Source organism: Amblyomma mixtum, chromosome 10 (genome assembly GCF_055824585.1).
Source record: "Amblyomma mixtum isolate Tamu chromosome 10, ASM5582458v1, whole genome shotgun sequence".
In the NCBI taxonomy this organism is placed as follows: domain Eukaryota; kingdom Metazoa; phylum Arthropoda; class Arachnida; order Ixodida; family Ixodidae; genus Amblyomma; species Amblyomma mixtum.
Genome location: NC_143021.1, coordinates 139,803,585 through 139,875,357, shown reverse-complemented (window position 1 = coordinate 139,875,357; position 71,773 = coordinate 139,803,585). Strand labels below are relative to the sequence as shown.

At 46.5% G+C, this 71,773-nt stretch overlaps 3 protein-coding genes across 3 annotated transcripts; 2 read left to right on the top strand and 1 right to left on the bottom strand.

Annotated features, from left to right (window-relative positions):
* The first annotated feature begins 14,310 nt into the window (after positions 1–14,310).
* Positions 14,311–66,610, top strand: LOC149327104 (uncharacterized). Its single transcript, XM_089564786.1, has 8 exons — positions 14,311–14,371; positions 17,820–17,857; positions 18,892–18,981; positions 31,368–31,446; positions 39,134–39,213; positions 40,090–40,142; positions 51,085–51,225; positions 66,526–66,610. The coding sequence occupies exons 3-8, from the start codon at positions 18,937–18,939 to the stop codon at positions 66,608–66,610; spliced, it is 483 nt and encodes a 160-aa protein (XP_089420912.1). The 5' UTR covers positions 14,311–14,371; positions 17,820–17,857; positions 18,892–18,936.
* On the top strand, positions 34,524–36,881 carry LOC149327106 (uncharacterized). The gene has a single exon (XM_089563432.1). The coding sequence runs from the start codon at positions 34,524–34,526 to the stop codon at positions 36,879–36,881; it is 2,358 nt and encodes a 785-aa protein (XP_089419558.1).
* Positions 41,750–42,805, bottom strand: LOC149327105 (uncharacterized). Its single transcript, XM_089562854.1, has one exon. The coding sequence runs from the start codon at positions 42,755–42,757 to the stop codon at positions 41,750–41,752; it is 1,008 nt and encodes a 335-aa protein (XP_089418980.1). The 5' UTR covers positions 42,758–42,805.
* Positions 66,611–71,773: the final 5,163 nt, after the last annotated feature.

The following is a 71,773-nucleotide window of genomic DNA, read 5'->3' as shown; positions in this document are numbered from 1 at the left end:
GGGTAAAGGAGAGGGGGCACGCCGGGCATAACAACAAGCCTCGTGAAACGCAACAGCCTTTGCGCAGAACGCACTAGATGCTGTCTCGAGACGAAACCGGCCCACGTTCCGCAGCGGGCCAGGAGATGAGAATGCGACGTAAGCAGCACCCGCACAGTGGGACGTACAAGAGCCGTCCGTGAATATATGAAGACCGGGAAGAGAGGACTGAGAGGGAAACTGAGAAGGGAGAAGACGGGTGAAGGAGAATGAGGAAGCCAGAGAGGTATGGTCGCACCAGGGATCAAAGCAGGGCAATATATCAGATGGTAGATAAGTGTGACCTCCAACGGTGGCGGGATCTACGCCGTTTAAAAGGTTCTACTCCGCACAGATGCGATCCAATTACAAGAGAAGAGGGGGTACCCGGAGGAGTACCTGAAGCGCAGCCGTGCGCGTTGTGCGGAAAGCCCATGTGATAGCGAGAAGAGGGACCCGCTGCACAGAAACAACGTTCTCCTGAAGGCGGGCATTGGCGCTGCGATACCACCAAGCGGGCGCGGAAAAAGTTAAAGCGGGTTGTATTACTTGGAAATAACGCCTACGTAGAGAACAGGGAGGGAGGGAACGATGGAACGACAGAAATGAGACAAGGCGCTAAGTGAGGATCTCTGCCTTGTCGCGGAGGAAGTGAGCATGAGGTAGAAAAGTAAGCTGACGGTCGAAGACAACCCCTGAAATTTTGAGTTCCTGTTTCAAACTTAAGGGGCGGCCCGAAAAGCGCAAGGTGGGATTACGCTTTTCCATTTTAACTGGGAAGAATACAAGTACAAGTATTTTCAAGAAGGCACTTACAAGCGGCCGTGATAGCTGCGAGCAGCGCCAAGAGGTACGAGCGAGAGATCTTTGTCGTTTTCGTCCGTAATCGACTCGTTGCATAGTGCATCTCTCCATCGTCGTCGTCAGCCCGCTACATGAGCCGGGGTGGTACAAGTGCCCTCCCGATAATAGGGGGGCCCAAGTGTCAGGGTGGGTTTATGGAGGCGGACGTGGTTGATGTCGGTGGCAGGGCGAGAGGACGACGGTGAGGACGCATGGGCAGCGATTTCATACTTGACGTCCGTCACTCTGCGCACCACACGGCAAGGGCCTCTGTAGTGGGAAGGAAGTTTCTCGGGGAGACCATGGTGACGCGAAGGCGACCACAGAAGGACGAAGCTTCTAGATTCGTAGTTTCCTTCACCGTGTCGGTTGTCGTGGGTAGACTGCTGGGACGCTTGAGAGGCTTGGAGCCGATGGCAGGCTATTGGCGCGCCTAGGTTGCTTGATCAATGTCGTAACAGGCTATGCGTTGGTGGAGACTGGAGAAGGTGGCATGGAGTGTCGAGAGCAAGGTGGCGTGCTCATCAAACAAAAGTTAGAGAGGGGAGTAGCCCGTCGAGCAATGCCGTGAAGAATTATTTGCGAAGGTCACATAAGGCAAGGCGCTCTCTCAGTTGCGGTGGTCGGAGGAGACATACATAGCTGATATGTCGGTCAAAGCTAGGTTGAGCCACTCAGCAAGCCCGTTGGTTTGTGAGCGATACGTTGTGGAGAGCTTGTGCTGCGGGGAACACGAACAGAGGATGTCCTGAACGACTGTGGTCAGATCTGTGCGGCCGCGATCGGTGAGTAGTTGGCGAGGAGCGACACACTGAAAAAGGATATTTTGCAAGTGAAAATCCGCGGTTTCTGCTGCACAGCTCTTCGGTAAGGCACGTGTGATGACGTACCGACTCGCATAGGCCGTTGTGACCGCGATCCAATTCATGAAGGAAAGCGATGTTGGAAAAGGGCCGAGAAGGTCGAGGCCAACATGGTGAAAAGGTTCCAGCGGTCTTCTCAAGCCCATCAATGGGCTTGAGAAGACCGGCAGGCAGTGGGAGGGCCTCTTTCTGCGCTGACACAGGTCACAAGCGGTGATGTAACTCTTAATGGGACGATATAAACAGGGCCAAAAGAAGCGGCGCCGGTCCCGAGCATAAGTGCGGTGTGGGAGACACCAAGGTGTCCGGCTGTCGGTAGATCGTGGAGTTCTTCAAGGACAGAGGAGCGTAGCTGTTCAGGAATAACAAGCAATAGCGGAGGGACATCAGGGGGTAGGCTGTGGTGGTGGAGCATGTCATTCTGAAGAACATAGTTTCAGGGACGGATTCGGGTGCTCTGAACACAGGCCATCAATGAGTGATTGTAAGGAGGAATTTTGGCGCTGTTTATCGGCGAACTTGAGGAGATCAGAAATAGCAACGAGACAAGGCACGCTATCAGTTTCGCGAAGATAAGGGATGTCCACAGGGCACGGAGACACGACAACGTTATCTAAATAAAAAGGACAGGTAGATCGCTTAAAGCCTCGAAGAAGGGAGACCATCATGCGTTCGAAGGTAACCAGCGCGTTGCATAATCCAATCGGTAAGTTTTTAAACAGATATAAGCCGTCAGTTGTCATGGAAGTGGTCTTTTAGTGGTCCATGTCATCGACAGCTACTTGCCAGAACCCAGAACTAAGGTCAGTTGAAGAACAGTCCTTGACTTCGTGAAGGCAATCTAGCGCGTCATCGATTCTAGGCAGAGGATAGATGTCCTTCTTAATGATGCGGGTGAGGTGACGGTAATCGAAGCAGCAGCGCCAGCTCCCGTCCTTCTCTTTAACCAGGACGACTGATCTGGTCAAAAGGCTCGACGATGGTTCGATGATGTCTTTATCTTGCATCTTCTCCATCTCCTGCTTTGTTATACGGCGTTCTCCCGTGGACACTTTATATGGACGTCTGTAAAGAGGAGCGGCATCATCGGTGTTGATGCGATGCTTCACATTAGAGGTTCGATACAACGGGTAGTCATCAAAGTCAAAGACGACGCATTAATAGGGCAGTAGCCAGAGCAGGTCTTCGGCTTGCGTTAGTGAGAGTTCAGAAGCGATCATTTTTTTGCACTCGTCGGTTGGTGCCACGTTAGGCAAAGGGCGGAGATTTGAGAGCGAGACGCAATTGCCTACAGACGATATGACCTTTCGGCAGCAGGTCTAAGCGTTGCGATCGTTATGCATTGCGGGAGTGGCTAGACACGCCAAGCAATATTAATTACCGTCAGCTATGCTCGACTTGCAGAGATTGTGACGACGGTAAGGGTAAGCGCAATGCTGCGGGTGAGGGAAACATCAAGTGCCGGAAAGAGAATGTGATCACCATCGGGGACAGGTGGGACACAAGAGAAAGACACGTGAGCTCGATGAACTCTGCTGTAGAAAGACTGGGTACAACTTGGGGCGGCAACTCTGCAGAAGGAGGAAGGTCAAGCTCAAGTACACTAATGCCGCAGTCGATGAGGGCCGAATGAGCAGAAAGGAAGTCATGACCGAGAATGACATCCTGAGGGCACTGGTCCAAACGGCGAACAGAACGGAAATGTGGCGCCCAGAGATTGTCACGCCGGCTGTGTGTAGTTGGATCACCGGAGGCATTCCGCCATCGGCAACGCGGACAACGGCTGTAGAGGTGACGTCAGTTTTATACTTTGGCGGTGGTGTGAATGGGAACTCATGACGGATACTGGAGCACCGGTATCACTCTGGGCTATGACAGGGACTCCTTCAACATGAATGCTGAGCAAGTTACGTTGTACAAGAAGTGCTGAGCGAGGATCTTCGAGCCGGGTCTCTACTGCAGCATCGCCTCCAGACGCTGCATTGCCTAGTTTTCCGTCTGGGAGCCTCCGCTGGGGCTAGGAGGGGTTAAGCGACAGCGTTCGGGTGAACGGGCCTATCGGCGCAGGTGAGCGGCTTAGACGGGCAGTCGGGACATCAGCAGCAGTGCTTTGGGGGTCCGCGCTGGGCGAGAAAAGACCTGTTTGATCTTCGGGGCGGTGAAAGCTTGGCATGTAATTCTATGTGTAAGGACGGAACCAGCGGTTGCAACAGTGGCGAGCGATGTGGCCAACACGCGAACAGTGAAAAATAAGCCGATCATCGGATGTCCACCAGTCGGAAGGGTAGCGTCAGCGCGGGTCCAAGTCATGAGGCCGTCCGTGATTGATGGCAGTAATATCCGGGGCTGGGAAGGAGACATGGGGCCGGTAGGCTGAAGACCGAGGTTAGAAAATTCTTAGCGGGCTACAGCTTTGATGACAGCCATGGCGGGCCACTGATTGATGGTCGGCATCAGGTGGCTGCGGGATGACAGGGGACATGGCTTTCAGTTCCCGTCAGATGACGCCCATGACAGTTTCAGGTGGTGCTGAAGGCTGTCGGGACAGCAGATCTTGATATGGTGATGTCTTAGTCGTGTTGGAGAGGCGGGTGAACTCACGGCTAATTCCACCGCCTTTTGGCTTCCTTGAAGTGTCGGCATTCCTTTACGATGCCGTCAGCCGCTGAGCAATTTTGATAAATTATCAGGTGGAATGCGTCGTCCACAGTGCCTTTTTAAACGTGGCCTACTTTGCCCGATTCAGACATTTCATCGTCAAGTTTGTGGCAAAGGGCCAACACGTCCGTTATATACGAAGCATAGGGCTCGGTCGAGGTTTGGGAATGGGAAGCAAGGTCGCTGCTGGCCGCCAGTTGTCGGCCGAATGGTTTTCCAAACAGTTCGCGAAGTGTTAGTTTGCATGTGTCCCAGCTTGTGAGATCATCTTCATGGGTCTCGTATCAGACGTGATCGGTGCCTTTCATATAGAATATCACATTGAGAAGTGTGAAGGTAGGGTCCCATTGGTTGTAGGCGCTGACACGTTTGCACAGTTGAGCCAGTCGTGGATGTCGACGGCATCTGTGTCGGAAAACGTCCCAGGATCACGACGGTGAGCCAGAATGACCGACGGTGTTGCCGGCGGCGTTCTTTGCTGCGAGAGTCTCGGGCATGGCTAAGCTGCCAAGGTTCCGTCCGTCGCTTGATGTGGGCGTGGGTGAAATCCGCATCTCCATCAGATATGTAACGGGGAAAAATATAGTTACAATTATTCAAAGGAAGACTTATACCAGCAGCCAGGATAGCTGCGAGCAGCGCTCAGCGGACCGAGGGAGAGATCATTGTCGTCGTCACCCATCGTCGGCTCGTGGCATAGTGAATCTTTTCATTGTCATCGTTGTAAGCCCGCTACAACATTAGACTAAGGTTAAGCTCTTAACGAGGCCAAACTAATCTGATCTGTTCTGTCGGCAGATGGAAGTTGAGGAAGTCGGCAATATACAGTGCACGACGCAAGTGTGTATTGCAGTTTAACTCGAAGCGTGGTCGGCTGCGGTGATGGCATAGTGGTGTCGTGCAGTGGCCAGCGAAGCTTATCTGTTCGCGCAACCGCCTTTTCGAAACCCTGTCACGGCAATATTTTTTTTTTTATGTGTGGCCTCTTCCTATGCTAGTTTTGGCCAACGTCGCCTTCAAGGTCAAGTTGGACAAAAACTCGATGAGCCGGTTAGACCTCCTAAATTTGTGTTTCGCACTAAAAGACTTCCATGCGCTTATCATGGCAGCCAGTTCAGTCGCTATTCGGTCGTAATAGCGGTAGTTGTCGCAGCGATGTGCGCTCTACTGAAGGTCTTGCTGACAGATGGGATAGCTGCAAAGTGCGCTAAACTGATGGTTAGTTCCTTCGGTTATTTTGAGCTTTAACATACTATTGTTAAACATTCTATGAAAGCTGTCCTTTCAAACTTTCGAGTCAGTCGTTTTAGGTTATTATACAGGGTAGGTTAGCAATGCTAGAGTGGTGCGAACAGACACAAAGTTCTTCTCAGCAACAAATTTCCAGCAGTCCATAACGTCTGTTAGACTGAAAAACATGAGAGTTACGCAATCGTCAAATATTTTAGCACTTGAATTTCAAACTGTCCTAGTCTGCTGGCTAGAGCGAAAGACGAGCTGGTAATGCCTGACAAGATGATTTTATATCACCCAGTTTTGCAATGAAGAGGTCTATCTCTATAGCTCAGGGGGGCGTCATATGCGTAGCTTAAAGTTGCATGGTGCATAAAGGAACATAAACTAATGATCTATTGCAATGATGGCGGCGCCCAATTACAACTGCCAGTTTTATTGTACGGCATTTCACGTACGTTTTTCTGCGAGGCCTAAAAGAAAAAAAACATCATAGCGATTGGCAGATAATTGGCCGTTTTTTACGGTTATCGAAATGATAGTAAGAGATAAGTAAACAAGCGCATTGATTGCGTTAAAATTTGCAGGTATTACTGATATCACCTGCAAACGTGATTGGTAGTTTTTGCTCAGGAAAGTGACCTAAAGAACATGGAGAGAAAGAAAGAACTTTATTTTTTATTATGCCAAGAAAGGTTCACCGCTCATCCTGCAAAGGACGTGCTCGTATGAGCATCGAAATGCATGAATTCTGCCCCCCGTAGAACTTCCCTACTGAAATCGAGCCCGACCTGAAGGTAGAATGGCCCACGTCACCGGTTATTATGTACAACTTTTGTGTGGGGCTAGTTGGTACATGATAATTATAAAAGATGATGGAGGGAGAGAAGAAGACCAAGGAGGCAGGCCAAACGACAGGACCAGCGCTGGTCCTGTCGTTTTGTGTGCCTTCGTTGTCTACGTGTGTACCGCAGCCTTCTTTTGTAATTCTGGATATCGGATTTATAAACAGCCCTCATTAGATATTTTGTTTATGTTAGCTTTTCAAAAATGTATTACAAAGATTCTTGTGCTTTTCAATAACAATAACCTGGTGTTGTGCGCGGTATCGCTGTTTATTAGTGTTGTAGCTTTACGGGGTGTTTTGCTTCGCATGCAACCTAATATGTGGATTTAACGAAATCTGAAAGCTGCTGCCTGCTCTGCCAGTGGACAGAGGATACATCAGCACCTCGATTCTCTGCTAAAGAGCGAAAGATACGGTAGTTTCGAGCAAACGAATATCTAACAGCATGTGTACCTCGAATTGTGGTACTGAACCACATGTATTACACCCTGACGCCTGCAGGTTCACACATATGCCCCTGTTAACATAAGTATTTTTGTCGTACCTGTGATATTCGCGTGTTTGTTTTATCCTAAACAGTATTAATAGATTAAGCAAACAAGGGAAAGAGAATGAGGGGCTCGTTATAAATATGAGAGAAGCCAACAGCCACAGAAACCAAGGGACACAGCGGATTTTTTAAAATTTATTTTATTATTTTGTGCGGTTCGATTTTAGAATATTACTGAATATGTTATCGCTTAAAGCTAATTGATTCGAAAAGCAGAAGAAAAAACAACCACATGCCGCCGGTGGGATCTGTACCCACGACCTCCGAATTACGCGTCCGGGGCTCTACCGCTGAGCTACGGCGACGGCTGTCAAGTCTTCTGCTTTCGGGGGTATTTATGTTTACAAATAACCTAACCTTTAGAGTGTTCATCAGCGCCACCCACGTTCTTAAGCGGCGGAAGTAGCACGTCCTGAATTACCGCTGATGTAACGTAGAGCGCCATCGAACGTCGAGGGTGGAAGCTGTGTGAGAACCCTCTTATGCTTCCTATGGCGTCAAGGCTGCCAGAACCGAGGCCCTCGCTAAGCAGTTAAGCAAACAAGGGAAAGGGAATGAGGGGCTCGTTATAAATATGAGAGAAGCCAACAGCCACAGAAACCAAGGGGCACAGGGGATTTTTTAAAATTCATTTTATCATTTTGTGCTGTTGTTCGATTTTAGAATATTACTGAATATGTTATCGCTTAAAGCTAATTGATTAACTTTAATTTATTAGCTCCCACCGGTGGCATGGGGTTGCTTTTCTTCTGCTTATCTAATCAATCTTCCAGCTATCGCCTAATAATGAAATGAAATTTTAGGCTGCCCCATTCACTTCTCCGAGTGAAAATTTCTCACCTGTCCCTCATTCATAAGATTTTCTTTTTTTTCGCCATCGTTAAAAATTGAACCTCAATTCTAGCCTTTATGTATAATATAATCTTGAACAGACCACCTGTGTATGGCCGCCATTGTTTGTGGCCGTACCAATGTTCCCTTCAACTCAAACTGCCAAAATCATGCACAGAGTGAAACAGCGTTCCCGCATTCATTGCCTCAATCGTGGATGCGCCATCTTTCAAGTCAGGGCTTACTGGATTCCTTTTGCAAAAGCAACGTTATTATAGGTTAACAAATCTGCACGTTGTACTTTTGAATTTTTTTCAATTTGCTTTGTGCCAACTCCCAATTTAACGCCCTTCAGGCCTTGAGAGTATTTATTTATACATACTGCAGCCCTATTGGGCTATTGCAGGGGTGGGTGTGAACAACAAGGTAGGAAAACATGGAGCACAACAATGGCAAGCATCCGAAACAGTACGAGCGAAAACAAGAAAAACGAAAAAACTATTCAATAGCCGCTAAAAACAGCTCTAAAGGAAGAGAGCGAGTAGAACCGGGTAAACAATTCCAATATTCGATTAGACGCGGAAAAAAACTTCATTTAAAAGTGTCCGTGCGGGCCAAATAAGGCGTGATGTTTAGGCTGTGGTAACTTCTGATTTTAGATGGTATAGCAGGGATTAGGTAATCATTTGCAGAGGTCCGGCAGAAAGAGTTAATAATGCGGTACAAAAATTTTAAAGACTGAGTCCTTCGTCCAGATGAGAGTGGTTGGAGGCCCAGTGATGAAAGTGCGGTGGAAGGCGAAAAATCTCTACCAAACCTGTGACATATGAAGCGAACGGCTTTCTTTTGCACCGCCTCGATTTGGTTAATTTCGCTTTGTTTGTGCGGGTTCCATACAGGGGAGGCGTATTCAAGTAGTGGACGGATTAGCGATTTAAACATTAGTAGTTTCTTATCTCTAGGAGCAGCTTTTATTGTGCGACGGAGGTATCCTAATTTTTTAAGTGCCTTTGAGGTTATGAAATCTATATGTTTGGACCATGACATACTGGGTGTGAAAATAAGACCAAGGTATTTGTATTGACTCGCACTCTGGATGGGGGTAGTTCTAGTTGTGTAAGTAAACACGGAAGGTGTTGTTCTATTAGTGAAAATCATAACAACGGTTTTGCGGATGTTAATAGTCATTTGCCATGTAGCACAGCAAGAGCTAAATTCTGAAAATGATTTCTGAAGGTGTAAGTGATGATCAAGGCAGGGAATTAATTAAACTAATAAATCAATAAATTTTCACAGGAACAGTTTATCCGTGCTTTATTTATTCTTTTATTGAAATGAGCTATTAATGGTTCAGAATATGGATTTGTCAATAAAATTTCAGTAACGCGACTAAGGATACTTTTTTCCGCCTACCCAAGCTTTGAGAATTGTTTGGGGCGAAATTTTGCTGGCAGGACTGATATTCTCCTTCCAACTGTTCACTCGCTTTTCTTAGTTTACTTTCATTTATTTGCATTATATAAAATTTTGCGCTGAATTTCAACGCTTTCTTATGGCGGCTTTTTCATCTGAGCAGTTTCGCATTGTTAGCGACATTTCCTATCGTTCGTAAATGAGCATCTTGAGTCCTCTTAGGAATCATCGACCGCATTAATAAAATTGTCAGTGCCATTTACTCCTTCTTCTTGTTGCAGGTATTGAGTACGCTGCAAGAGCTGACATTTTATTGGATGCAGTATACCGGACATGTGATTGAAAAATAGCCAGAAAACGTGGCAGGCGTCAGGAAGAAACCCCTAGTGTTTCATGGATTACCTGATTACGAGACATTTTAAGAGTCTTGCGCTAGGATGAGTTGGGTATAAGATTACTATGAACTCTATTTGTAGGCTGCCATTTTGGTCGAGACATCGCAGTCCCAAGTTATTGAGGGAAGTAGCTGCAGGACACCGCTAAGAAAGTAAACATTGAAAAGAATCTGTCAGCGCTGAAACATTCGCACCAAAAGACATACTGTCATCGAGACTGCGTGAGGCATAAAGCAATTTATTACAAGCAGCAAAGCCATACACAAAAAGCGGGTACACACTAATAACAGTTATTAGTAAGTGGAGGTACCGATCTTTAAAAAAAACAGTGAAAAATGAAATTAGGTGCACCGCATTTTCTGGGGTGGTCTTGTTGATAAGAGGGTCTTTTCGACAAACCTTCAGATCTTAGCATCGGAAAATGTATGTCGCGAGTATTCACCTGTTGTTTTAAAATGAAAAGTAAGCATGCTTTGAAATTTTGTGACAGGTGCAACAGATTACTGTAAACAAAATGGCTTGGAGAACGATGGAAAGAGAGAAAATAGAAGAGTGTTGTACAAACTAAAAAATTCTTACGCGCCTAAGGAAAGCCGGAATGATTTTCGACCAATATGAATTCACAATCACATAATTCTGGAACCTCCCAGCCTTCTTTACGATTGTCAGTTTAAATTAATAAAAACATAATTCCAAAATATCAACCTGTTGTGGTGCAGCACACAGAAGGCTTGAATCGAAGATTCTTAACTACACAAAATTTCAACTTGTCTTTATTTCTTTTCCACTAGCCCTCTTGTCGACATGTTACCTAATGGACTAGTGCTCCACCTCGACCCTTCTTGATTTTCTTTTTGTGTGCAGAAGGTGGAGCGCGTTTGTTCAAAAATATCAAGTAAAACAGAAGGAAAAGTTGATTGCCAGCCTGGGCACTAAGCTACACTCCGGCGATATGAAAGGGACAGTGTAGGAGACAGGGAGGAGCGATGGAGAAGTTAGGAGAGCCAATGAGAAGCGAGGGGGGTAGAATATATAAAACTATGTAAAAGATCCAACTAAAAGGGAAAATATAATAGTTGAATGATGTTTCTCATTACACGTGAGCAGTAACTGTCTGCGATTGCACATGAGTACCTTAATGAAAAAAAAAAAAATTATAGGACGTTGGTTAGCGATCAAAAAATATTTGTGCATGGTCAGCCAAATCAGTAACTTAAAATTATTACAAACGTGAAGGAATGTGCGCGCTCTATTTCTTGGAAATGTTACCAACGGGTGGAATTTGAAAGCAACGCAGGGGTAAATTCTTTTCCTGGAATAGACAATCCACGTACTTTGTTCCATGACTAAACACTGTAAAAAGGCGTGCGCGTATTGTGTCACGTGTCTGTGCACATGGTACGCAGCATTATCTAGAATTTCATAAAAAACAGGAATATTGGCTTGTAGGTAGTAGATGCGGTGTGTCCTATCTATGAAAGATGAACTGCAGAAGAGCAGAAGAAAACATCTTCGCTTAAAGCAGAAGACAGGAAGTTGAAGCTACATTTCCGCCAAAATAGTATGCTACAATATACAAACAAAGGAAGTCACGCATCTGCAGCGAAGCCTCTGGTGCGTGCATTGAACGGCTAGAATGCTGTCTGTAAGCAATAGACCCGATGAATATTCGTTTGAAATGTCTTAAATGAAGAACCAAATTTTGTCTTTCTGCAATCGCTGAGCAAATATCGCGGGGCTTTCATCTTCTGGCTTCCGACATGCAAATTGATGCTGACAATTGACATGCTGTGTAAACTGATGCTAAAATCAAGTAGGCTCAAAAGAAACTATAGTGAGAGCTTCAAAAAATGTGTGGGCGTCGGAACAGCTTAGTTCTCTCTTCTTAATAATATTATGCAAGCAAAAGAGCAGAACACAGTTCGGTGGGGAGTTTGCTGTGCAGGAAAATTCACGGACTGTTTTTTTTTGTAACCGAGTGTACCCAAACGCCAGGAAGCTAGTCATCTGTATTGAATAAATATATGCGGACAAAACCGATAATGAAGCTGGAAGCCGATGTATTAGTTGGTTTATGGGGTTTAACGTCCCAAAGCGAGTGAGGCTATGAGAGACGCCGTACTGAAGGGCTCCGGAAATTTCAACCACCTGGGGTTCTTTAACCTGCACTGACATCGCACAGCACACGGGCCTCTAGAATTTCGCCTTCAAGAAGTTCAGCCGCCGCGGCCGGGATCGAACCCGCGTCTTTCGTGTCAGCAGCCGAGCACCGTAACCACTGAGCCACCGCGGCAGGGCGGAAGCCGATGTATTAGCACCAGCTGTCGCACAGCAGTGCTGATAGGAGGCCAATAAGGGAGACCTTTGCAAAGCACTGTACGCAACACAGAATGGTGAATATGGCGATAGTGGTGATAAAATACAAATAATAGTTTGGAACTATCTGTAGCGTTTCTCAGTGGGTTTTGTTTGAGCACTACATCACGGTACTGTTTTGATTATTGCAGCGTATTCCGTTACACTCATGTGTCTCACCATGCTACACGACTAACGGCTGGACTTGGGTACATCACGATGGACTTCCTTGCTTTGTAAGTACAAAAGCCGCACCTTGTCTAGGAATCTCATTCATCTGAATAATATGCAACGGCTTGATAACGCTTTGCGTGTGCCTAAAGCTAACATCGCTAAAATCGCGTTAGTTTTAAGAAAACTTTTGTGTAATTCAATTCCTACTAATGCGAAAAAAAAACATCTGTGAGATACTTCTAAATCACAACCATTTTGTGTGGTAATCCAACCCTCAATATCGGAGGAGAGTGAGGGAAATTTGCCGTGGGACAGATGCTAATGTGAGTTGCTCTGAATTGTACTAGGTAAAGAATCTAGAAAGAACGAATCTGTTTAAGCGGTGAATTTGTGAAAATGAGACCCCACTTGAATACGTTCTAATTCTAAGGTTCAAAATGAAGTTCCTAGCATCCGCCCTAACCAGTCCGCAGGGCTTAGGAAGGATAATTCGGCTTTTAATAAAATGCAGCACTCCTGCTAGTAATTAATCGCAGCCCTTCACAATGCTTCCAGTTTGCTAATTAGTTCTTTCGGTTTTATATAAAAATTTTAAGCTGTAAGCATATGCAATGAGATTCATTTCTTGGTCTGAGGGACATGTAGGCTCTAGTCATGCTTGAAATCTTAAGCCAGCCCGTAGCTGCGCAATGTGAATCTCAAATTCGAGGCAAATTCTCGACTGACCTCTCGGTTTGCAGCCCGCCTCAAAACTGTCCAGAATGTCAGCAGAGCAGAGACTGCTATGTTGGCTTCAAAAACTTTGTTTGATAACGTAAACATTTTGGTACGGTTCTCATAAAGCCTGAGTTCGCTGTCCTATAAGCGTTTGAAGCCAATTTCTCAAAATATCCTAAGGGACTGAAGTTTGATAACAGTTGCTGAATTTATTACAACCAGAACTCCTTTCATGGCTGCTTTTTCTAACCTATATTAACAATGATTATTCAGCGAACGGGGGAAATTTTAGGCGCTTGTCATTAGAAAATATACATTCAGACTACCTACCATGTGGTAGCATAAGCTTGTAAATGAAACAGAATATCATCACCGTTATTGGCATTGTTTAGCTATTTAGCAATAACTGCAAAAGCATATTGCATGCAGGTGAAACAAACAAAAACGGTGCATTTGAGGTGTTCATGAGAATTCAAAAACATGCGATTCTCTTTCTGGTTTTTGAGTAAGTATTGTGCGTGGTAATTAGGATTCTTTAGAAGCTGCAAGGATTTTGCATAGAGTTCCTGTTGAGTGCTGCAATGACCACCTATGTAATTAGTTTGTTCAAATAGAGGGACTCGTTATTAAATTATTAATTTTACATCATATGAATTCTGGCAAATGTGGGGCCACATTTTAAAGCAGTAACTAGCCGCTAACGCGTTGGCCACTAAGCAAGTGCAGCAGGGTGTAGATTTGAGAAAACTGACAGTGTATAGTTTCAATTCACAGCACAAAGTATTTCCGCTGAAAACTAACTGCCAGCTATGCATTAGACGTTGAAGTGAGAACCGTTGAACCTAAGTTCATGGGTCTCTCAAGCTCCGTCATAAGATTATGACACGATGGCCTTCATGCGTATGTTCAGTGTTTTGGGGTCCACTCTGCATATAGCTTCGCAAACACGTACACTTTTCTTTATTTTCTTTTTAAATTGTTTATGACGCATTTAGCGCAAACACACAAGACCTTCATTTAATCAAATCGATCGAACGGTCCTCAGTGGCCGAGGGGTAGCGCGCCAGGCTCAGGACCCCAGGGGCAGCGGCTCGAGCCCCGGGTTTGACTGCTTTAGTTTTAGGAAGGAATTCAATTTTTAGAGGCACAGCTTTTGTGTAGGTACAACGTCTCGGCCTTGTACACAAATGGAGAAACGTGGAGTGGTGTTATCATTGTTTTTCTATCTGGTCATTGTGGGGTGTTAAATTACCCTCAAGTGGCTGTGTAGTTGTGACGTCAGGACCCTCTCGACCAATCCGTATTTTGTCGACGCAAAGCCAAAGCCACCAGCTAAAACTTCAGCTTGCCTCCTGAAGGGGGCTCTTAACGCTCGGGCATTAAACTGCACTTTCCATACATTTGCAGTTCTATAATTGGGGACGGTGGAGTATAGGCCGATGCGCCAGAGGCGTCTGTTCTGCCCAGCTGCCTCGTAAGTATCTTACTGGAAGCGACGATGGTTCACTGTAGAGGTTTGGCTGGTACGCTTAAATGAATTAAGCTTAGTGGTTGATCAGACCTTTCGTAAACCGAAATAAAGGCTGAACCTCGGTATCTAAGTCATGCTCTTTTTGCAGTTCTCTTGAATACTGCTTCTGCAGCAACACAAAAGAGTTCAATGGGCATTTATGTGTCTTAATATGGGATTTAAAGTTTGCCTTTTGATTGCTTCACTTGGTTTAGCTAGATTGAAGGTTTTTTTGAAAAGGAATGAGTAAGTTTATTAAGATGTTAGCTTAAATTCAAACTACACGCTGGAATTTTGAACACTTTAAAAAATTGCAGCCTATGAAACTGTGCAACCAATCATCAACGATCTATTCACTGCTTCCTGCATAAATAAGTCGTAAGAATGTTCGCAAATTCTTAGCTATAGTCTTCCGCAAGACGAGAACGTACGCACTGCGATTTTATCTGGTTTTGATATCACACTGTTTTCCTCTTTCATGTCCCCTTAAATCTACGTAATGATTATGCTAAAGTGGCACTGTTAATATAACCAACCAATGGAGATTATATTCAACGGGCGAGGCACTTCTAAGAAAAACTCCGGCAATGAGTCAGGCGGCAGTGATCCATGGCCGTGTTTTTATCATGACTTCTGTGTCGTCACCTGTGCTCAGTGGCTGCCTTCAGCCCTCGACTTGAAGTGATGAGACGTATTTTGCAGAGCATAGCGCGCATAGTTTCACTGCGTAATGTTTAAGGTTAATTATATCCATTGTTGATGCAGTTCCGCTGGGAGTTTGTGTTGTCAATGTATCATACAGATGCTCTCTTATCCTACGCTAATGTTCTCGAGAAGTATGTTAACAAAAAGTCTAAAAGGTTTTTAAATATAAGGACGAAGCACGTCATACCACCTGCGATCAGATTTAATTGCTCTGTATCAATCTGAGGAGCCAGTATCGGTGCCAGTACCAGTATCAGAAGAAATCAGTTCGCTTGCTTACGATTGGCTACCGCAATCGGCGTTACAAAAGGCAGGCAACTAATATTTTTTAAAGTAAAGTTTGCTTCTTCTCATCTACGCTATTTCGGAGTACTTCACCAAACACCAGGTGTCCTTAACACAAACATTATGAAATATTTGGAGGTAGATCTTCATGCAATTTTCATATAATTTTGTTTTAGTAGCCGTTTTATAAACATTGTTCCAATTTTATTTTTCGATACAATCCACCGAGTGTTTCAGAGAAGATCCCCGCTAATTTTTACAAAATTTAGCCGTAATAGGCAGCAAGGCGGCTACTGCGGTATATTAATACCAGCCTTAGAAGCGTTTGGAAACCAGGTGAATCATAATACCTACTCGGCTGGTTAACCCATTGCTGAGAGGCAACTGTTTAGTTGTTAAAGTGAACCCTTCGTTGCATCTGAGATTTCTGGCCCACCGTAAAAAATACTCACATACGAGTTATAATTTCGGAAAAGTAAGTTGTAAGCCAAAAAGATGTAGGCATGAGAAAAGCATGCGTCTTTGGCATGCCCCTAGAAACGCCACTCGGCGCACATGACTCCATGAAGCATGCGTCACGTTACTGCCTCCAAAGCGTCAGCTGGAGAAGCGATTGTAGTATAGAGCAGCGGCGAGGACCGCGATGCGAACGGAACCGAGGTCACGCAGCACGTGAGCCGGGGACTAACGTCAATCGTCGGGCGTTGCTAAGCGCGCGCTATTCTTGCTCTCTCATCAAGACCGAGCGTCTTGAGATGCCAGACGGGTAAGTTTGGTGATCCTCAGGGCCAAAGTTGTTTCCAAAATTCTGAAAACTGATATGGCTATTACAAACCATAGCTAGTAATGATCAATTGCAATCCGGTACCCGTGATCGTTGAAAGGGTAGCTCTAAGAAATTAATGAAAACTATTGCTGGGGCTGGTATGTTAAGGCATGAAAATGTAATGAAAACGGCGTGACGGACGAGGACTAGAGTAGAATAAATGCTACAAGACCAGTGCGTTTGGTACGACAATCAGGCCGATTCACAAATGGATCAGAAGTGAAATACAACAGCGTATCTCCCACTCAAGGAATCATTGCTGCCATAGTATATCAAATCATCCATCAATATAACGCACATGAAGCATAGAGAGCAATTCATGGAGTTAATTATTTTCCAAGCCAATAGGGAGCAACAAATTCATAACAAAACAAAGTATTTATCTACGCTACACAAGCAGACCAATTAACAAATAAAAGAAATTAAAAGCTGAAGGGATAGACTGTGAGCTTATTGAAAATGAGATTAATGACAAAAAAAAACGCGCAAAAACACACGAAAAGGAAGTTAAGGCCAGCGCCTGCGTCAAAACGAAAACCTCTAGAGAGCATTGGACTTTTCGTTTGTGTTCTACTGTTGTGCTCATTCGTCACTGTTTCTATTACATCTTCTAAGACATTAGTTAACCAGCTTACTGGTAGCTTGATGCACCGGTTCTTTGATGACCGCCAACACGGGTATTACTCTGCCCACTAAGCTACCTGTATACCTACAGAACATTGCATCTAAACCTATGTGGAAGGTTTGCTTGAAACGCCACATAACTTGTTGCTGGGCCTTTTGTAGGGCATATTGTAGGGCTGAAAACTATTGTACGGCCGGACGAATAAAATGTTTCTTTTTGCATAGTTTATTTTTACCTGCTTCTGAAACGTGGGTTGAAACGAGCGCCATTAACGTAAAAGATGACGTTTTATGGTTTTATTAATTGTTTTCTTGTCATGATTTTTAATATGACTGTCCTGATAACAACCAGCTCATCTCATAAAAGCTAATTAATGTGTTAAATCACTGGCAGTTCTTTTTACGTTGCCATAGAACACTCGGCGCCATAAAAGTAGTAGCGGCACTTCCATTCATGCCCGTTCGAAAGCATTTAAAATGCTTCCTTTCTGCTCAGGTTGTCTTTTTACTAATGACACTAATAATGAAGCCCTCTTATCACACTTGTAATTTTGAAAAAAAGAAAGTTGACGGCCGGCATACTTTTTTTTTATTTGAATAAATACTAAGTGACAAATTATAAGTTTCGAATCTAAAAGAAACTAACTTTATTTCAGATGCCTTAGCTCAGAAATAGATTACTCGTTTTCTTCACTGGCGTCTGTCATAGCCTGAGGCGCTTTAAGATGGTAACGTCCCCCCTTCCACAAGAAAAAGCACTATTTTTTCACAGTTTTTCGTTCTTTAACTCGAGTTATATGGGAAACACCTAAGCTGGAGGCTATGGTAGTCTCCGTATTAAATTCTCGGGTTCGTATTTCCCAGTTATTGTTTGCAGCGAATAGTTCACGGCCTGACTTCCAATACACCGTTGCATCGTTTTACTGCAATTTCATCTATGGGCTCATGGTTGCATGTACTTGTCCTTTTCAGGTCCTCGCCCCAAGCCTTGTGACGGCGTGTACAGAGGCGTAAGTACAGTGACATATAAACTCCTCTGCATATCACTTTTAATGCGAAAGCGTTATGGTCATTTTTCTCTAAAGTCAACATTGTGCCTCGTCCTTAAACCTTCGCATGGTCGCTAGCGTTCGCGCGCCGGAATACCGTCGGCGCAGTGGTAGCAGCAGGCGCGCACAGCACAGCGAAACGATTTGGCCCGTTGCGTGGCCTCAGCGACGTTACGCGCCCGCTCAACGTCTCCTGCTCGGCGCTGCACTCTTGTCGTGTTCGATTTCTCGTTTGCGATGGATTCTGTTGGATCCGAGACTTGCGCAAACGTTGCGACAAGCAAGCATGCCAAAAATCTCGAATTGTGGCGGCTAAGGCCACAATGGGAAGAAGCCGCAAGGTCTTAGTCCTGTGAGCGTTGGAAGCGGAAGCAGAGCAGGAAAGACGCGGCCATCCAGAGCGCCAGCGGTAACAGTAGCAATACGTAGAAAACAGAAAGCACCAGCGAAGACCGAACGGTCGAGTTTCTGCTGCGGCATATTTGTGCCATAACATTGAAAAGTAGCCCGGCATTTTTATTATACATTTCTCTATGAGAATAAACCACTGAATATTTCTTTCAATTTTTACTTCTATGATTTCATTTATCCGTAAATATTATGCAAAATGAGTCTGTTGCTCAAACAATTCACAACAAAGCAACACATCTGAATATTTACGGGAAACGCTTTCCAGGCACGCTCTCTGCAGAAAAACGAATTCCATTATATCACAGCTATTTCTACATCGATACATGAGCCACCAAACCTTGCATGTTGATTCCGAATTCTTACGACGTATTCACCACGCATTTATCACCTTGGAACCTAAATCAAGTGTTGTGAACGCATTTTCCAAACAAATTTTAGTGGTTTTCTGCTTATCAACGTCTAACTATAAAAACGGCAGGGAATAATGGCAGTGGGGCGCAAGTCAGTAAGAGAAGACAATACTCTCGAATGAAATGTATGCTTACAAGCGCTAACATTATACATTTGAAACTGCAACTTTTCAGGAAGGATACGCATCAAACTGCAGCTACACCTGCAAACAAGGCCGAATGGGAACTCGCCTTGTTCATTATGCTCCAGGAACGGCGTGCATAGTAAGCATTCAGTTTGGATCTTAGTTTGCTTTATACTTCACCAAAATGACACAATGTCACAGTGAACAAAGAAAGCCTTGGGACTGTGAAATCTTCCCCAAAACATTTCTCGAAATAGTTGCGCATCAATGCCCGAAATGTTCAGCGTCAGCTGGTTCAGGCGTACTCGGAAATGAATGATAATACCTTTTTTTTGGCAGCGATGTCTGTTTTTGAGCGCTTGTAAAAACTATGTGCAGACAAATTTGTCACTTGCTTAACTCTTCGTTTGTATGCATTGCTCCATGTGTTTAATCTGATACGTATCAAAGTACAGCAGCGATAAACGCTGATATACTTATTACATTAGCATGCAGTCGTAGAGCCACGCTAAAGTGAAGTAACTAAAGTGAAGAAGTAAAGATTTCAGAGTAAAATATGCCACAAACAGCAGGTGCAGCATCAAGTAACGTTTTTCTATCGACAGAATTTCCTCGGAGTTACGCAGTCTGAGACTGCTATTATCTTTTTCTGCAATCAACACAAATGCTTACAAGGATTGAAGCTATTCGAAAAAAGGCAGGCGAATAGCACGTACAATGCCCACTTCAGGCGGAGTATGACGAGGTAGCGCTTTTTATTGACCATAATGATATCAGGCAAAGAATGAAATTTCCAAACCTTTACAATAAAGACTGCCGTGGGATAGCATTTGTCTGCCACATCACAAAGTTGACTCTTCTAGATAATCAGATGTTGCTCGGTTACTGGCGGAAAGTGTGAAACAGCGTATTCTACGAATCATTTCATGTACGTTGTTGCAGTTAATAGTGTAAAGAGCACCCTAATTGAGAAGAATGATTCGGAGGCCAGAGCGTATAAATTTAGAGCAGCATTTGATGATTCGCGTGAGAGGAAAAATAATGCGTTACTGTGTCTCGCAGAGGCCTGTGTACTGTGCGATGTCAGTGCGTACTAAAGATCCCCAGAGTGTCGAAATTTCCGGAGGCCAACACTACGGCGTCCCTCATTGCCTGAGTCGCTCTGGGACGTTAAACCCGCATAAACCCATAAACCATAAAATTTTCACCGAACATATGTCGATTTCACGTTTGTTGACTGCTACGTCGCTGCATGCAAGCACGAAGTTAGAAAACTCTCCCTCCAGCAATGCACCACAAAACTCACATATATGAAAACATATTTGGCATGCTTCCTTGAAATATCCGGCCAAAGCGGTGACCGCAGCGGTGACAACATGAGATTTCCTGCCTGGTTATCATCGTCTTCTGGTAGGATCGTATGACAAAAACAAGAATGTACATTTTCCTGTTGGATGGCACAATTAGGCCTCTCACTGACTCGTACCGAGATAGCCAAGTGGATAGAGACGACTAAAGAAACAAAACACGCGCTTCGCAGCAGCAGTGCCCACCTAAGGCAGGAGGAGGGGTGTCAGAGCAACGGATACCTTATCCCCCCTGCAGGTGTACGGAATGTAGCTCATACAAAGGGGCACCAGAGCTAACTTGTGATGCGGTGTGCAACAAACCTAGCTGTATTCACTCGATATTCTAGGAACTTATCAATAGATATTAATGCGTGAATATTAACGTAGGATGTTTTGCAAATTTATAAAAACATTGCAAGCAGTATATCAGGCGTCGCAGCGTTTTGAAGCAACAGAGTAAAACTATACCATGGCAAGATAGGTGGAGTCACTTGGAACATGCTGTTCACAATCCAATACAGGTACTCCGAGTCTTTTTCTGTTTGTTGAATTTATTATACCAAAACGTTTGAAAAACTTGCCTTTTACCTCTTTCATTTCTGATAAAACTTTCGGTGCCAAGCTATAAAGGCTGTCAAACATCCTTTAATTCTTAACATTTTGCTTTGATGCGTTTTATAGCTAGTTGCTTTTTCGCTTTGAAAAGGATTGATGAGATATATTTAAAAGAAAACAACGTGATTATGCGCTTGCGCTCCGCGAAAGCAGCGCTGTCAAACACGAAATTCATGAACCTAGCTGCGTTCCATGATGCCGCGAATGTGACAGCGCACACAAAATCAAGCCGGCTCTGGCGGCAGTATTGAAAACGACTCCTGTGACTTGGCTGCGTTCAAAGCATAGAAAAGAGCGGCAGGGCTAGTTTTCTACAGCTATACCCAGGTCAAAAAAGTAAGCTGTGTTCCTAGTCGCAGACAGCGTTTCTCCTCTGGCGCCTCACAAGTTCTGTCTTGGCTCCTCATATAGGCAGTTTTCTCCTTTCTCCAGCCCGACAGACGCATCTCCCGAACGACGATTAGGAAGCTGCTTTGTTTCTGACTGCGAATAGCAATCGGGAAGTGGCGAGCTCGTTGTTTACTACACTGAACGCTGCCCGGTCGCAGGCGTTACTCTTAGTTGTTATTGTCGCTTTGGTGGCATGGCACATAAATTTCCCGTCAGCACCCACTTTATTATTTTCGCCCTGGCACATTTAAAAATAAAAATTCATGAATTAGACGTTTTTTTGCGTGCTGTATAATTTGACAGCAAAATTATGCCAAAACTAAATAGCTAAATGTTATTTCTTTTTATTACATTACCCGGTTCCCACAATCTGTGAGTAAATACGTACAATTGTAAATAACGTGCCTGAAGGTACCTCTACCAACGTAGCTTCGGTGTAATTTTAATCTTTGAATAAGGATGGCTGAAAAACCTTAAACAAGAGCGCATCTATGCAAGCCATGACAAATTTTCACCATCTATAATTTCTTGTTGAAAGATAGCGGTGATACGGTGGCCACAGCTGGCAAATGACCGGGTTAATTGGAGAAAAATGGGAGAGGCCTTCGCTCTGCAGTGGGCGTGGTCAGACTGATGATGACGATGATTGTTGGGCACGAAACGTGGATTTACTCGTAAAAATAAGGCTCTTCTCGCAGCGAACCTCAAAGACGAGCTGGAAAAGTTTCCACGCGAACTTAATATGTGTGCTAAATTTATAAAAGTGGTGAAAAACGTACTTTTATAATAATTGAATCTGCGCGCAGACTACAGCCTCGCGGCACTGCTCGCAGTTTTGGCGAAGAATCTGCGTTTTCGGCCCAACATAAGCCAAGCAAAAAAAAAAAAAACCTTGTTTTGCCAGGCATACCTGCGGTGGACGAAGCACTCTTTAAGGCCTACTTGGTCGAAACTTTACTTACGCTATTTTTGCGCTCAATATATTGCACACGTTATGAACAATATTTATTTTGAATATTGGGGCTGTGAAGCATCTAGTGTATATGTTAGAAGCGTTCAAAAACCTCTAGCAGGCGACTCAGCCCCCTAGCGGTGTGTTGGACAACTAAAATTCCAGACCGGAAATGACGCACCATTGAGACACCGGCATCGCCGGCTCGCCAGTTTCAGGAGTTCTCAAGTCAGTGAGCGCCCCTTGTAGGCCCTTTTCTGGCGGGTTTCTGGCTGTTTTGGCCACGAAGCTTGATGGTCTCCGAAAAAAATTAACTGATGACATCATGTCGACGCAGTGCGTGGCCAACGTACATCGCTTCTGAAAGGAATGCTGAAGCACTACTGTACCCTTTCGGCTACTGCCCTTTAAACCCGATCTCGAAAGCTGGTGTCAAGTGTCTGTAGCACTGGTTTTAACCTGAATTCCAATCACTTTTTAGAAAAAGATAACGGTGGGCATTTGACGCTACTCCCTCACGCTAACCCCTTTTTTTGGCAGGGCTTTCCCAATAGACCTCTCCCGGTCTACGTCATGGTACAGAGCCCGTACGTGCTTCTAGCCCTATCGGCAAACCATGCCACGTATCGAGGGGATTATAATTAGCAGAAAAAAGGCTTGAGGCGTCTATGATCGGGAGAATAAAGACGACGGGGGAGCGCTGGTCACAAGCTAGCTTAGCCGGTTCAGGAGGTAAAGTGCGCGGCTTTGCTCAACGAAACACGCCCTTTTGGCGTCAAGTTGCTTGCACTAGGCAGAGGTCTAAGGAGAGGTCTGCTTCGTTTGAAAGGGAGTCAACATGCACGCGTTTATAGCGGGTGCAATCTGCTGCTGCGGAGACTCGTAGGACCTGGCTGAGAATCCTGGAAGGCCACACGTGCGTTACTAAAACGTCGAATTTCTTACTGCCTCACGCTGTTCATAATTGAGGTCAAACACAGGAAGCTTCACCATTACCATTCGGCGTGTTTCCACGACCTCAGAGACCTGAACGTATAAGCTATTTGAATGATAGCATTATCAAACGCCGACAGCATGTGTTTTTGATTATAAGTTCGCCATTATTTCTCAGTAAATACACCGCGCGATTTGCCCCCAAAATCACCCCAGACAGCCCCCAGTCGACAGTACGGTCGACTAGGGTCTGGCAACTACGTCGTTCTGTCCAGCTATCTGGTTGAAAAGATTAGATAAACTTTTTCGTCCCTGCATTACATGTGCGTTAAGTGGGTAAAGACAGTAATGAACGCACCGCATGTCTTTGTTCATTCGTAATCGGTAAGTATTTTGCAAAGCGCAGTGGCTTGCTCGGGCGAGGCGCGATAAAATTAAACAGTCCACCATCGACACTGCATTCATGCCACGGTCTTCGAAGAGAAAAATATATATCTATTTTATAACAAAACTTTTGCTTCTTGTAACATTCTTTCGCTTTACAATGCACTTAATTATCTCCTTTTTTTACAACCAGCTGTTTTTCTTCATTTATTTACTTCTGCGTTCGTTGCACCTGTTCCAAATTCCTATGCAGAGGCAGGAATACCTTTCAGCGGGGGAGAAAAATGAGAAGGCAGGCCATTTTTTTTTATAAAGACAATTACTATAGTCCACGCATAGCACAGCCCACATGTGGTGCTAGTGCGCGTGCCCGCTCAGAAACACCGACTTCGTAATACAAGCTCTCTTTCTACTTTTGAATATGCCTCCTTCCTTAACGACGTCCGAACTTTGCGCAAGCTGTAATCGACTACTGCCAGACAAACATCCCAGCGCGATCATCTTCACTGAGGCTGCGCGACGAGTTTTCTAGTCTACAACAGTAAAAGAAACAGGTTTAAAACTTTTTCTAGGGCGTTTTATCCGATTTGAGATGCGTGTTATGTGATTTAATGTTTTTTATCTATGACCTGCATTTATTGAGCGACCTGTATTTATCGAGCACACGCTACCGGTACCAGCGCTTGGCCCGAGTCGCATCGAGCAGACGCTCCGAAAATGCCCGAAAACCCGTCTGAAACATGCGTCACTTCCGGCGGGCGGTACTGGCGACCGTTTTTTCAGTTTCGGCATTTAAAAGTGATTTCTGAATGCGGTTGGCATCTTAACTGCTTGAAAGTGAAACCTAATGTTTTGTGGCCATCATAAACCGGAGGATGAATTAAAAAACATTTTTACGGTTTGCAAAATTTCGGTCAAAAAGGCATTTAAGAAACTTGCACAGATGGAGGCACCAGCTTTCCCTCTACATAATAAAGAAAAACTCAATGAATCGACTCAAGAGCTCAACTACGGCAGGAGAACTAGTTGCTCCCAGCATTTTGATGCGCACAGCAAATGAAGGATAAGGAATACGACGATTGGCAGCATAGCGGTAGACATTGTCAAGTGACACGCACTGCATTTGAGGTTGCGGCCTTGTGCTTGGGTTTCTGAGGCTTAGCACCACACTTTTATGCTGGAACCTAATATCAATGTATGCCTTTTATTTATCTTGGTTTTCCGCTTCATGTCTTGAAGTCGTGCGGACAATGCTTCATGGAGTGGGCTTCGGCTGCTAAGAGTTACGCTCAGGCTGTCACGCCGCGCAACCTTTCAATTTTTAGTCCAGCAAAAGTGTGCATCATGTTTTTTTTGCATAAAAGAATTGTTTATTACTCTAGGTACTGCACTGCACTTGAGCTCGCATTCAATGCCTTCATAAAATACGGTGGTGTTTATATGGTCGTGATATTTTCGGGCGACAAACGATATACGCCTGGTTCTACATGTAGACTTCGGTTTTAAATTGATGACAAACAGCGCTAACACAGAAGACAGAAAATGGAGACGAGGTTCACGGAATTGGCGCCAACATCAGCGTTTAATCTATTGCGTTTAAAATAGAAGCTTATATCGGCAACGACCGAAAAAACACGTCCCGAAAAGAGGGATACAAGTCAAGAAAATGCGCTTGCCATGCGAAGCACTGCAGAATTTTTCGTTCAGAATTGTACGTGTGACCAAACTGATGTGGCGCGTTCCAACCACTCGATTGGTACAGTGGCCGTGCTTCAGCCTGTTTTTTTAAACTCATGGCTCGGAAATCTTAGAATGCAGCGCAGTAAGCAAGAAAGTTCCTAAGTTCATGCAATGCAGTGAGCGCTCACTGTGAACAGAAAAGTGAGCGAGCATACTGAGCGGATATGCGTGGGACATTGCGAACCCTATTGCAGTGCGCGAACAAGAATTGAGCTGTAACTGTAATAGAGCTGTTGTTTATTCTCAGCAATTTTGTGTGTGCGTCGAGTGTTCGTACTCGCTCCCCCTCCCGTTTTGTCATTATCTAACACATTTGAGAGGGATGTCAACAATCGAGTAGTTGCCATTGTTGATAACTCGTCTTTCGTTCCTAGCTTTCTATTTGTGCAAGCGTTTTGTTCTGTAAACGTATAGAACCGCATCCACTAGCTCTCTGCTTTATGCATTTGTATATAATAGCGCTTTCATGTACATGAACGCGTGTAATAAATACAAGGTGAAATTACCTGTGGCCGATTTGGCAATGGAGACAAAACACACGGCAATGGCACAGATGTCTATGGCACCGGAAATTAGAGGTGCTGTCTCGAACCGCCACAAATTCGAGTCCCGCTCACAGCGAACGTTACTTCTGGGTTCCTTTTATGATCTTTCCGTTTGTGACTTAAAAGTTCGGAAATTTTCAGACAGGTTAGGCCTGATCTTAAGGGTATTTTTCGCCGCAGTCTCCGACGATGACCATCTGAAATTCCCTACAACGGGAGTTAAAAACAATGAACACCTAGCAGAAATTTGATTGTTTTAAGGTCACTTTAAGGAAAGAATTAAAAGTCACTATAACTACCTCACCCTCGATAGCCGCCTGTCCTGTGCTGCGCGCAGAACTGGTATGGTAGAAATAAAAGACCCTCTAACTGTCTCATGTCTTCGAGAAAGCCTAATTTGCGTCTTAGGACGAGAGATGAATAAGGGAGTGAAATTAGGTTGAGAGAGTGCTGCCGTAATGGAGGGTTTCATAGTAATTCAGATCTCCCGGGCTTCTTTAATCCAGAACAGACGGCCGCCTTATGCCCTTCGGTAGAACTGAAGCACGGCTCCCGCGGCCGTGATTTGATTTAATGGCCTACCTGTGTTCAGTCAGGAAGGCTTTGATTCGAGTCGCTGCATGTTTGGCGTACTTGCCCCCCCTCCCCCCCCCCCCCCCCTCTAAGTGCAATGAAAATGAAGTTTTTGGTGGCGCCCCACTAAGCGTGTCCTAATTAATGACAGCGAAGGTTCCACGAGCAGTTAGACCTCGACTGCGTAAATAAAAAAAACTCTCGCTTTAGATATACGTTCCCTCGCCGGGGTATGAACGCAGCACGTAATACTGTTCACCAAAGCAGAAGTCTGGGCAAGTTGGTGACTATGCGTAGTGAAAAAAAAAATTGGAGGTGTCTTAAAGGTGCAATAAAGAGGATTCTGAGGTTGTATTTTTACCACAGGAACGCAATCTACACACTGCGAACATTCTCAGATGCTTCGAATTATTCTCCTTTGAGTCCGATTTCCCTATTAAATTTGATTAAACATCGCGGCTTGCGCCGTTTCTTTTTTAGCTGGCCTCTGGATGTAAAAGGACTCAATCAACGCGTGGAGTGCCTTCCAGCCAGTCGCGTGGCGGCTTCGGTTTCATTTTTACTGCTTTTTTTTAGTTTGCTGTGAATGTATAATTTTAGCCGCAGACAACATCGGCGAAAATTAGGCCCACGGGGAAAAAAAAACGTTGGAATCGTGCTTTCGCAGATAGCTCCGCGTATTACTACGTTTACTTCACCGATCACAGAGTGACAAGATGCTACGCAACTGGGTGAAAGGCACTCATCACTTCGATTTATTCCTCCTACTCTCAGAGATCAGTTGAATAAAAATAAAGGCGGAGCCATGACGTTTAACCCGATTTGATCAGAAAATAGGCCACACAGCACAATAATTTGAGGCTTCTAAGAATGCTTCGAGCGTCGGCGATTTTGGTTAGATCATTTGACAGGGTCCGCAGTTTCTTCAGCTGCTGCCTCTGTTGTACCTAGCACACATATGCGGAATTGATCATTCTGTACTTAACATTCCTAGACCGCTCAGAGCCCTGTTACCAATTCTCGTGTAGTGCCGCACTGATTCAGCGATTAAGTGATGCTCGACTGTCCCGACAGGTGGCTGTTTCAAACACGGCAGCCAGTAGGGCTTGTGCGGCCTAGATTGCTCTCTTAGAGCATCCTCTCGCGGCCGGTGATCGATTTAACTGCCGCCCACCTCGGTGGTCAGTTTGCTGACAATCCGGTGGGAGGTTCTGATGAGGTCACCAGGTTGGCTTTGCGTCACCAGTCACGCGTGCCCGCAGCAACGTGTGACGGCGGTCGACCAATGCGCTAGCATAGATCCCTCTAATGATAACGCAGTATTAACGCATTGCGTTGCGCGTTTCCGAACCGTCAACGATACAGCACACCACTCAGCTGCCCCAACAAGTGGAATATAAAATATTTTTGAGAGGAGGTAAGTGCAAAATTAACTAACACAAAATAGCGCCACAAAAACAAAGGGGCCCTGCAGTGTTAATGCGATGTTTGGGAAGGTGGGGACTTTGCGGTAGTATGACGGGCTCGCATTATGCTTCCTAGTGTTTTGTGGCATGAGCGCATTCAGATTTTCAATTTCGGCATTTTTTCCATGCAACAAAGAAAACGAAAAAAGTTGTGGCGCAAAGGGTTATATAGCACATCTTTAGAACGCGGAAGATTGCAGTTCGACTCCTATTTTACTTGAACAACTTTAATGTTTGTTTGTTTTTTAGTATTCACAGCCCACAAACCGTTTTCTCATTTTCCACTGAGGCTATGTTGCCTTTCAGATGGCATTCTGAGATCCGCTCGAAAATCGCTGTTTTAGTCACTCAATAAAAAACAATTTTCCGCGTCTTTTTTTCTTATTTGAAGAAGTACTTACCGCTGCCAGCAAATAATTTACTATTTCCCGCCGCGGTGTGCGTTATCTTGTATACAGGTTTCATTATGAGCGGCTTTAGAGCAAAAGTCGCCGTTTAAAAAGATGTCAGACCAGACAGCAGACAAGACTACGAGTTGGTGCGCTGTATCGTTGACGGAAATGGAAATACGTCATTGCGCTCCACAAAGTCGGAGGGACCCTTACTCCAGGGCTCCTGCTGCCTTAGCTGTTTGCTGCGCCCTCTTAACAAGCAGTATTTGCTCCTCTTGATTCAGCTCGACAAGAAGGCCTCTCACTGCCCAGGATTTGGGTTTAGGATATCTGGGCCACTCGCACGCTTTAGCTAGCACAGGAAGTGTGATAGAGTGGTGCGTGCTTCCCGCTAAGTGGCAGCGTGTTTGGGGCATTATGTAGGCCGTATGTGGTGCAACAGGCTTAGGTGTGGGTATGTCTGTCTATAGCTGCTTCCCGCGTTAGTTGCTTATGTGCTGGGGAGAATTAGCTGATTTAGCCTGCTGTAAGTGAGGATCTCACAGTACTGTCGAGGAACCGGCTTCGGGCCTGGTTAGTAAGGCTTCCGGATACGGCGTATACCAACGATTAAAGCTTAGATTCGTGGACTGGTGCCCCGGTCAGTACCGTTTCAAGAAGACGCTTTCTCGTTGTTAAGATACGGTTGGCATTTTTTGATATGTAGCTAACTGCGCAATTTTGAAATGACGCTTTATAAGTATAATGAAATATGACACGGATTTTGTCTTTCACACAAATAGAGGTGACTGCAAGAGCTATGGCCGTCTTCGTCTGCTTCTGCGCTTCTGTAGGTTTCTATGGCGGCGGCTGACACCATCTGCAGGGTGTGATCGTCGACACAGGCGACCATTGCAGATTGGGAAGCATATTGCTCCGCGTCTGTGTATTTGTCGTCATGAGGTTTCCGTATTTTGCTTCAAGGAATTCTGCTGCTGCGTGCCGTATCTCTGTATGGCGCTCGGCGTGCACTTTTCGTGTGATCGGTGTGACACTGATTCTTGTACTGAGGTCGGACTTCACGGTGACTGCTTTACAGCGTTCGCCACTGTTCCCTGAATAGCCCCGTCTAGGCAGACCACAACTTCCTATGGTGCTTTGGGTTTAAACTCTTGAGCTGTATGGTTGGGTGGGCTGGTGGGGAAAACATTTATTCAGAAGGGACCGGAGGTATGTTTGGTTCAGCCTGTAAGAGACCGATCCTTACAAACACTAGGTGGAGGTCCTAGTTTGAGACCCCAGTGGCGGTGGCCGCCGCCCGGGCGCGCCAGACTAAGGCTTGTTGGGCCTGTAAGTCGTGGCAGCCGAACAGGGTCGCCTCCCAGTCCTCCCTGGTTGGTTTGGGGATGGGGGGAATGGCCGGGTTGAGGGGCAGGGCCACACCATGTGATAGGTGTTCGAAGACACCGCACAACAGTGCGGGCAGTTGCTGCTAAAGGAGGGGTCGAAATGTTTTAGCGCTGCCGGGCACAGCAATGTATTGGTGAAGAGGCGTAGAAGGAGCCGCTCGTCCGCCTTCTTGAGGCCTTTACATGCGCTAGGGTAAAGACGATGGCTATCTTGGTAGTAGGTTGTAATATCTCTGAACGTATAGACCGGATTAAAATCAGGTTCCTGATCGGGTGGGGAGGAGAAAACAGACCGGTGAGAGAGCGCGCGGGCGGCTGCGTATGCTGCCTCGTTTCCTGCCAACCCCTGATGAGCAGGGGCCCATATAAGGTTACGGTGTGCGGGGTCCGTATCCCGTATGCAATGTTTGTAGATTCGATAGGCTAGGAAGGAAGTGTAGCATTGTTCGACGTTCCGACAGGCCCCTCGCGAGTCGGTGATTATGTATTTTCAATCGGAATGTGAGGCCGCGAGAGCAATCGCAACCTCTTCTGCTTGTGTTGCACTGCGAGCTCTGAAAGTGAGGCCGTTAACTGTTTGCTGTTGTGAACTACCGCGGCCGTGTACCATCCCCCGTGGTGAGGGCCGGAGGCATCCACATAGTATACACCTGTTTTGTTGCCATAATGTCGGACTAGCGCTTCCGCTCGTGCCAGGGGCCGACCATTATGGTCTTCATGTGACATGTTTGCTGGAAGAGGCCGCACGTGGATGGCACGTCTCCACAGTTCTGGGATGCGAAATCTGTCTTCCATTGGAGGGGTGTGTTGGATATGGAGTCGAGCAAGAAGGTGGCGACCCGACTCCGTTAGCGACAAGCGCGTGTACTGGTTTGTAAGGTGCGCCTCCCGGAGCTCCCGGAAAGTAGTCACCACTCCAAGGGCCATAAGCCGGCTGTTTGAAGTAGTGATGGGGAAGGCAAGGGCACGTTAAAGAATTTTGCGAAGGTTGATTAAATCTCTCTCCGACCGTGTTGAACTAACAATGCGTCCAGTCAGCGCGTCTGACAGTTTGGGTCCCGACACTTTCCTTTTATTTCTTTTTCTGAGTCCAACCATTGTATTAGTTCGGTGGTAGGCTTAGCGCTCGTTTGTATGCTGTGCGCAGCGTTATCGCTAACTCGAGTTGATCTATTTTTGCGGGATCCATTGGGAAGTATCTATCATAGTCGACAAGCCATGGATTGATCTAAGCGGATGGCATCTTACTGCTTCGTGGAAAAGTACTCTGTCGTAATGCGACTGAAAATACGCAGAATTTTCGGAACTGTATTTTGAGGCTTCTTACGGCTCCCCACAACCTCTGGCTTGTTGGACGTCCTGGTCTAATTTTTCTGTATCAGGTACAGTATGGACTTCATCGCCCTCTATTATCAGCGGAATGAAGGACGTTTTAAGGGGTGATGACGTGCTTTCATGTTTTTTTGTCTACTGTACTGTTTTTTATACATCTTTACTTGAGATTCTTGAAAATAACCGACCGGAGACGACATCGGTCAGTGCCAGAACATTGGGCACACAGGCAACACTCTGCGGCACACTCCAAGGACTGCTGTCGACGCGTTCCTCATGTTAGCTAAGCACGTTTCATTCGCACTTCACTCCACATTACCAAACAGAATGCACGACAACCGTTCTATGAACTGATGACCCTTTTTCTTGGGCATAACGAAACCCTCTAAGAATTCTTCACGTTTACAAGGACTATGGAGTATGCTGGAGGCGTCATTGCTTACCGTTTGTCTTGTGCTTTTTTTAGCAAACAAATGAAAGAGGAAGGCCCATTGGAAGCCCGGGAATCTGCAAAGCTGGCACATGCATCAGATACGAAGACTTAGGTTGGTAAAAATTCGAGCCTTTTCTTCAAATATTCTTTAAAAAGAGCAATCGCTGAAATCATGGAGCAGAAAGATTTTTTTTTTCATTTCATTAATTGTGGTGTTGATAACTAGCAAATATTGATGCAAAGATTTTATCGCTGAAAGATAAATGATTAGAAAGCAGAAGGAACCATGTGAGAGCTAAATCAACTATACATTTATGATGCGAAATCAAAAGTACCTACGAACCATACCACAAAATAAAATACTGACTATGTGCTGTGCTTGAAGCATTCAATGTCCATTTTATTCAAGCTTTCTTAGCTGTCTATTTTCTTAATAATCGGAGTGCTTGTAGCCACTTTAATGGAAATGTTGATTTATCGCACTGAGCTGCGAATTATGTTTCGCCACTTGAACCAACTACTTCTGGAGTACTTTACATCCACGCAGTACGAACCAAAATATACCGAAAGATAGGTTAGGTTAGGTTAATGGGGTTTAACTTTCGAAAGCAACTAAGGTTATCAGGGACGCCGTGAAGGGTCATAGAAATTTCGACCACCTGGAGTTCTTTAACGTGCACTGACATCGCACAGCACACGGGACTCTAGAATTTCGCCTACATCAAAATTCGACCCACGCGGCCGGGATCGAACCAGAGTCTTTCGGGTCAGCAGCCGAACACGTTAACTACTGAGCCACCGCGGGGCCCAATATCACGAAAGCGACATATTCTTAACCACTTACCGCATAGCGTATATTAGATGATATGTTGCATTTTCACCGTCCCTGGATACCGTAGACAGTAAGAAATCCAAGTATACTTATTTAGTCTCACAGTGAGCGCTCTCTAAAATTCATGGCCGCAGTGATGAGAACTTCGGAAGAGTTTTTTTAGTAGTGGTGTTTTCAAATCTACATTGAGGTAATTTTGCGTTTTTCTTGACGGAATTTCATAGGTAGAAAAAATCCAGGTAGACTCCTAAAATGCAAAATAAAGATTGATTGATTGAGGTAGACGTTTAAAAAATTAATTCATCAAACAGAGTTTTGTTGTTTTGCTACAGAATCGTGGCGCGAAAATCATTTAGACAGCGTTGTTAGGGGAGTATTTACATGCCTATGGCATATTATAGAACTTGCAGTTAAAGGTGATTTTATCCCTCTATCGCTTTTAAATATTAAAAAAATGTGGCAAAATAAAGTTCCTGCAGTCCAACGATTTTTCATATTTTTCGTGTTCAGAAGAATACAGGGCCTTTTAGTTCCTACTCCTACTTAAGCACATTCTTGAAGGGGCCCGAGACATTCCCTCGGAAGGTGGTTTTGGGCGCACGTATATTTAGTGGGGACAACAATGACGACGACCTCTTTTTGGTTGGAGGCAGAAAAAAGCGCGCGAAACAAGCGCCACGAATATAAATATTAATTTTAAAGTAAGAATAAAAAGCAATAATGAAGCTGTATTTAAAGTGCAAGCGTACTAAAGCACGGAAATCCGCCCAGCAAATGCGAATGAGCACGCAAAGAGATCCAAAAGAAGTTTGATGTGCCTAAAACTGTGAAGGAACATGCATGAAGAATGTACGACAAAGACAAAGACAATCGAAGGCAGATTTCCGCGCGAAATGATCAGTGCGGTAAGAATAGAAACCATTCATACCAGCTTATTCCGAAAGAGTGTTGAGCAGAAATGTTTCATGAAAGAATGCAATCTCCAACTACTAATTATGAGCAGCCATCAACGTAACCGAACCGCATGGAACTCTCGATGGCCCTGCTGGCTTTTGAACCCGCTAACATAAAAACACCGTGTACCCTGGTGCCGATTGAAGCGAATTCTTTGTATGCCGCGCTTAAATACTCGTGTGATACGCTTTTACTTTTACGAATAATGGTACTGTATTTCAAGACACGCCACGCCTTCTACGTGACAAGACACGCCTTCTACGTGATGCACTGAGACCACATAGGAGAAAAATGAGAGCGGTGTTTTGTACCGCAGGTATTACCTTCATTGAATTTATGGAGTTGGTATGGATGGATGTCTGGAAAAACGTTTTCTTCAACAAGCTGGCATTTTGTTATTTTATATTACCATTCTTGCTCAGTTATGCATGTTTCATTGCAGTTTTATGTTTTCACAAAAAGTGTCCCTAAATGCATGTGGTTTATCCTGGATACGCGATAAACTTTTGCTAAAATTAAGAAACCGCATTATTTTTCTCAAATCTAACATTGGTAGGAATAATGCGACCTGAAGAACACTGGATGAAATTTTTTTCGCAAAAAAGAAATGTTTTTCAGTAAGTGGTTCAATATTGCAGGGAAAACAATATTTAATGATTGCTTTGATATCGCCGCATATACGTCAGTTTCGATGTCTCCTAGTGTGTTAATATGCTAAGATGTCCTCCAATGGTTCAGTGTTTTGAACCTTTCATCTTGATTTTAGTGACGTGGTAAATACAGGAAATAAATTTCCAATTCTATAATGATGCCAACAAAATTTATTCCCAAATTACTGCGCTTCGTGCAGAATGCGCTTTATTATATCTATAATAATATAATCTATAATAATCTATAATAATATTGTGACGCCCATGAAAAGGCAATACCCATTCTGCGTGGTCGGCGCTGCTGGATAAGCCGAAGATGAGGAGAACAAAGTTAGTGGCGTCTCGTGCTCGGCAAGCGGACCCAGCTGGTTTTTCGTTCCTCCGTCCCAGTCTTAATAAACCACTGGGCGTAACAATATGTTCTGGGCGCAATACCCCTGTCCCCACTCTCACACCTCATGAGTTCGCTACTCCAACTCTCTGCAAAAAGCAAACATTCCACACCCATAACCAGAGTTGCGAATAACCCCGTACTGGCATCGGCTTGGGGGAAGTCAAACCCCATAAACCAATCTATATTTGCTGTCTCAGCAAAGGAAAAAGAAATCGAAGCACGCCTTCAACCATCACGCGCCATCCCACAGCACGCGGAGAAGACGAAGATTGCTAGACTGAACCAGCGCCGTGCGCTGGCGCTCACGTCTAGCGGATTTTTGACTAAAATCTTTTGTCGACAACAGAAAAGACAGTACCATGAAGCACGAGGTGGTGGTCGACTTCGTCGTCGACATGTACACGTTCTACAACTTCTACCTCGACGCCCAAGGCCTCTACCAGGTTCGAGTATCGATGCAAGGGGATCCTAGGTATTACTCCCAAGTGCTCCAAGGTCCAATAAAGACGCCTAACGGCACTTACGTGACCAGCACGTTCTTCGTTACCCGGACCTGCGACTACATCCAGACCGAGCTGAACGAGGCGGTGCGCTTCGAGGTGCATCTTTTCCTCAAGGAGGACGTTCGGGCGCGGCTCATGGACGCCACCTACAAACTTCGCCTGGAAATCTGGTGCTCCAAGACGGAAGACGATAACGGCCGGTCTTCGTTGACCAAGCCGCCTCCGCCCTTCACGGCCGTGACGGCGCGCGTGCTGACGCTGACCTTTGACCCCGCCCGCGGTCTTCACCACTACTACCCTGTGGTGTTCGAAGCGAGCAACTTGAGCGTGCTCACCATGACCGTGCACGCGTCCCTCACCACAATATGCATTCCTAGCAACAGGAACATGAAGATCGCCTCAGTAAGCCATCTGATGGGCCAACTCTGTATATGTGATGGCCAGAGTTCGTGCTGCTACTCGGCGCCCATCGACAAGGCTGTGCAGCAGGAGCTCAACTCACTGCTGACGCAGACCGCCGGCCACCTGCGCAAGATCCTCGAGGAACACCAGCGCCCTCTCGTGGTCACCCGCGAAAGCGGAGAAGAGGACATCGAAAATGACGCTGGCTCAGAAAGGGCCAGTTCCCGTGTCAGCAACTACAGTACGCTGGATGGGCCGGAGGTGGTGCGTTTTCAGGACGTAGAGACCAAGGAGCTCAGTGTCGTCCTGGTGACGCTGTGGGAGCGGTACCTGGATGCCGTGGTGGGAAACCAGGAGTTGCGCTTCGTGCTCTATGAGTCACTGCAGCGGGCGCGCATCGCCAGGCACTGCGAAGGCTACGTCATCCTCAGCAAGGACGCTGGCGCCCTCTACTACGACACCGTGGTCGGAGAAGACATGTACCGGCAGCTGGCACGCAAGATCCGGGGCTCGAACTACTTCAAGAAGTTCCCCAGGCTCGAGGTCGAGTGCTGGCGGCTGGATGGAAACCACAAGAACACGCCCATAATATTCGAGGAGCGCTACCGCCCGCTGAGCTCTCCTACGCCAGCGGACGAAGAGGGCGACAGTGTCCTCCAGGATGACGTGGCCGACCTGGCGTCGGCGCACTCGCTGGGAGCTGGCAGCATGGATCTGCTGGCGCTCAGCACCCACGAGGAGAGTGAGGCGTGCAACTGCCGCCGACAGCTGCGGGCCACCAACTTCCGCTTCCGGCAAGCGTCTGCCACCTCGCTGCCTCCGGCGCTGTCCGAGCTCTACCACAACGCACAATGGGGCTGCTACAAGATATACGACACGGAAAAGTTCGGGCACCTAAAACGAGGGCTGTGGGATTCCCTGAAGATACCCGTGTCATGGCGGACGCCAGACGTTTCGGAGCTGCTTGCTTTGAATTTTCCCCAATCGAAGACGCCCAGGTCGGACGGCCTTCACCTCATCGTGCTAGTGCACGGAATGTATGGCTGTTCGACTGACCTGCGTCTCCTCCGCGTCTTCCTGGAGCTCGCCCAGCCGTGCTCCAACGTTCGCTTCCTCATGTCCCAGGCGAACGAGAAAGAAGAAACTTTCCAGGACTTCGACACCCTCGGCGGGCGACTGGCCACTGAGATCGTGGAACATATCGAGAAGCACGTAAAGAAGCCTGGTAGGATCAGCTTCATCGGCTTCTCGTTGGGCAACCTCATCATCCGGGCGGCCCTGACCAAGGCCCAGCTGCAGCCTCTGCTCCGCTTCATGCACACCTTCTTGTCGCTGAGCGGACCGCACGTGGGCACCGTCTTCAACCCCTCCCTCGTGATCAACATGGGTATGTTGTACCTCCAGCGATTCGAATACACCGACTCGCTGAGGCAAATGATGCTCGAAGACAGCCCGGACATTCGCGAGACATACCTCTACCGCCTCAGCAAGGACAAAGGCCTGACACATTTCAAGAACATCGTGCTTCTGGGCTCGGCAGACGACTACGTCGTGCCTCTGCACTCCGCGCACATCAAGCTCGCCAGACACATTGCCAAGGACACTACGCCTCTAGGCGTAGCGTACCGTGAGATGCTGCGCAACATCCTCGAGCCGATAATGGACAAGTCAGACACGAACCTGATTCGGTTGGAAGTACACGTTCCTCTCCGGGCCTCTCTCATTTCGTCCAACGTGCACGTTGCGCCGCTGGCCTGCGAGATCCTTGTCCAGAAGATCGCCACCGTCGCCTGCGCCAGGCACCTACTCTGAAAGCGTGGCGGGTGGAGGCCATACATGCTGCCCGGTAGAAAGACTGTCGTTGACGGCCTTCAAAGAGCGTAGCCTCCGAGATGTACGCAAGAATTTACTTTTTGGTTGTCCACTAGATGGCAGACGACACGGCGCAGCGGTAAAGCCCCTAAATCATTGAGGGGCTTTACGCAGCGGATGCCGACTGCCATGGAGGCTTCTCAGTGTCATAATGAAGAAGTTGTCCACGGTGCCACCTTCTCAGTTGAGCGTGCCCAGGAGTTGCAGTGACGGCTAGACTGACCCATTTTGTAGAATGGGTATTGCCTTTTCATGGGCGTCACAATATAAACATATATATCAATCCTTTCTTCATCTATTATTTTCTTCTTCATCTCACGCTCTTTTCTCAAGGAAAACTGAGCTGTAGTGTCCGTTAGTAAAACATTCCAGAGCATGAGAAAGTAAAAAGGTTACAGAAGCATACAACTTGCTGGGCACACCATAAGCGTTCCCGACGGCTGACTTAATATCTTGAGTTTCGAAAGCGATCTTTTTCTAGGCAGGAAACGACACTCCCAGTATGTCCAGGAGGAATTCCGAATATAGCCGGCACCACTGACATTTTGATAATGCATCTGAACACTTCGTGAACTTAGTGCGACAATCCGCGTGAATTAGCGCGGACAGAAAGCCTTATATCTTAATTATACATTGCTAGAAGATGTAGTATTGAAAAGTGAATGGTGTTAAATGGAGGTTATTAGTCGGGAAGGGCGATGCCAGTCCCGAGCTGTGCGTGAAATGAAACTTAGGAAACAGCCTTCAGTACGGCAAGAAATAATTTTCTGTTTCCGAGGGTAATCAATGCGGTAGAACGATAGGACAGATCGATAGAGCACACTTGCGGTGACTTCAATGCGCTGGCGGCTTTTATGGAACCATATTTTTTCTGAAATAGGCAGAGGCTAGAAAAATAACTGAGAAGCAAGTGACGGTAAACTTCAAGTGTGCTTTATAGTGGAGATACTAGCAGTCTGCTTGTAGTTGTGAAGAATTAATGGAGTGGAATTATTCCGAAGGAACTCGAGGGAGTTACTTAGGCAGGCTCGGCTCAAATTTAGTCAGGACAAGTGATTTGCATACAAGCGATTTATGTGATGTTAGGTCGGAAGACAAGTTACATCGTGGGCATCCGAGCAGTTTGTTAGGGTCGTTCTGAAATGCCAAAAGGCTTTTGTGTTCGCCTCTTGTTGTTAGTGCCGCCCGCGATCTGTTAATGCGAAAGCGTTAAGGCCGCCGTTCTGTAGAGGATTCGGCTCTGTCGTCGTCGTCGTTCTTGTCGGTGTTGTGGGCGGAAAAATTCAGAAGAGGCAACAGAGGTGGGCCAATTTGGTCACGTGACCTTGTAGCGGCAGCAAACTGGCCACCGTGGCAGGGGTAGTTACATTATTGATTAGTGACGAAAGGTTGCTCGAAAAATGTAACCTGGGTCTCACTAGTGGCAGCATCGGCCATCGCAGGACAGTGACGCATCGTTTAGCCGCTGCACCATTGCTCCTGGAGTGTTTTATGGACTCCCAGGGATCTATGAACGTAAAGTCCGGAATGACCAATTCTGCATGTGGGGGCAATAATCCATTAAACCTCTCTTTTCATGCCTTTAAAGCGGAGCTTCATAGTCTTCTCCGATGGTTCTCATCCTGGGTGGACGACTATTTGTGACTGCTTCCCCTGGGCAAACACATTACGATCAGAGATTGAGTGGTGCCCTAAAAAGTTACTCCCACTCCATTCTGTTTCTAGCTTAGCATTTATGCATTCTCGTGTGCTACAGCTGTCTAGGCTCTGAGAATGATGGATTCTTAACTATTTGGAGACATATGAAACGATTTAAAATCTGGTATGTCAAAGAATATACTATTGAATTCAAGCAACATTACACTATATTCCGGGACACCAAACGATAATAAATACTGTGGTGAAGTGGCAATATAATACTGCGAATGAATATTGTTTAGTCTCTGAAAGGCACCGCAAACAAGAAATATATGGAATGGTACGAGGGCAAGAGGATAGAGGAAGCCGGAAGGGGGGGGGGGGGGGGCATACGTATTTCTGGCCCCCGCTACAACACCGCATTCTTTCGCTTTCTTGGTGCCTCTTCCTCTCAGTCAGTTTTTTTTTATATAGCTCGAGTGTGGTGAGTTTCATTCGCTCTACTATTTACAAGCAGAAAAGGTCTGCATCCTAACATCCTTTTGATTTTGCAGGAGTTTCAGAGCTTGGGGCAGCCGCGCGACACATATTTGCTGAGAAGTACCATAGATGCAAAGACAAGGATAACTCCGCTGTAAGTGATACGTAACTTCATTTTCTTGGAACGATTGCATAATAAATTTTGTCATGAGTTTAGAGATTCAGCTGATATCATTAGGATCTTACATTGCACATTATGCCGGATTCTTGTCTTGATAATAGCGATATTATTGTAATTGCGGAAGTTTGGATTAACACTGAGCCTAACAGCGACTCATGTTCAGTAGAAGCAATATTATTTTAATTTAAAACCAGTTTAAGATTCTAGATAAGAATTTTAAAAGTCCGTTTAGTTATGTCTATAAGAAAATATTGATAAATGAAGCATCCTAATTCTTTACGCGTAGGGGAATTTCTAAGTTTAAATATCAACTCTATTTAAAGAATAATATAAAAAATACTTCTTGGAGTGTTTAGTGTGGTGGAAGCTATGTCTGATTGCTAACAAAAACGAAGACGTAGAGAAAGGAATGGCTTAAGAGACGGACGCCTACTATCAACTTCTGCGTTATCATTATACCGCACAGATGCACCTAAAGAGCGCATGTCAAGTCTGCATTACTGGCCATGCGCGCCTGCTCATGAACTTAACGATGCACACCCAGTGCTGTAGCGCTGTCGAAATTGCATTACGTCGTAGAGGCAGATAATAGCAGCTGACAATAGGATATTACTCTGACTACTGCGATTTTTTTTTTCATGATAAAGCGTGCTTGAAGTAACTCTGAAGGGTACAAAACCTCTATTGTCAGAATTGAAATTTAACGCGGAAACATTCAACAAAAGGAAAGCTGACCACGTCACCTGCCTCAATATGCCCTAGCAGGAAAAGATATAGGACGATGATAAATATTTTTTTTATTTCCGCAGAAAATTGTGCTTTCCGATTGTCATTACTATTGCAAAACAGATGAAGGGTTGTTCTTCGGTCACTACGGCAACGGCACGGACAACTCCTGCTTTGTAAGTATTTTCGCTGTTTTAGAACCTTGCGGTTTGAACTTCCTGTATTGATTTGTTCGCCGATTGTGTGATTGCTTTATTTTTATATAGGTGGAGGAGTGAGAGAGCGCATAACGTTTAGGGCGGAATGTGTTCTCACTAATCCGGTGCGTTCCGAGAGGAAGCGATAAATGCTGGTCGGACTCACTGTACACTGTGTGCCCGTCTCTTTGTGTCGTTGTGTTTTGGGCGCTTTCGCTATCCTATCACACACGCAGAGAACAGCTTTACAGCTGGCTTCAGCGCTGAGAGCATGCACGATAGTAACGCCCCTCACTGCTTCTATCCACTGCTGTATAAAAATGAATTCGGTGTTCGGTAAGTGAGCCCAAGATCGTGGGACTGACACCCGCACGCGGAAGTCGCATATCAATGTTGGCACACATTACGAAATGCTGTTTTCTCCATGAAAATAGGGGCGTAAAGAAACTCACGCGGTTGAAATTAATCTGCAGCCATGCAAAACAATGCATCTGAATGCCAATGTGTGACTTCAGGTGATTAAATTCTCAAACTCGTTAAAGTCGTCGTTATCTTCAACACTGCAAGACGCCAGCGACTATGCCTTGTGTCCAGAGGGCCACCTGCATGTGACTTGCAATACAAAGTTTAATTTTAAATAGTTTAGTGGGCAATTTGAAACGCACATTTCCTCTCCGCTTCAAAAGAGTGAGGTTTGGGTTACCTTTCCCTAAGACGCTATAGGCCTGAAATCAAATGCGTCCCTATGAACTTGAGCCTCGTCGTCTTCCCCTCTGGCTCTTTCTTCCCTCTGCAATTTGTTTGGTATTTTCGAGCCTGTGCTCATGTAAACAAGCACAAAAAGGGGCCAGTCAAAAGGTCGCCAACCGATTGGATCGAATTACGCATCCAAAAGAGGGCCCCGAAGCAACCTTGAAGCGAATTCTGAAAAATTCATCAGTCATATGGACGGTTCCTGGCCGGTGTGGAGCTGAAATTCTGCCCAGTAGAGCTTCTACACTATTCACGAGGCGCCGACCAGCTGAGGACACTGATGCACTGAAGCACCATGGACTGCACGGCACTTGATATGCTTGCGCCAGATGTAATGGCCACGTTACCTGCACCAATTTTTTACCCAAAAACAGGTCACCGGCTTGAACATATCAATTAGAAATAAATCTGTTGGACAAGAACTCACGGGCGAGTGTGTCAGACATGGTAGCAATCGAAGCAACGCAATGGCACGAGGCCAAAAGGATGCATTGCACCGTGTTGGCCCCTATGTCTGCCTTGCGCTGCCTCGCTTGTTACAAGAAGAAAGGTCATTTTTAGGTGTGCCGCTTCTTTCTTTCAGGTCCCCACTGGGTCAACGTTCTGTTAAAGTACTTCCAGACAACACGAGAGACAGCGTACGGTCTAACAATGTAGAATACGGCTCACCACAACTTTCTGAAGTCGAGGGTTGGACGGAAACCCGTCTGGTCGGGGGTGTACATGAAGAAGAAGGCAGAACACCGACCAAAATAACAATGAACACTTTAAACGACGTTTCGGCTCCTACACGGGAGCCTTGTTCACAAAAAGGTACAGACGTGAAAGGCTGGCTATTTATGCTTTAAAATGTGCCCTAGGCAGCGGGCGTATGCACTAGGAAGTGCCCCGTCAGTGCGATTAAGAGTGTGGTCGGTTGTCTGAATGATTAATGATTCCAGATATAGGCGGCTTTTGAGATTCTTTTCGGTTTTTAAAATGCGCGCATTGCTCCAATCTATGTCATGCTGCCTGCTTTCGGAATGTTCGGCGAGTGCATTTGACGAAGCTTTCTTGTTTTCAACATCATACTGGTGTTGTTTCAATCTTTTAACAAAGTTTCCACTTTCACCCACATACACATGGTGACAGTCTCTACACGGTATACTGTACACTACGCCCGGAAACTTTTCCTTTGGCAGGCAGTCTTTCACGTTCACGAGAGTTTGCCGCAACTTCTTCGCCGGCACATGTGACACTTCGACGTCGTAAGAACGCAGGATGCGCGCCAAGGTTTCGCTGATTCCGGGCACATATGGCACAGGTGCACGTGTTTTGGCGGCTGGGCCACTGTCAGATCGCGGGGGTCGCAACAGTTTGCGTTCCACAGCGTTGACGAAAGGCAACGGGTAGCCACATTCGGAGAGGTCCTTGCGAACTCTTTGACGGTCGGCTTTGGCGTCCTCTGGCTCTGTGCAGATGCGGTCTGCTCGACGAAAAAGCGAGGCAACCACTGATCTCTTGTGAGAGGCTGGGTGAAGGGAGTTAAAGTGAAGATAGCGGCCAGTATGAGTGCTCTTTCTGTACACTTTGAATGAGAGTGCGGTTTGGCTTCGTTTCACTAAGACGTCCAAAAATGGAAGCTGTCCATTCTCTTCTTGTTCGACTGTGAACTGGATGGCTCCTTCGATGCTGTTAAGATGCGCTGTGAAATCAAGTAAAGCATCCTTCTTGATAATAGAAAAACAGTCATCGACGTACCGCACAAAAATCTTTGGTTGTGGGCTGAATGAATCTAGTGCGCGGCTTTCCAGCCATTCCATTGTTAGGTTTGCAGCGGTAACAGAAACTGAAGCGCCCATGGCTGTGCCGTGAACCTGTTTGTAAAACACATGGTCGAAAGTAAAATAAGTGTTACTCAGGCAGAAATGCAGGAGTCGCCTGAGATCCGGTACATCGATTGGCGACCTGCCAGGCAAAGTGGCATCAGATTCCAGGACTGCCGCGCAAAACTCTCGTGAACGTGAAAGACTGCCTGCCAAAGGAAAAGTTTCCGGGCGTAGTGTACAGTATACCGTGTAGAGACTGTCACCATGTGTATGTGGGTGAAAGTGGAAACTTTGTTAAAAGATTGAAACAACACCAGTATGATGTTGAAAACAAGAAAGCTTCGTCAAATGCACTCGCCGAACATTCCGAAAGCAGGCAGCATGACATAGATTGGAGCAATGCGCGCATTTTAAAAACCGAAAAGAATCTCAAAAGCCGCCTATATCTGGAATCATTAATCATTCAGACAACCGACCACACTCTTAATCGCACTGACGGGGCACTTCCTAGTGCATACGCCCGCTGCCTAGGGCACATTTTAAAGCATAAATAGCCAGCCTTTCACGTCTCTACCTTTTTGTGAACAAGGCTCCCGTGTGGGAGCCGAAACGTCGTTTAAAGTGTTCATTGTTATTTTGGTCGGTGTTCTGCCTTCTTCTTCAACCACAACTTTCTAAACAAATTTCGCACCACAATCTCCCCGCAATTACGAGCCAGAACGAGTCTCGCTAATTCAGTTCACGTAATGTGATTTAGCGTGGAGAATCGCATATATGAGATTTATAACAGGCCCTTTGTACACAAACATGCGCAGAAGGTCAGCAAATCAATAATTGAAATACATATCGCTCATCAGGCACATATACTGAAAAGTTGAACACAGTTATATTGCAGATATACATCGCGTTCATGCGATGACTTCGAGTACATTTCAAAGATATGCATTTTGAGATGAAATTATGAATCTTTCTGATCATGGCAACTGCGTTCCCGATTGCATTAAGATGTGTTAAACAAATTCATCATTTTGCAAATAAGTAAATTCCGCTAAATACCCTTAAGCTCTTTGCACTCAGGTGCTTGGTTACCATTATAAAATTGTGGCTGGTAATCATTGCATCCAACATTAATTATTAGATGAGCAGAAACATATTGCCCTTCGTGATATGGAGCGCCGAATTTTGCCAGCCCAGACGCATCGAAGGGACGCGCGCTAGCCGAAAAGCAAGCGTAGCCACTCTCAAGCCTCTCCCGCCTGCTAGAACTGCACCCCGCCTCCGGCAGCTAGAGCCGGAGGGAGAGAGCAAAAGGTCTGTGATGCGCTCGCTCCGAGCAGCATAACTTCTTGGGGGTGGATATGGGAGCACCGCAGCAGACGCATGCCCTTTCGATGCCTCTATGCTGCCCGAAATTCCTAGCCTGGTACCGCCAAGGGCATTAAAGTGTTTGTTCATCTACTAATTGTTTTCGGCTGCCGTGATGGACTGCTAAAATTCATTTTCCAAGTACTACATGGGAGCTGAAGAATAGGGAAAGGGATTCATAAAGAGCGGACACTCGCATAGGGCATAGCAGCCCAATTGACTTTAGCGCATTAAGCGGCTGCGTGAGAGACTAGGTTTCAGTACAGGCGCGCGCATTTTGAATGCTAGCATGAGCTGCAGCCTGCCGCGCCTGAGTGGTGCATTCTTCCTGTTGTGTATAGTCTCCTATTGATATCTATTTACTTTTGGTCCTGAAAGATAAAAATTGCATTCCGGGCGCTCTTGACCGGAGATCAACGCAGATACACCACGGCCTTCGTCAAACTTTGCCAGTCCAGAAAGAGGCACCATGTGATTTATGAAATGAACATTTATTTTACTGTATATAAACCCAAAACGGATATAATAGTCGCCGCCATTTAGAACATCGCTAATCTCGTTCCGGGCTTTTTGTGGGTCTATTCTTTCTGCAGCACGGCGCACAGCAGTGGTTGTCGCTACCACCGGGGACCCTTAGTTGAAAAATAAACTACGAGCAGGTGTCGTTTTCATGAATCTTGCACAAAACTGTGCCAATGGGTGAAATGCGCCAAAGCGGCGAAATTACGAACAAGGAAACATGCTTTTCATGAACCTAGCATGCGGAGCATTATTGCATCACACACAAGATGACACCTCCCAATGATTTACGAGCATTCTTCGATTCCTCGACGTTATTAGCTGCCCCTTGACATCTACAAGCCCCATTCCACGGCTAACTGAACGTTTTGTTCGAGAAATGTTTGGTACCCTGCCGGCTACAACACGGCCTTCCAACGAGACGCTCACAGTGTGTTCGGGCACTGAGAACTTATGCGAGCGTATAGTTTGAATGTCTTCACAGGCGCAGAAGACAATTCTGGGCGCACCAACTCCACATTTTCGACATTTTAAAAAATCCTACCAGTTTGCTTTTTTTTCTTCGTCGTTTTGCAAAGCGCGCAAGCAAAGCGCAAAGCGCACTATGCGGCCGCAATGCACGTTTTACTAGAGCTCACGACGGAGTCCTCCATGCACAAGTTTCTAGTTTTTGAGGTTTTCATGCGTTTTCCTTTCTTTCCCGACAGTCTTGAAAATTTCGCGCCCGTATTAACAACGCGAGAAAACTAGTTTTCGACATGTTTGCCCATTTTTTTTAAGTCAACCATATATTTTACCCGACCGTCAACAAATATCACTCGAAAGAAGTAGTGCATTGCTGGTGGCCATAAAAACTTCGGATCCCCGAGCAACTCAACGCGCAACAATGCGAAATGAACGGCAAGGCCAAGCGCACCAGGCATATGCGCACTCTTCACTAACTGCGCACGAACCGGTGCCATGGCTCGTGCCAAGGAGCGAGCAGGCAGGCGTGCCTTGCACACCTGCGCCATACTGCGCCGGCCGGCTTGCTCAGCGTAAACTGCTTGACATTGAGAGTAGTGGGGCAAAAAAATTCGCTGTGGCTTAGCTTGGTTAAGCCCGGTAATTGCGAAAGCAATATCCGTACCTACGCCATGGTTCAGCTGCCAGTGTAGCTGGTGGTGGTGCTTGTGGTTAGACTTGTGGTGATGCATCGGTTATACAACCCAATCCAATGTAATGTGATCTAATCTAACGTAATGTCATCTAATCTAATATAATGTAATCTAATGTAATGTAATTTAACCCAATGTAATCTAATCTAATCTAATCCAATCCAAATCAATTCAATTAAATCCAATCCAATCCAATCCAATCAAATCAAATACAATGCCACGCAATCCAATCCAGTCCAATCAAACCAAATCCAATTCAATCCAATCCAATGAAACGCAATGCAATCCAATCCAATTTAATGGATGTGGTTTTGTGGTTTTATGGGGTTTAACGTCCCAAAGCGACTAAGGCTATGAGAGACGCCGTAGTGAAGGCCTCCGGAAATTTCAACCACCTGGGGTTCTTTAACGTGCACTGACATCGCACAGTACACGGGCATCTAGAATTTCTCCTCCAAAGAAATTGTAGCCGCCGCGGCCGGGTTCGAACCCGCGTCTTTTGGGTCAGCAGCCGAGCACCATAGCCACTGAGCCACCGCGGCGGCATACAATCCAATTTAATCCAATGTAATCTATTCTAATCTAATATAATGTAATCTATGTAATGCAATCTAATGTACTCGAATTTAATCTAATCTAATCTAATCCAATTCAATTAAATCAAATCCAATCCAATCAAATAAAACCCAATCCAATGCAATCCAATCCAATCCAATGAAACGCAGTCGATCCAATCCCATTTAATCCAATGTAATCTAATCTAATGTAATCTAATTCAATCTAATCTAAGGCCGCCGGTGGTGGCACCGCCACCACTCGCAGACGGCGCGAGATAGTCGCCCAGCTCTTCGGCGTGACGTCACACAGAGGTCATGCGAAAGGTCATTTCATGTGCACCACCGTCGCACGGTAAAGGCTTGAAAGTGCAAGTAGTAAAGCTTTAAAAAAATTGCTGGGGCTTAGCTTTGGTGAAACCTGGTAGGTTGCGTAAGCATCCATAGCGTTCCATTCGGGATCATCACCGGTTGTAGACGATTCGGTTTCGACAGAGGCGCGGTGCGCCCGTCTAGCAGCGTCTTGAGCGCGCCGCTTAGCAAGGCGCTGTTCGAGTTCTTCATCTGTCTCTGAAGCCCGTTGTCGTTTCCTGGCTTCGTCAAGCCGACGTAGCCTCCCTTTCTGTTTATCAGGCGGCATTACCAAGGTAGATATACCATGGTAGCGAAGGCTCCATAGACGCCCATTGGTCTAAAACATGGCGGCTCATGGGGCACCCCAGCGCTCCTAATTTGGGGGGCAAACTACGTATGAGTGACATTGAATAACGTCATGCATACGTATGCTTTTGGCGCGAATTATGAAGTGGTCTTTTTATAGAACCCGCATTTTCGAGCCGGTATCGCTTGAAGGTTGCCTTTCAGTGCGCACCAACCTTTGCCAGTGAAATGTGCTCGAGTTCCTGCTAGTTATGGCCTTGTTAATGTGCAATTGGGAACCCAATGAAAGTGACTGGCACATAAGCCAGCATAGAAAGGCAGCAACACTTTCAGACGCTGGGTAAGCATGCATGATTCGTAGTGGAAACCTTGGTGGAAATACTGGTCACAGTGCTTTTGTGCTTTTGAGTATATCAAGGTATGATGCACAAAGCACAGGCTCAAGTGCACAGTTTGCAATACAGTGTATGGCAAGTATGGTTTTCATATTCATGGTTTATTACAGCTACCAAACAAATACAGTGATAAAGCACACCAACAAAAAAATGCGCGTCACAGGCAGCTCAAGCAGTAGTTCTTTTAAGCTGGCTATTCATCTCAATGGTGACAGTGCGGATAGGAAAAAGCCCTGAAGTTCCACGAACGTTGCCAGGTAGGAAATTGAAAAGTATAGAAAAACAATGCTACGACAGCTTCCATTGAGGCAAACATGACATGACATAAGTAGGCGCGTCAACACATACACCATGCAGCACACAGCGATTACTCTTCACATTTAATTTCTTCAACTGAAAGAATATAGCAGCTATATTCACACCTGCATTACAAAATTAAAAAACAAGTTTTAGCATCAACAAACCTGCTCAACGCTAGAGCATTACACCATACATAGGGCCTGCGCACAACCTCGAGACCTCCTTGTCGCTAAGCGAAGTGATTTGAAGCAATTATAATCAAACTAAAATATACATGAAGTGCAGTTTAAAGTGAAGTGCAGGAACATTCAATACAGCCACTCCTTCCTCGAGTAGGCACAGCACCGAGACGCAGCCATCCTGGCCGCAGATACACAAACATGTTCGAAGTGCTTGGAAGAAACCCTCAGGTCTCGCAGCTGGCACGGCGTTTTCTCCAGGCTGAGGTTGCGGCAGAACTCCTCCCACTTTTTGCACCTGGACATGAAGCAGCATCCACGTTGTACAACTGCACCCAAATGAATACCATATACTCCAAACGTCAATACGCCAAGATTCCTTTCACCTAAATGCAGTACGTTATACCTATGGCAGAAAATGCTCGCGCCAAGCCTCCGCGCCTCAGAGTGCGGTTACGCTCGCCTGACACCACGCGGCTAGCTGGTTTTCTATGCTCAAAGAGTGACGAGAGCGATGCAGCGAAATGAGTTTAAGACTACATTGACGGTCATGTATATGTAGAACGGCAATAACTACTGCTGGGCGAATTCAGTTAAGGCACAGTCAATGCGGCGCACATAGACATGGTTGAGTTCCGATGCTGTCAGTTGCGAGGGGATCCTCAAATTGGCTTCACGGTGCTGCAAAACTCATTAATGTCATGCTCAGAGCTCTTAGGCAGCGCAGTTGGTTTAAAATTGACCACGTGGCAAGTCAGTTTACTCAAATATCCCGATAACATGAAGCCAAGTGCGTATGAAACGGTTACAGCTACGATAGGCGCGGAAAGCCCGACAAAAACATATCTAGAGCAGACGACAACGGCAAGAGCTCACCTGCGAAAGTCCAGAGGGAAGCGGTGTAGTCTTAGTAAGACACCCACGGTACAACCCACGCTGTCACAATGTGCCACGGAGTAAGGTTTCTTCACATGCTGCAACCTCATATTGAAATGCAGAGCTAAGCGCTTGAAACGATGAGCGCCAAGCCTCGGGAAAATGTTTCGCTCTGGCCGTACACCGAAGCAAACGCTGCAGCGGTGCAGCGGGGTGCAGATCTTGCCAAACGGCGACAGAGAAGCGACGGGCAAGGACGACAAAAACTTCTTAAAGGTGCCATTTCGAGACCGGCGAGCTTAATTTGCACGCTTTCCAAGGTGCGCCATAGGAGGCAGCTGGAGATAAGAAATCGCTTCGTAAGCTCCCGCATCCACTGTGGCCGGGGGGCCGGGTAACGAAACAAGGCCTGCAAAGTCGCGCTGCAAATGCATCACTCATCAACAGAGAGCGCAACAAGAGCGTTGCAAAAGATTACAAAATTCGGCGTAATATGTTTTGTTGAAATAGTTTACCTATTTATAAAACGTGGCATTAAAATATTCATTTCTTTTTGTTGTTTTATAGAATTTTTATTTGTGCTTTTGAATTTCATTATATAAGTGTTTCGGCCGCCCAATGTGGCTGTGCTGCAGTCGCTCTAGACCGTTTTTGGGCCCAGCCTTCGCCACCATTCTACATCCACCTTGGCAAAACGACGGAGCCGGCAAGCGAGCGAACGCATTTTATACCCCCCCCCCCCCCCGTTCTCCAGCCTCCTCTACACACTCCGCACCTGGCGAGAGCGCGGCCAGGGCAGCGCCTCCACTCGGCAGCGGCGCGGCTACAGCTGTAGTGAGCCGCGCCCCGCGCCGCCCTTCAAGGTCAAGCGTGCCTCGCGGCCGCCCCGACGCGAAGGGCTGAAACCTGTCGTAATATTGCTTACTCAATAAAAAAAAACATTTCTTACCTTGCCATCGCCAGAAACCGCTCGAGTTCCGCATCGAAGACCGAGACAGACGCCAAAATACCGGGTCTGCGAGCGGACAAAGACGCTGCACGCTCACAGGCGCAGCTGGCCGTCTACTGGCTTCGTTCTGGCTCGCCTGCCCGTAACCTGTACGCTCTGTCGCCGCTCGCCCGCGGGCCTACGCACCCGCGCATCCCAAGCGCGCGCATGCCCACGTGCGCTAACGCTGGCGGCGTCAAAAGCAGAAGGCATATCTGCTAATCGGTTGCATATTTCCTGGGAGAATACTTCGCCCAGTGCCAGCTCTTTACAAATTTCATTCTGTATGGCTAAAATATAAGTGTTATTAGCAGACAGTAGTGAAATAGTAGTAACATAGCAGATAGCTGATAGTAGTAGCATTACACAACTAACAAACTTCATTGAAAATTTTTCTCCTTTCTGGCGATGTCGTCGCTATGATCGCGGAGGAATCATTGTATCTCAACAAGCGTGATTCATAGCCGGCACATGTGCGACAGAAACGGATGATCATAGCGGTGAAATATTTTGTCGAGGACAGTGTCTTTCTGGGGAACAATTAGATATTGCTTGTCTAAATTCTGTGATTCTGCGCCTCGGCTCATGCTCTCCAGACTCCTAGCAATGATTAGATGCGTTTCTATCGTATCGCTGATAAATGTGATATATTTATTGTTATTGCTCATTGTCTCTATTTTGTTTCTTGTATTTGGGGGCTTTATAGCGCTTACTCTGTTTAGAGCATATCATTGCTTATAGTATATCCACATTTTATGTCATGAGGTAAGATCAGTGCGTATAGTTTGGTTTGGTTTATTGGGGTTTAAAGTCCCAAAGCGACTCAGGCTATTGGAGACGCCGTAGTGACGGGCTCCGGAAATTTCGACCACCTGGGGTTCTTTAACGTGCACTGACGTGAATAATTTCGCCTTCATCGAAATTCAGCCGCCGCGGCCGGGATCGAACCTGCGTCTTTCGGGTCAGCAGCCGAGCGCCGTAAACACTGAGCCACCGCGGCAGGGCGCGTTTAGTTTGATTTTATATTTTATGTTGTTGGATATCTCGCGTATTCATTGCATTTTTTCTACTGGGAATTGCGTGTGTTGTAGCTTTACTGTGTTGAACGTTATGTTGCCAGTTCAGGTGTTTTACTATCATTATGTGAAAAGGAGTAGCCGGGACCGCAATCACACTATCTCCTTTTATAACCATGTCAATAAAAATGCATATTCTGCAAAATACATACTCTTCCAGCGGACAATCAGTATATTATAATCGCTGGTCCTTTTTATCAACCGAGTAACAACAGAAATAAATAATGACTTTTGCTATTTCTGGCAACATGAGAACATTACGTAACTGTATATTTGGCGCCGGTCCCACAGCTCTTCGATCGAGCTGAGCCACAGCGACTCGGATGGTGCTGCCGTGGGAAGTGCAATCGAGAACCTCACTGCAAGGGAGCCGAGATTCTTCGCTCTGAATAAAGTGGCATTGAAAATACAATTTGAACTGTTGAATACAGGGCAACACCATCGCCTCCAGCGCACTACAGATGCAAATAAATATTCGAATAAATACCTTGTACACGCCATGCGATCTCTGCTTGTTACAAAGCCTAGTCAAGGTATATCTCTGCTCTGAATTTTCCACGAGCACTGCTTTTTTTTTTTGTCCCCCCAATGTCATTTCAGCTTCTGGACGTTGGGTCGTCAGCACTGTTACTTGATGCTCTCTCAAACGCTGACTTATTTCGATTTCACTGCACGCATACAAGCACACAAGCACGAATAATTACTCCATATCATCGCCGTGTGGAAGTGTTCTCTTAAACTGCATTCAGAAACTGTCGGCTCACATCGTAAGACGGATATGGAAAAGAAAACGATATGTAGCGTTAAGAGGTTGGTAGATGGCAGAGTGGGTCAGGGAACAAACGTGGGTTAATGATATCCCAGTCGAATTCAGGAACAATGAGTGGGCTTGGGCAGGGCATATAATGCGAAGACAATATAGTGGATGGCCGTAAGGGTAACGGACAGTATACTAACAGAAGGTAAGAGTAGCAGGGCGCGGCCCGAAGGTTTGGTGGCTGGATGCGATTAAGAAGCTTGCGGTGATAAGATTTATGCAGCTGGCACAGGGCAGCGTTAGTCTCAGAGGTATGGGAAAGGTCTTTGTCCTACTTCAGCGTGTAGTGCCATATGGGCCACATCTGCTTTTCGACCTGGGCCACGCTTGTGGTCTTGTTATCTACTTTCGCAGCTTAACGCGCGGATGCCAGCAGCTCTTTCTCTTTTTTCGGCGAGACAGGGATCTCCTCTTCGCATAAATGCTTCCTATGACTGTATGGCGCAGCATTCAGCTTTTAGTTGCGCTTAACCAATACTTACCGTTCGCCTGTTTTATTTTACATTGAGCGGCGTGTTCAGTTAGCTTGAGTACTTTCTAGCCTTTGTGTTAAAACAGCCTAATATTTCTAGAGCGGACATACGGCGCAGTATACGGCTTGTGAGGCCAGCTATATCTCTCGTTATGCATCCTCAGCTATCGCAATTTCTTCGCGTCCTAAATGTTCCCAAACTTTGGGCAGCTAAATGTGCTAGCGACCCCCGCCGAATAGTTCAGAACCAAAGCCCTTTAGCTTGTATAGTTTTGACAGGGTGTGTACCTTCCAGCGTTTAATGAATACCTTGACTCATCAAGTCATCAAACTGGCTCACGACTGACAATCCCATGATTTTAGAATCTGGTCACACAGGGCTTCGTGCACGTGAACACACCGTCTGTACAAAGTCATGAAAGCACGTAAAGGCAGTATCTATCTAATAGACGCAATTGTGCAAGAAAAACATATTGCAACTAGACTTCATGCAAGCGCTACAGGAAAACCACTTGCACTGGTTGAAATGAATGCATTCAAATATCATCCCTAAGATACTGCCGCCGTAATAACTGCTCAAGAGAACGGACAACTAGCGCAGGGCTGCACACAAGCGACTAGGTTGGGAAGGTGTCTGCCGTGCAAAACACCCGCAACTTTCAGAAGCTGGAAAAGAACCTCACTAAACGAACGTATCTCAATTTCAACACAATTACGTCTGAAACCTTATCAAAATACCAAGCTGATCAGATATGTACTGCGATCAGTAGCTTCGTGTAGAGTGCGCCGCCAGGGCTCTGCTGAGCAAGGCAGCGCCATCTAAATTTATTTATTTTCTTTTTCATTTACATAATACTGCAGACATCATGTGGTCCAAGCAGGAAGGGCAGTAACAAGGCATATTTACAAACGCCATAAAGTTAGTATATAGACAAAAGGTTTGACACATGACACAAATGTGCGAAAGAAGTCAAAGGAAATGCATTGCACATCAGTTTGCACATAAAATTCATTGCTAAGAGCCCTTTCAAAACTCTCACTTGGGACAATCTCTTCAGCAGTGCATTCCACCCGTTTACTGCGCGCAAGGTATGAGTATTTAAACGAGTTTGTTTCGCGGAATATGGTGTTAGGGCATGAGTATGTTGGTGACGGGTTTTTCGTGTGGTTGAAGGTGTATAAGGTGAAAAATGAATTACAAACTTTCCCGGATGAGGGAAGAAATATTAGTCGAGCAATTTTCAGTCTTATATGAAGATGTTTAATTTCGTTGGCGGCCATTAAACCAGATGGGGAATCAGTTCTCTTGAATTTATTGCAAATTAGTCGCAGAGCCCGTCTTTGTACGTTTTCTATTTTTGCTATTTCCTTCTTGGTCTACGGGTGCCCCACAATAGTCCCATACTAAAGTTTTCGCCCAATAAAAGAGTTATAGGCTAATAGCTTAACGGGACTGGGTGCTCCTTCGAGCTTGTGTTCAAAAGTCCATGTTTTTTTGATAGAGATGTACACATGTAATCAACATGGTTCGCTACAGTTAAGCCGTGAATTTATTAAGATACCTAAATATTTGTTTTTTCCGACTTCCGAAATAGTAGCGCCGCAAGAAAAGCAACTAAAGTTAATAAGATGCTTCTTTCTTTTCATGCGCAAAAGCACTGTCTTATCAGAATTGAAGACAGTTCCTCATATGTCACCCCAGGCAAACATTTCGCGGAGAGCATCCTTCAATAACATTTGGTTAGCCACAGAGCTAACTGTTGTACAGCATGCACTCGTTGACAAATTAAATCAATTTTAACATTTCTATCAGTGGAACACACCTCGTTTAAATAAACCAAAAATAACAGCGGACCTAGTATAAACCAAAAATAACAGCGGACCTAGTACAAAAGGGTTGAAAATTGGGCGAGTTGGTACGAATTCATACTGGTGTGGCACCACAGAGACAGGGACAGAGACAGAGTGACAACAACACAAGTGATCACTGACAACTGACAAAATTTATTGAAACCACAAAAAATATATAGACAAAACCAATGGTTACATGCACAGTCATAACACGGTTACAAAGGTTAAAGGCAAGAACACGTTAAATCACGACGAATCTACCTGTTATCATGGTTTAGTGTTCTTTGAAGATAATCAACCTCGGCGTCAAGCAGCAGCAAGGATGGCAAACTCACGCATACATCTGCCGACTTTCTTATGCGGAAGGCGTCCATAATCTTCCGGGAAGTCTTATCTTTATGCTTCCAGAGAACGCGCGTTTCCTTGAACAACGGGACACACTTGTGGCTTTTTACATGCGTCTCCGTCAGGTGTGTCAGGTGCGTCCCCGAACCCCCGTCAAGTGACCTGGCGTGCTCCTGGAGGCATACATTCAGAAAGCGTCCCGTCTGCCCCGCGTAGTGTCAACCGCAGGTTAGGGGAATGGAATACACCACACCGCAAGCACAGTCCACAAACGGGTTGGAGTGCTTCACCCCACAAGCGTTCCTTCTCTCCCGCGGTGCGTCACACCTCTCAATGGCGGCACAAATCCGCCCTACCTTATTCTTGGCTGAAAATACCAAGTCCACCTCATAACGGCGAGCCACTTTTTTAAGGCTGTGAGACACACCATGTATGTACGGGATGCAGGCGAGCTTTTTCCTTCCCTGTGCGCTCTCTTTATGCGACCTAGTTCCCTTTACAATTTTTGTCTGTACCGTAAGGATCCGTTGCGACACCGAAGCCAGCACAGAGGCCGGGAACCCCGCGTTTTTTAGTCTGGCCACATGATCAGCGAACGCTTTGTCCATCCGATGGAAACAGGACTTTGTGAAAGCCGAATTTAATGCATTCAGCGCAGTGCCATTCTTAATCAACTTCGAATGGCCGTACACCTAGTAGACTTCCTTGGGGAACTCCAGATGTCACATGAAGTAACGTGGAAGAAATGTCACCAATATCCACAAATAGAGTTCCATTTCGTAGGCAGGAAGCAATACAGTTTACTAAGGTCAAGGGCAAGCCAATTAATTTGAGTTTTTCAAGAAATTTACTCTGGGGAACTTTTCAAACACTTTGCTGAAGTCTAAAAAAATAAATCCAGTTGTCCTGATTTATCTAATATGGATCTAAAGTGATGGCTAGCAGTAACCAACTGCGGGGCAGTAGAAAATCCTTTCCTGAAGCCGTGTTGGACTGGAGACAAGCATCCTTTAGAGTCCAGTATTTCAAGTGTGTGGTTAGCGATAATGTGTTCGATTAGTTTACAACAGGTACTCGTCACAGAAATCGGGCGGTAAATGTTTAAACACGCACGGTCTCCCTTTTTATGCACAGGCAAAACTCTGGCTGTTAGCCAGTCGGGGGGCAAGGAAAAAGGCGATAAGGATAAACAGAAATTTTTATGCGAAGCATATTGCTAGAGCTACCACTCACGCCGTCGCCGTGTACCCCTAGCCGTGACACCACGTGACACCATGACGTCACACCACGTGACACCGTGACGTCACACCACGTGACATCGGATGAGAGAGCCGGCCTCCACCTCGCGCCGTCGCCGTGGGACCCCTAGCCGTCACGCCACGTGACACCGTGACGTCACACCACGTGACATCGGATGAGACAGCCGGCCTCCACCTCGCGCCGTCGCCGTGGGACCGCTAGCCGTCACACCCGCGCATTCCCGCGCATTTCGAACGCGCGTTCACACTCGGTGTAGGTAAAACGCTCGCTCCACCGGGCAGGCAGACGCGGCTTCCGTGGCAATCCAGGCGCTCACCCAACGCGCGTCTCGGGGTTAGTCGGCGTTCCGCTGTAGCCATGCCGTTGTCTTCCCCCACGACGAAGGCTTCTAGTGGTTGTATTAAAATGGCCAAGTATTCAACCAAGGAAAGCCATGTATTACCAAGCCTAGCCACTAATATGCTTCGCATTCCCCAGGCTTAGCCAAGCTGAGCCTCAGCAATTTTTTAAACAGAAATGAGTTAATGATTCAGCATTACGGTGTAAGGAGGCGTATGGTATGTCATCTGGACAATGCGAACATTTTGGCATCTAGCCGGAGTAGGGATTCAACATGACCTTCGTAGGATACAGTGGCTGATTGATTGTTCAGGTGGAAAGTCAAAAACATTAATTGCCACTTTCTTCAGAAAATACAGAATGAAGGCAAGTATTGAAATGCGTAGCAATTGAATGAGGACACGTAATCACGTTGTTATGCACTGTGATTTGATTTATTTGCTTGTGCGAAGTTCGAAGGTGATTCCAAAATTTATGGAGATCAATTCGTATAAATTCTGGAAAACTCTTCTCTGTAAAGTGATGTTTCTTTGCTGATTTAATGTTAGAAGAAAATTCTTCTGCTATAATAGTTAACTGACTAGAACTAGCGTTCTTATTTTTTTCAGCCGCTTAAGCCTTCATTTTAAGTTGGCTTCGGCTTTCGACAGTGAACGGCTAGCGTACGCGATAACTTTTTTCTCTCCACCATTTTTCTGAACGAGCACCGCTCCTAAGCCCACACTGCTTGCATCGGTATGAATTTCGGTTTCGGCGTTTTCATCAAAGTGCCCGAGCACAGGAGGGGAATGCAAGCGGCGCTTTAGCTCTTTGAAAGCTTCCTCTTGCGGAATTTCCCATTTAAAAGGCACGCCCGCCTTGGTAAGTTAGGTCAAAGGCTCAGCGATGCGCGAAAAGTTCTTGATGAATCGCCGGTAATAAGCGCACAATCCAAGAAATCTGCGTATAGCTTTCTTGTCATTAGGCTGTGGAAACTGTGCGATCGCAGCCGTCTTCTGAGGGTCTGGGCGAACTCCATCCTTGCTTACGATGTGACCAAGGAACAGCAGCTCCTCGTAGGCGAAGTGGCACTTCTCTGGTTTCAGTGTTAGGCCCGAAGACTTGATTGTTTCCAGCCCTGTCCGAAGCCTTCTGAGGTGGTGTTCAAAGCTTGTGGAGAAGTCAACAACGTCATCTAAGTAGACTAGACAAATTTGCCACTTCAAGCCTGCGAGCACCGTATCCATTACTCGCTGAAACGTCGCTGGGGCAGAGCAGAGGCCGAATGGCATCACCTTGAACTCGAAGAGTCCGTCTGGTGTGATGAACGCAGTCTTCTCGCGATCTCTTTCGTCGACTTCAATTTGCCAGTAGCTGCTCTTCAGTTCCATCGATGAGAAGTACTTAGCGTTGCATAGCCGATCCAGTGTGTCGTCGATGCGGGGGAGGGGGTATTGTTTCTTATCCGATTTCATACATTTACACGATCACTCAGTCAGTTTGTTGGCCATTATTGCAAAATGAAAGTAGAGTATAATTGTCAAGTAATTTTTATTGCGGCTATTAGATGATGTTTCTAGACTTTTTAAAACGTGACTTTGGACAAAATTAGACTGGTTTCAACGGCCATTATTAGTGCCAGCTTTTGAGCTTCAAATGCATTGACCGTACTTAATATAATGAGAAAGATTCCAGCCAGAAAACACGTATAGAAGGAACGCACATTAGGACTGGATACCCGCCATAATTCCTTTCTTGACGCTATCTTGCAATTGGCAGTTCCAGCTTAAGCAGTGACATCTCAGCCATTATAGACCTTGATATTTCCGCTGGGCAATATCGGACGAAAAGCGCATTTCTCTAACAGATTACGCCAGAGCTAATTCCCTCTTCGACCTGGTCTGCACCTGACCCAGCTTCGTTTAGGAATCATTAATTACATTGAAAAGCACTGGCACTTTTAAAGGGGTGGAGACACCAAATTTTGAAGCTATAAAAAGCCTACTATGGGATTCCTATGTATGCAAGGGCACTCACAGCCAGGTGTTCGACGCAACAAACGTTTAAAAGATATTTTAATTCGGTTCCAAAGATTACCTAAATGCTCACTCTCACGATCTAGACCCATCGCTAGCGCCATCAACCATGACGTCACAAGGGGTGTAGAAAAATGAAAGTTTTAGTGACGTCATACCAAAATACAGTGACGTAGGATGAGCGGGGCACAGCCGCGTGAGCACAGTCGCCGCGCCAGCGAGCCGCGTTTGCTGCTAACCGCCGCTCGCTCGGTTTGTGGCGCGCCGTTGCGAACAGCGTCGCAACGTCCGATTGCAGCTCGTTGCCTGCGTCCGGCCTGCTAGATGTCAACGGCGGGCCGCTCGCGGCAACAACAACGACGAGAAGCGGCAGCCAATGCGAGCGCGGAGAGCAGCAGCGTCATGGTGACATAGGGCGCACTCCTTGGAGCCGGGCGGCCTGCGCCAGTCTTCGTGCCGAACGCCGGCATCTGAAGAACGCGATAGTATTGTTTGTTCACGTTCATAGCAAACCCTGGGATATATGAATATCAAAAATGCATCGTTTCTGACGATCGTTGGCAAATACCGAGTTCCTGGTAGAAGTGATGACTGCGATATGCACGCAAATTTCATCCCATAGCCGGTTTTGTGCTGCTGCTACCTGGTGCGGTTCGCCTGCCGTCTGCTAGCTCTGTTGCTGAAGACGTCGTAGAAATCGAACATATATTTTATTATGGGACGAGTTCACAGTAAAGGGGTGCCGAGCGGAGCACGTTTCTGAGCGCTGGCCAGTCCCGAAGCGCCCTCAGCTGCGGAGTCTATGCGAAAGCAGTTAGCCCTAGCGACGACTAGGGCAGTCTGGGACCAGCGCGCAGGTCGTCGGCCGGCGTTGCCGCAGGCAGTGTCGTTGCCGAAAGATCCCGTTTTAGCACAATCATGCTGTCGTATCTCGAATCTAGAAAGCATCCTTTCTGGTAGCATGGCTGTTTTGTATTTTCTTGTGAGGACGTGAAGCACGCCGAGTCTGCCGGCCGGTCGGTCAGCCTGGATACCGTCTGCCGACTTCATAAAAGCGAGCTAGAGAGTGTTCTTGACGTAAATAATAAACCATGGGACAAGAAATGTGAAAAAAGTGTCATTTTTGAGGATCGCTGACCAATACTGAGCTGCTGGTAGAGGTAACAACTGTGATATGAGCAAATTTCTTGCAACAACCGCGCCTAGCAGCTGCCGCTGGCGCGACGTTGGGGTCCGGCTCGCCTGGCGCCCGCTAGCTCCGCTGCCGAAGGCGTCGATGTGATTGACCATACTATTATTTTATTGTGAGATGATTCTGTTAACACTACAGCTATTTGTGAAAAGTAGGCCTTTGATTATAGCGCAGGCGACTTCCGAAGCGCCGGCCGCTTGCTAAACAGGCTATAGGCCTAGCGACGACCACGGCAGCCAGGCAGCAGCAGAGCTCGTCGCCCGCAGCGCCCGCGAGCGGTGCCGTTGCCGAAAGCTCCCAACATAAGCAGACATGCTTTGTCGCTGCTCGAGTATAGCTGTCAGTTCTGATAACAAGGCGATCTTGTCTTTTCTTGTGGTATTTGTACACCATCCCAAGCAGCGCTCAGGTACTGCTGCACGGTAGCGAAGTGTGACACCGGTTGTGGGCGCAGCTTGGGTAGAGCGGCGCAGCGATGCTTTCTGGCATTTTGCAAAGTGTTTCGCATCCTCACGCGAACCTACGAAGGCGACATTAGCGTGCGAACAAAAAAAAGTCGATGTCCTCACTCATTGGAATCAGATCTGTCAGAATCCGAGCTGCTGGGACTAGATATGCAGTTGTTTGTTTTCATGCGCTGGTCAGCACGTGTGTGAGAAAGCAGACGATGCAGCAGTAGGTGCGTCACAACTTTTTGTGGGCCCACGTGACCAAGCGAAGCAGTTGATCTTCCCCCTCTGTGACGTCACTGTACAACTCGGCGTTCCGAAACCGAAACCGAAAATCATTCACCTAAAAATGCTATAATAAATTATTCACTGTGAATATATGAATCTTTGAGTGTGTATCATGCTTCCTGGAGCCATAAGAAACGTTTGAAACTAAGAACGCGCGAACCACAAATTTGGTGTCTCCACCCCTTTAAAGCAACAGTAATAGGCTCGACATTAAAGTGGGGTACATATAAAACTGCCCATTTATTTTTGCTTTTCGAGCGCACGAATATATTGGGAAATCGAAGCCCTTATAAATAGAACGCGAAGATAGTATGGAAAATTTCTCGATTATGAGCGGGTTTGGAGGTATGGAACGTGAAAAAATACGCGTTGGACTCCTCGTTATGTTCCCTTGCAGCGGTTAGATGCAGCGGTTAGATGCAGAAAATGGTGTCGCTGCACGCGGTACCATTAGGTAAATCATGTCAAAATGATAGCTGTCCAAAAAGCCGTAAACTGCATTTTCATTTGTTTCGGTAAGCAGCCATTTTAACAATGTAAAACTTGGGAAAGCCAACTTTAATAGCTCTTAGAAGTATTTTCTGTTTCATCATCTGGTTTTGTTTATTGTGGTTTAACGCCCCAAGGCAACTCAGGCTATGAGAGACGCCATAGTGAAGGGCTCCGGAAATTTCGACCACCTGGGGTTCTTTAACGTGCACTGACATAGACAGTACACGGGCCTATAGAATTTTTATGGAGGCGAAATTTGGCCGCCGCGGCTGGATCGAGCCAGTGTCTTTCGGGCCCCGAGCGCCGTAACCACTGAGCTACCGCAGCTGATCAGTTTTATCATCTGTTTCTCAAACGATGATGAAGATTCTTTGATTTTAAAAGCTTTGATCACTTTGCATTTTGGTGGCCTCACAATTCGAAATATAACATTGTGCGCTAAAACTCGAAGTAAGAACTATCCGTTAATTTTTTAACATTTGTAGTATTTTATTGCACTCTTTGACATATTGTGCGCCTTAACGTAATATTAAACGGCACAGAGTCCACCGAAGTATCAGAGCTTTCCACAACAAATCTGTATTGAATAGTTTCAAACACCCGGTCGTGAAATTATAAGCAATGCACTTTTCTCTCAAACTCGAAGCAGCTGTTCCATCCACGGGCTGATGGGTGGTTCTTGAAGTCCCGCTCACGCGAACTGTTCACAGGCAGATCGATATTCGTATCGCCTACTCAAACTTGTAGGTTCTTACGTGGATTCTGTTGCGTGTGTTCTGCAGTGTCACTAAAGTGCTGATTTGGCGTATATTTAAAGCAAAAATAAACGAGGGCTTCTATTCCGACATTCCTTACTAGTGAAAAGCTTTTTTCCGGTGTTAGTAACAGTGGTAGCGTTCAGGCGAAATGGTTCGGTTCTGCTTGATTTAACCATTCACTATCTATCCTTTTCATTTCATTTCATTTATTGAAGCTTTAAAAGCCCGTGGGCATTACATAAGGCGGGAACAAGAACAATGTGTAACAACATATGATACCAGCTCAACAAAAACAAAAAAGCAAAGGAAAGAAACAAAGCAAAAAGAAATAATGAAAGGCGCCAGTAACACAGGATCAGATTATTTGGTAAAGACGAATACATCACTTAAGACACAGATGACTCGCTAATTTAGTGCGGACTCGCTTCAGTAAACCAAAGTAAACTGCGGAGTCACGTACACAATATGCGTTCAGCAGCATCAGAAGTTCAACGTGAAAGCATTGTCATCGGTCAGGGATTATTGCGAAGGTCTAATGTGTAATGTGCGAATGTGCAATAATGCGAAGGTCTTATGTGTAATGAATACCCCCTGCGCAGTTTTTATTCTTACGAGAGCTCGTTAGAACAAAAATAACACATGTTGATAGTTCTGCCATTACCCTAGGGTGGAAACTTTATAAACTTCAAGCGAGCTAAAGCAAATGGCAGGCGTTAGCAAAGTTAGCAGTAGACTAGTTAGCAGAAGTTTCTCTCCTCTTTATATTCTTACGCAGATACGCATAAAGTGTACAATAGACTAAAAGCACACAAAGGACATACTAGACATCCAACTCCTATCTATAGAACTTCTGGCGACACATTGAAGCACCAAGCAGATCCACTAGGAAAGCACTTCCAATGTTCTTTCACCGCAGCGCATTATACAGATTCCTTCTTGAGATACATGCTAGCTAAGGAGCGGAAACCTATCCCCAACAAAAGGTCATCTGCAGGAGAATACAACAGCCCATTGACTTTACAAGAGTCACAAGAGTTGAAGGTTGCCTTAGGCACATGTGGCAAGTCAACAGCAGTAGGCCCTACCAGGCTCACATATGAAGTGCTGAAGCACCTGCATGAAGGAAGCCTTGAAACTAACCTGTGCCTGTTTAACAGGATATGGGATTCTGGACGTTTTCTAATGCCTCGAAAGGAGCGATTATTATCCAGTTATTAAAGTAAGGCAAATAAGCCACACTTTCGGCCACTTATGGGCTAACTGCCGCGAGGAGCTCTTTGTGTAAAACTTTTGAAAAAATGATAGAAGTTCGTCTTGCGCGTTTCCCTGAATTAAGCGGTATTCTTCACCCGCATCAAGCTGGATTTAGTGCTAACCAGTCGACCACTGCCCAACTGGTTGCCTTCGAAGTTTACGTAAAGAATACTTTTGTGCATAAACAGCCCACTTTGTTTGTTTTTTGTGATATGGAGAAAGCACACGATACCAGATGACGCTATGGTATCGTCCGTGACATGTTCGCCTTTGGGATCTCGGGGAATATGCTGACGACCATTCAGAGTTATCTGCCAGAACGAACATTCATGGTCCGTTTAGGGAATACCTTATCTAAGCTGTTTTCAGAAGAGAATGGTGGGAGTCAAGGCTGGGTTTTTAGCTGCATGCTTTCCATAATCGAAATGAAATCATTAAACATCATCCTACCGTGATAAATATCCTACTCTGTCGATGTTGACGATTTACAAATAAGCCACAAAGCACGTAATTTGTCCATATGTGAGCAGAAAATTCAACCAGAAGTGAACAATGTATCAAAGTGGGCAGACGAAAATAGATTTAAGCTCAACGCAGTAATGAAAACCAGTGTACTCTTCACCGATAAAGGTATTAGACCCGAACCACAACATCACATTCGACGTTCAGAGTGACGGTGTCTAAAAAGAACACAAATTCCTTTGCCCACACAAAATGCCCATATTCAACCTTCTAGATATCCTGTCACACCAGTCTCGGGGTAAAGATCGAGGCTGCCAGCTGAGTTTCCTAAATAACGTAGATCGTCACGTATAGACTACAGCTTAGTAGTATTTCAGTGAACACGAAAAAGTACCTCAAAATACTCAGTGCCGTGTGCCACCTGGGTATGCGGTTCGCTGCTCGTGCTTTCCATACAATCGCGATTGCCAGTTTGTATGCTGAGGCGGACCTATGGTCACTTGAACGAAGGCGGAAGTTTACAGGTATAACACACGCTACGAAAGCATTATCTCATGCTCACCACCCATGCACCGGGCTATTGCGAAACCCGACCAGTACAATGCTGTTTTCAAAAACACTGCCGGAAACACCCCCTTAACCCATTAGAGTCGCCAACCATGTCAGAAACATGAACATACCTGCCTCCAACATTCTGGTGACTTCTTCTAAAGACGTAATTGGTCCCTGGGAAGTGAATTCAGTTGAGACATGTTTTGGTGCGATTGCTAAGGTTGGGTCGCCAAATGGCATAAGACAGCATTTCATGCCCTTACACGCAAGGTATCAGTGCACTGATTCTTACACTGATACCTGCAAGACTTCTTGAGTTTCTTGTGCAGTTCACAGCTGTCAGTTTTCTGAAACAAAAACATTGAATTGACACACAAGTTGTGGGGATTGAGCTTCTTGGGCTACCCGAGTGTGCGCCCGCTTCTGCCGTTTCGTTCGTTAGAGAGACCCCCCGTGGGGTGTCCGCGAGCGGAATGGGGGCGGCCGCGCTGCTTGTCCTCCCTTGCAAGGGAAGCTCTTCCGAGAACCGCTGTAAATCACCCTCCCTTCCGTTCTTCCCGCTTCGACCTCGCTTCCCCATTGGGTCACACCGAGTGACAGTTGGGCGGCGTTGTTTCGGCGAGAGGTCCCTAGCGGGAAATGAGCGGGGAGATCGCCACCGACTCGGGCAGCAGAAAGGTGCGTAGAGTTTGGCTCCCGGGGGCCCCGGCCTTTGCCGGGGGCCCAAGAACGCGGGTGCTTTGACGTGCGCATCTAGTATGTATGCTTGAGTACAGGCCCGAACTTCCGGAGTCGTGTAGCCCGCCTGTGCGGGGCCGACGCGCTCCGGATTCGGGAGGGCCTAATTTGGCTGGTTCTCCGTCATCGCCGGCCATTGCTGGTGACGACGCGCGATGAGCCATCGATGTGCGACCTACGTCGTCAAGATGTGCTCCGCGTATACCCCATGCTTCCTCGTGTTGCGCTGCGCGCGATTTAACCCTTTGTTTGGCCGCGCGGCATGCGATCGCCCTTAGCTGTGCTGTCACGCGCGTATGTAGTCATCGTTTTGCGCGCGCGGTTCCGCGGGCCCGCTTTCGGGTGCTGCGGCGGGGCTACGGGTTGCACCGACGTCTGGGGATTAGTGCAGTGTTATGTAATGCAGCTTTCTGTGTAATAAACACTTGTGCTTTCGAATAACTGCGCCTTCCTTCCTTCGGAGCGAGAGCGCAGGCGCGCACGAAACGCTGGCAGTGCCCTCAGCTCGCTCCGGCCCGAACCCGCGATATGTGGGTGAAGTGCTTCTTAATTAGCACACCGTCACTCGGGTGATGACGATCCCACATAATTGGCGCACCAACGTGGGGCAGTTCCTACATTTGTAGTTACTGCATTCAGTTGCAAGCTTAAGGGCTAATAGTTAAGCCAGGTGGTAACGCGCATGAGACGCCTTTCTATCCTCCGTTGCGGGTAGTTAGGATCTGTTAGCAAACTTGCGAATTCGTAATTTCGGGTCGATGGATGCGTGAGAAAGGAACCTATATTCGGAACTAAAGCAATTCAGTCCGCCGCCTTTTGCGTGGATGCTATCGCGCTGGCGCCGAAGGGGACTACGCGTACGAGCATCCCCGCGCCGCGCCGAGGAGTGGCACAGCAGAGGCCTGGGTTCGTAGGACGCTGTGTGAGGGCGGCAAAACTGGCCGGACTCCTTGGGAGCAGCTAAGATTATCTCCAGCCCAAAGAGCTTTTCAGGGCCCAGCGCGGTGACCCCTTTCGCGTTTAGAATTCACGGTAGTCTCAGGGAGACAATGCGTCGGAAAGTCGCTGGTATTGCGTCGCGCGCATGAGGCCGTGGAATTCTGTCTCTTGAGAGAGACCTGGCGCCGGAACGCTAGCTTGTATTGCAGTGCGCGCCGAGGGGCTGAAGCCAGACGGAACTGGCGTCCCCGGGGCTTGCCCTGATGGGTCATGACGGCTCGTGCTGGAATATCGAGTCCACCCAACAGCATCGCAGCATCTCTTTCTAAATTAACGAAGTTCCGTCACGACCCACGGCTGTTGATGGTCAGTAACGCAGATTTACCGCGGGAAGGCACTCGTTCTCGCTTTCGAGGTGTTGAGAGCCGATCCGCCGAGTCCAGGCCTAGCGATACCCGCGATCCTTTGTTCCGCGGCGAGAAACAGGGCCAAGATGGCGCGAAAGGATTTTTCCTTTCTACGCGCAGTTTTTCTCTCGTCTTGTTCGTGTCCTCTGTAGCGCACGGAGAAGTCGGGTTACGCTGCCGACTTGATCGCTCACTGTTGTGAGCGAGATAGGTGATGCTGACGTCCATTGATTTCACATTTTGGCAAGCGGGCACGACCGAAGCATACGACCGCTTTCGGTTGTCTCTTCGGTGCCTCCTCAGACGACATTCACTTTTGTGTTTTGTCCCGTGCTTGATATCGGACATCTTCCGTTGAGAGCTGAGCTCGGACTTTACCAGCCTTCGCCGTGGCGAGGCCGTTACGCGGCGTTCCCGGAGCGAGCTACTTCGCTGAGCCTTCAGCCCGATATGTGAGTGGAAGAATGCATGTTTCGTTTCTGTACAGTGCCGTGAATGTTTCAAAGTGTATTTTCGTGCTAAATATTTCCCGTCTGTATATGTTTTGAAGTCCTTTGTTTTCTCGCATATGTACAGTGTAGTATTGTAGATAAGCAACCGCATTTCCGGTAACTTCGGAAGAGGGCCTTCTTTGTCTCATTGTGGCGCGAAGGGTCGTGTGCGGGGTGCCTTTTTTTCCCGGAAGAACCGGGAGGGCCTGTTGCTGGGGGGGTGAAAAGCTTTCTTTTCCTCCATGCGTGGGCCGGTGCCCTCCTCCTTTCCACTGTGCCTGGTCGCGCATAGCTGCTGCCGTTGGCGCCTCTCGCTGGCCAAGTGTTTCAGAGATGTCGGAGAGGCCCGCACGCGAATCCGTCGAACGGGGCCCAGATGTGGGAAGAGAGAGTAAAAAAAAAAAAAAGAGCATGCCGAGAAGCCGCCGAGGGGTATGCTTGTTAGCGACGTTTCGGAATGTGTGTGTGCTCGCAGTCAAGTGTCTCAGTTGCTCGCAATCCTCCTTACCCCGGACCATTGTAGCGTCGCCGGGTGCTCGCCCGCTGGGGTGGTGGAAATTGTGTTTGTTTGTAAATACTTTTTCTTGTTCAGTGGCATTATTGCCCGTCAGGAGCCTTGCAGTGGACAAGGGCCATGGACCTGGCATGTTTGTGTTTTCGTTTTGGGACGCCTGTCGCCGCTCCCTGGTTCCTTGAGTGCGTGTGCGCGAGCCCCAGGCTCGGCGGTATGTGCCAAGGCCAAATCAGCGGAACTTCAGAGGCAACCTGCGCGGAGATGTCCGCATCGTAGCACTGCTGAGACATCGTCTTCAGAGCATCGGGTGCCTGGAGAGCACTGCCATCGCGGCGCGACGACGTCGGGGTGAGCTGCTTCCGGTGCATATCGGTGGCCGTTCATCAGGACCGACCGATTCAACCGAGATATCGGCTCCGAAGGCTAATTGTGTGGAACGTTTTCCGGCGCCCCGTCGTGCGCGCTCTGATTCATTGTGGCAGCATGGACGCTCGTATATATATGCCAGATTTTAACTTATGTAATGATGTATAGCTATGATTTATGTATACAGAGTGCATTGATTATGTGATGTTCGAGTAACCGCATTTGTAATTTTCTATGGCGCGAATACTTGTGTGCACTTATTGCGTAGTGCGGCATGCGTGATGTTTTGTAGTTAGAATTCTCAGTAATCTTGTTGTGTGGGTGTGTTTAAGGGCTGGAGGTATGGCTAAAGGCTGGTAGTTCAGTGATGCTAGCGCAGACAGTTTTGCGTTTTGTGTAATGACCGTCGCTCTGTTTTCAGAGGGACGGGGGCATTTAAGAAGAGGGGGATGTGGGGATTGAGCTTCTTGGGCTACCCGAGTGTGCGCCCGCTTCTGCCGTTTCGTTCGTTAGAGAGACCCCCCGTGGGGTGTCCGCGAGCGGAATGGGGGCAGCCGCGCTGCTTGTCCTCCCTTGCAAGGGAAGCTCTTCCGAGAACCGGAGTAAATCACCCTCCCTTCCGTTCTTCCCGCTTCGACCTCGCGTCCCCATTGGGTCACTCCGAGTGACAGTTGGGCGGCGTTGTTTCGGCGAGAGGTCCCGAGCGGGAAATGAACGGAGAGATCGCCACCGACTCGGGCAGGAGAAAGGTGCGTAGAGTTTGGCTCCCGGGTGCCCCGGCCTTTGCCGGGGGCCCAAGAACGCGGGTGCTTTGACGTGCGCATCTAGTATGTATGCTTGAGTCCAGGCCCGAACTTCCGGAGTCGTGTAGCCCGCCTGTGCGGGGCCGACGCGCTCCGGATTCGGCAGGGCCTGATTTGGCTGGTTCTCCGTCATCGCCGGCCATTGCTGGTGACGACGCGCGATGAGCCATCGATGTGCGACCTGCGTCGTCAAGATGTGCTCCGCGTTTACCCCATCCTTCCTCGTTTTGCGCTGCGCGTGATTTAACCCTTTTGGTTGGCCGCGCGGCATGCGATCGCCCTTAGCTGTGCTGTCCCGCGTGTATGTAGTCTTTGCTTTGCGCGCGCGGCTCCGCGGGCCCGCTTTCGGGTTCTGCGGCGGGGCTATGGGTTGCACCGATGTCTGGGGATTAGTGCAGTGTTATGTAATGCAGCTCTCTGTGTAATAAACTCTCGTGCTCTTAAATAACTGCGCCTTCCTTCCTTCGGAGCGAGAGCGCAGGCGCGCACCAAGCGCTGGCAGTGCCCTCAGCTTGCTCCGGCCCGAACCCGCGATATGTGGGCGAAGTGCTACCTAATTAGCACACCGTCACACTCGGGTGATGACCATCCCACAAAGTATACATACAGCAGAATGCCGTGGTATCCTGTTGGCTGATAAACCCATCGCGCAGAGGAAAATTCCAACCTCTGTTATTTATCCAAATTCTTTAAGTGTGAGTATTCCTCTTTCTTCCGAGAAACCCGACAAAAAACATGTGATGAATTACCTTCTGAAATGGCTTATATCTTCACTCACATTTAACCTCAGAATTGCAATATGCTGGGTACCAGGTCGCAGTGGCATAGATAGAAATGAAGAAGCAGATATGCTTGCTGTGTCAGCTGGCGAACTGAGTCGCATTGATGTAAAGCAACTTTCATACAAGGACGTCAGGCAACATATTAGGACTGCTCTCTGCAAAGAGTGGTAGCAGGATTGGGAAGAAGCAGAGAACAAACTGCCGACAGTAAAACCAAAGATTGGAATGTGTTCCACAGAAAAAAAAATAGATTCCATGAAGTTGCTCACTGCAGGCCGCGAACAGGATATACATACATCACACACTCGCATTTTGTAAAGGATACACCAGCTCCAGACTGCGTTGCCCATCTCAGGTGCCCACCTATTAATCATGCGCTCCGAGATTGAAGACAGATAGACGACAGCACTTACCAGGAGTATACTCAGTTAGAATACCAATGCACCTTTGTTTAATTTTAAGTTATGACCGCATGTTACCACTAGGTAGTGTTTTTAAGACATAAACTCATGCAGGCTATTTTACAAGATATCTCTTATTCCAAGTAACTTCAGCCTCTCCTCATTGATGAGCCGAGGTCTGAGCTTGGTAGTGCTGCCAGGTGGCTCGCCCGTCTTGCAGAAGCAAGGATTGTGGTTGAGGTTGCATGGCTTCTTCTGCTATATGTAACAACTCTTCCCACAATTTTCAGGCGCTATACACCACTTCAGGCCACTCCAACAGACATACACAACCTTTTTACACATTTTAATTATGCACATGCTCCCTAATCATGGGCCCTATACACCTGGTGTTGATCTTAAAATGTGCCATAGTTTAGCCTGTGCCGACCAATAAACCTTATTTCTGTCGCTCTTTGGCCTTATATTCCCTTACGCTAAAAATGCCTAGCATCATCATCATCATACTAGGCTGACGCCGACACTCGGCGAACGTATGTGTGGGTTGTCCGTAGCCGACAGTGTGCGAGCCGACCTATCTGCTGATTACATTAATACGACACGGCGCCTCACTGTCTGTACCGACCAATGCCCGCTGTTGTCTTCAACTTGCTCCGCACGCACAGCCACTTGGCCAAACTGCGCAGGGTCCCATGGCTACTGATTTCAATATTCGCGGTTTATTTTTTTCTGCACGTTGTTTAGCAAAAAGTCCGTGTATTCTCCAAACAAATGCACTAAGATAATTCTACAGGATTTGGCATTTAGCACACGAATACGAAATTTCTCTAGGAATGGGGCCATGGCGACCATTTTAGCTCTGCACTACTTTTCTTTACATTGAAGGAATTGCGCGTTCCTACGTTCTACTTAGGATGAACAATCTGTTCTTGTTTGCGCCGATTGTACGTTTGCTTGTTTACGCAATGCGATAACTCAGCGAGAATCACCGATGAAGGCGAGCGTTAGCTTGGGAAATGCTTCATAGCCAAATTTGTTGCACCGCGTAGGTCCGGCGTTTCCTGTTCGTTGTAAGTGCTTTTTCCTAAGTGTCCAGTACTTGGCTTCAAACTGGTTTCTGTAAGTATGTTCGGCGCCCATTTGTGATAATTCAAATGGCTGAATTTGTTGACCTCAAACGACGCCGATGACTGCCAGCATGCCGGGCGCCTGTAGCCATTAGTCGATAGACTGGGTCACAACGCCTAGAAGTGCCGTTTCCCGCTCGATGTATTTGCCTCTTTCGATGTGAGCAATACTCGATTTCAGGTCACTGCTGTCAGAAATATGCTCGATGGACATTTGTATTCACTAACTCGCTCTTCACAATCGCCCACATCGCACATACGAACCCCGCGGATTTGGTAGGCCCGTTCGTAATGCTGGTTAGTGTAGAGGGGTGAACATGTGAAATGTATTTGCTCGTTTCGCTCATCCCTAGTACAGAGATGTTGTATAAAAGAGCAACTAGTCATCGTCTCATTGAGGTGGAGGTTTCGCTCGGCCGTCGATGCTGGGCGCATCAGCAAAGGCATCTTGCCGATCAGCACAGCGACTCACCGACGCAGCGCCAAGCCGATATCGCTCGTCACCGTTCATAGTACGCCACGTTGCTGTGCTGCGATTTCACTGGTATTCACTGATATCCCTCCCACGGTTGTGAGTCAGCAACTATCACGCTAGCGGTGGGTCTTGACCATGCGAAATAGCATTTAAGGACTCTTTGGAGCGGAGTTAATATATAATTTAAGCGTTGGTATTGGTGACCTCACATACAGAAGAAGCTCATAACAAGCTTTTTACAGTCTCAAAATTAGGTGCCTCAAAGTTATAGACGAGAAACCTTTTTATGTGCGTAAGCATTTTGGAAAGCGTAAGAAAATCCTATAAAAGAAGTTCCAAGATAAGTTAACATGCAAACTTCACTTTCGCGAGATCAGGGTGAATAGAACACACATTCTCTGCACAAGTAACATTGTACTTACCTCTCCTTATTTTCCGTTCCCTTCTCGTCCTTGAAAGAGCGTTTGGCTTCAGTTGGAAAACTAATAATTCATGCCTTGGGTTACAGTGTTTTTAGGTGTGGCATAACAGTTTATGGGCATTGTGCGCTTCGTTGGCAAAACAGACTGAACTCCATATTGCGCTCAATCTTAAAATACAGTGTTTACGATTTACACCTTCCAAAGGAATGTTATGTTTTTAGTTTTCTAAGGCTCCCAAACTTTAATGCTGTCTTATTTGAAAGGGTTGTACTCAAACATTTTTGGGAAAGTGCGTATAAAGTTGAGTATGTTCCGAGTAGAACTCTCAGACCAAAAGAGAGATATAGTATTCCCCGCTGCTCCACTCGCTATGGTAAAAGAACTCGTGCATTCTATGTTCCTTCGTCACTAAATGTGTTCCCGTCAAGCGCATTTTCTGTGAGTACAAATTATAAACTGAAAAAACTATTGCGTTCATCTGTTTTCATCTGACCTTTAACTTCGTTTTTTAGTATTATTTATCGCCTGCTTTGTCTCGTCGTTCCTTTCATGATCATATCCCTGAACTTTCATCGCCTACATTGCCTGATATACATTTGTTGTTCGTGTAGTTTAGTAGATTCAGCGTTTTTTCCAGTTAACTGTGAAGTGTGATGTGCTTCAACGTTTTTTTTTTTGCTGTTCCTATTTTTCTGTTGCTTTCTGCTAATCTTAGTTTGTAAAGCGCCGCATGCGATTTGCCGCTACCTGCCAGGCGCTGCCATACAAGCCCAATGAGGCTTGGGCAGGCCTAAATCTGTAAAATGTCTTTGCAGTGCAGAATAAACTGATTGATTGATTGATTGATTGATTGATTGATTGATTGATTGATTGATTGATTGATTGATTGATTGATTGATTGGGCTCGGCAGGTGAACAACCGCCTTAGGTGAGCAAGTGCTGTTTTTCGCTTGCCTTTATTTTCCTTTT

Excerpts from the sequence above, each read along its gene's own strand:
- LOC149327104 (XM_089564786.1), top strand. The coding sequence starts at position 18,937 with ATGGGAACTCGCCTTGTTCATTATGCTCCAGGAACGGCGTGCATA. Across the intron at positions 18,982-31,367 it reads CTCCAGGAACGGCGTGCATA|CAAACAAATGAAAGAGGAAG; the intron begins GTAAGCATTCAG and ends TGCTTTTTTTAG. Across the intron at positions 40,143-51,084 it reads GCACGGACAACTCCTGCTTT|CTCTTCGATCGAGCTGAGCC; the intron begins GTAAGTATTTTC and ends CCGGTCCCACAG.
- LOC149327106 (XM_089563432.1), top strand. The coding sequence starts at position 34,524 with ATGAAGCACGAGGTGGTGGTCGACTTCGTCGTCGACATGTACACGTTC.
- LOC149327105 (XM_089562854.1), bottom strand. The coding sequence starts at position 42,757 with ATGGGCGCTTCAGTTTCTGTTACCGCTGCAAACCTAACAATGGAATGG.